The sequence below is a fragment of the Urocampus carinirostris genome, chromosome 7 (genome assembly GCF_059441175.1).
Source record: "Urocampus carinirostris isolate Australia breed hairy pipefish chromosome 7, RoL_Ucar_1.0, whole genome shotgun sequence".
Lineage (NCBI taxonomy): Eukaryota > Metazoa > Chordata > Actinopteri > Syngnathiformes > Syngnathidae > Urocampus > Urocampus carinirostris.
Window position 1 is genome coordinate 7239387 of NC_142355.1, and position 67102 is coordinate 7306488.

The window sequence follows — 67102 nt, forward strand, 5'->3', positions numbered from 1 at the left end:
TTCTCTTCCTTTTGATTCTTTTTTTTCTCAGCTTTTCACTCCTTTTTCATTTTGGTATGTTTTTCTTTTTTGTTCTATTCCCTCCTTCCTTTAAGTCATTTTGTGCATAATTTTACTTAATATTTGGTCATGTTGGGATTAAAGAAGCAAAAACAACCTGAAGAGCCGTTTAGGACCCGAAAGATCCGGGTCTTTTTAGTGAGCCGAGCCGATGAAGCCGGTTCTCGACAAACTCTACCAACTTTACTCAACTTCGTTCCACTTCGACTCAACTTCAAAATACCGCATTTAGGACACAGGGGAACCCGTGTATTTTTACTTTCATGCATTGTAACTTTGACTTAAGTCGCTTCTTAATTAGTAATTTTGAGCCCTCGTTTTTGTGCGCTGGCTAGATTTTCTGCAAGCAGTGCGCAATTGCGCATGCGCGCAGCTTAGAGGGAACACTGAGTCCACTTGCCTTCTTTTCTGACAACGCCATCCCTCATTTGGACTCCTCCATTTTTTTCTCTCATCTCCTGGGGCCTACCTGGATGGGGGCGTCATCAGAGGAGAATCGCAAGAGACCGGTCTTCGGTAACGACACCCGGGCCGAAAGTAGCTCCGGTTATTCCTATTGGGAACACAAAGTAAGCTGGAGACGGAAGGAAAGAGATGAGTAAACACTAGACTCTAGTCATGGCAAACGTACAGCCCCTGGGAGGGATCACGCGTACCAATAGATTTAATCCGATCCGCCAGACAATGCTCGGAGAAGCACACGAGAAAAAAAATCTTATCATGTCAAACAATGTAATGCAGTTTGAAATATGTCCACTGGATGTCGTCCAAAGCCAGGCCCCACTCGCAAAGCACCAATTGTGGCTGTTATTTTCTTGTTTTGTTCCTTTATCTTCTTGTTTTGTTACTTTATCTTCTTGTTCTGTTCCTTTATCTTCTTGTTTTTGTTCCTTTATCTTCTTGTTCTCTTTTATCCTCACTGCTAATATGCAGGGTTGGGTAGGGTTACTTTAACTGGATTACTTTCAATTACTTTTGGATTACTCCAATACCAAATACGCTAATAAAAGACAAAAGAAACTAAATATGAATAAAATGATGACTCACAACACGTGGTAAGCTTTCTCTCCTGGCTTTGATCTCTTTGATCTCCGGCAAAACTAACATAAAATACGACAGAAACAAATTGAAAATAAATCCAAACAGCTTGCCAACGTCATTTTTGTCGTTCCATGTATTCCGTTACTCCCCAAACCTGCACAAAATTTAGTAATTTTATTCATATTTAGTATCTTTTGTCTTTTATTAGCATATTTCAGATTCAGATTCAGATTCAGATCTACTTTATTGTCATTCTAGTACACGTGTATACAGAACGAAATGTCGATACATCTGACCCGCACAGTTTCCTTGAATGTACAGATATAAGTAAAAGTTGTATTGTATTATGGCTACGTATAGTATTTTACCATAGTGCCGATAGTGCAAGAGGAGTAGCTAACCAGATGTGCAAAATGGGCAGTCAGGTTAACAAGTCAGGTAAACAGTAACATTAACACTGTAACAATAACGCTGTAAGTACAATAGTGCAGAGAGCAAATGTGCAAGGAGTGGCAAGCTATAAAGAACTGCCAGTAGTGCAAAAAGTCAGATTAGCAGCCGTTTAGATTTAGGTTAACTATATGTTAGATTGACCATTTAACAGTCTAATGGCCAGGGGGACTAAACTACTGCGGAACCCGGTGGTCCTGCACCGCACACTGCAGTACCTCTTCCCAGAGGCTAGCAGAGTGAACAGTCCATGATGGGGGTGAGAGGGGTCCCCGATAATGTTCTTAGCATGGGATAGGCAGCGCTTCTGGCCAATGTCCTGAATGGAGGGAAGTGTAGTCCCGATTATTTTCTCTGCTGTCCTCGTTACCCTCCTCACACTACCCCAGTCGGTAGCGCTGCAGCCACCACACCACACAGAGATACAGCTGGTCAGGATACTCTCTATGGTGCCCCTGTAGAATGCGATGAGGGAAGGTCGGGGCAGGTGGGCTCTCCTCATGCTCCGCAGGAAGTACAGGCGCTGCTGTGCCCTCTTAACCAGTGATGCAGTGTTCACGGACCAGGTGAGTTTGTTTGTAATGTGCACCCCTAGGAACTTGATACTGCTGACAACCTCCACAGCCTTGTTGTTGATGCAAAGTGGGGCATGGTTGGGCTGGTTTTTCCTAAAGTCACGCTAGGCTGCCATCAATGGCAAGAGACGTCAAAGATCTGTTTTAGTTAATCTGCCATTGGCAGCTATTGACATCAAAGTTCCATTTCAACTGGGTTGCCTACACACAGCAAAAGGAGTCAATCATCTATTTAAACTAGTCTGCTTTGGGCGGCTACACACGTCAAAGTCTGGTTTAGCTAGGCTGCCACTGATGGCAATAGACGTCGCACATTCAGTCAAATTAGGCTGCCATTGACTGCTACAGATGACCAAGATCCATCCTAACTAGGCTGTCGTTGACAGCTATGATGTCAATGATCCATTTTAGCTAGGCTGCCATTGACAACTATATACATCAAGAATCCATTTTTGCTAGACTGCCATTGATGGCTATAGATGTTGAAGATCCATTTTAGCTAGGCTGCCATTGACAGCTATAGACATCAACAATCCATTTTTGCTAGGCTGCCATCGATGGCTATAGATGTTGACGATCCATTTTAGCAAGGCTGCCATTGACAGTTATAGACATGAACAATCCATTTTTGCTAGGCTGCCATTGACAGCTATAGACATCAACAATCCATTTTAGCTAGGCTGCCATTGACCGCTATACACATCAAGAATCTATTTTGTTAGACTGCCATTGATGGCTATAGATGTTGAAGATCCATTTTAGCTAGGCTGCCATTGACAGCTATAGACATCAATAATCCATTTTGGCTAGGCTGTCATTGATGGCTATAGATTTTGAAGATCCATTTTAGTAAGGCACTTGCAAAGATGTATTTGATAATGTAATTATGTTTTTGATTAGATATTCTCCAAATTTCAGTTCATCCACGCTTGATATTAAGTTTTTTTAGTGTCTTGCATTGAGTAAAGTTGATTGGTTGGTTGGATTCCTTAACCACTAGGGTTGTAGGGGGACCATTTCCTGTGCTGTGTGTTGGGCAAGTACAGCCTGGTGGCGCCCATCCCTCTCCATGCCAACGTATTTCTATATTTGTGTTGAATCAAATACATTTGAAAATTAAAATAGTTTTATATGGTAATACATGGTTTGATTTTTAAAAGTCTCAATTTATCGGTTTACTCGATAAATCATGACAGATTAATCGAATACTACTCTTTTCTAGCAGGCAGGTTGGCTTGTAATGAAATCCTTGGGATGATTTGATGTGAAGACTGTCATGATTGCCGATTCAGAGCACCTGCGACTGCTTCATTGGCGCCAACAGCCCGGACAGCTGATTGGCTGATGTACTCTTTTTAAACCCCCGGCTTCCAAAAGGAAACCGTCAGATTGTTATGCAAACTGTTGCCACCAGCTCGGTAAGCTCTTACGTCAGACTCTGTTCCTGCCCTGCTTTTCTCTGCCTGAACTTCGTTGCCAACCTGTTTCCGGACCTGACTGACCTGCCCTGTTCTGCCTGCCTGTTATCCGATCTGTTTTGCCCGGTTACCTGCCTGCCTCCTGTTGCCGACCTCGTGTCCGAACTTGACACCGCCCTTGCTCTCCAGTCCCGGCTAGCGACTTGTAATTCCCGCCTGTCTTCAACCCTCCACGCTCGACACGGAAGGGCCACTTCCGCATCTCCTGCTCCTCTTGCCCGTCAACCATCGGATCGTGGAAGCAAGCCCTGCTCTCCCTTTTTATTAATAAAAACTGAGAAAACGAGCGCTATTGGGTCTTGCGTCCATTTCTGGTCTGTGACAAAGACGTGTTGTTCAACATCTCTCCGATAAAACTCAAAATAACAGAGAAATCAATGCATCAAACAAATGCAGCCCGACTATAATCAGATCTTTGTGCCCTCAAGTAAAAATGTTCCTCAGCCTTCATAGCACCTGAATCTTGAGTTTACCATCGTCGTACCGAAGGAGCATGAAAAGGAATCGCTGAACAAACGACGGGCTAAAAATAACACAAGTTATAAAACGCAAGAGAAAACATGAAAAGAGAGTCGGGCGCGCTTTAATTAAGGGCTTCTCAGCAGGAGCCGCAGCGCCGACTTTTTATTCACGCTAGCGTTTGTGACTCTACTCGAATCAGTTTGTAGCGGTGGAGAACGAAAACAAACCCCGCCTGTTTGATCAATACCGCAATTAAAGGTGCCGTTTCGAAAAGGCCAGAAAACCAACGTTGAAAGCCAACGGTGGAAAGAAGTCGCAGGAGTGTCAAAGCAAATTTAGAGCAGTGTTTCTCAATTGGTGGCTCGGGACCCAAAAGTGAGTCGCGGGACCCTTCCTGGTCAAAAGAAGAAAAAACATAAGGTGGATTAAATACTCCCACTAAATCTCAATGTGTCAATGAAGGAAACTATAACGAACTGCTATTGAAGAACTGATGGTGGGTACAGTTAATTGATTTAAAATTGTTACATTTTTAGCGTTTTACCGGCATATTCATCTGTATTAATATAATAAACTAAAACAATTTGTAGATAAACCTAAATATATTAATGAAAGTCAATATGGTTTTAGAGCAAACAGAACAGCAGTAGAGGAAATCCCCCATAGCATAGAAAGAAAGAGATACGCAGTCGGGGTATTCATTGACTTAAAAAAAGCATTTGATACCATTAATCATAATATACTATTAAAAAAACTGGAAAGATATGGCATCAGGGGTTTGGCTTTGCAAAGGATTCAAAGTTATTTAACGGGGAGGAAGCAATATGTAAAAATGGGAGAATTGTCATCTGAATACTTGGACATCTGTTGTGGAGTACCACAGGGTTCTATCCTGGGTCCAAAGTTATTTAACTTATGTATTAACGATATCTTCAATGTTTCTAAACTATTGAAAATAGTAATATTGGCAGACGACTCTAACATTTTCTATTCAAATATTAACTATATTAATTTGGTAACCTGTATTAATCGTGAATTGATTAACCTAAAAGTGTGGATGGATATAAATAAATTATCTTTAAATTCAAATAAAACCAAAGTAATAATCTTTGGTAATCGCAAGTCAATTCAAGATTTCGAAGTAAAAATGGATGGTGCTGCAATAGAAGCTGTATCAGAAATTCAGTTTTTAGGGGTCGTAATAGACAATAGATTAAGTTGGAAAACACACATCAGACACATACAAACTAAAGTATCTCAAAGCATTTCAATAATTAATAAAGTCAAATTCCTTTAAACTATAATGCATTGTATTTATTATATTGTTCTCTACTTTTGCCATATTTAACATATTGTGCAGAAGTCTGGGGTAATAATTACAAAAGTTCACTACAGCCCCTTTTTTATCCTCCAAAAATGTGCAATTAGAACTATACACAGGGTAGGATATCGAGACCATACTAATATTTTATTCCCGCAGTCAAAATTATTAAAATGAGACGATTTTGTAAAATTTTTCACTGCACAACTGCTATTTAAGGTCAACAAAAACAGAGTGCCAGAAAACATCAATAAATTATTCACTCGGAAAGAAGGAAATTATAGAGCCGTAGTGAATTTATAATCCCAAAGGTGAGAACCACCAGGAAAAGTATGTGTGTGTATGTGTGTGGAGTCAAGCTTTGGAACGGTTTGCAAGACGAGATTAAACAATGTTCAACTATTCACTTTTACAAATTTAAATACAAAAAAAAACATTCCTGGCGGAATACAGAGATGAAGAAAATGGGATATGAGTGATACGAGCGATTGGGAATAGTGCGTCTAGAACTATGATTAATTTTGTGTTATTGTTGCTGTTGTTGTATCATAACTGTTATTATCAATAGTATTACAATTGTTGTTATATAATTGGTGTGTTTAATAGGGAAGATCAGGGGTGTCAAACTCATTTTAACTCGGGGGCCACACGATAGAACAAACCTTCTGTCGGGGGCCGGACTAGTAGATTAAAGAGAAAGAAAAAGAGATAAAGACATAAGAGAAAGAGGGAGGGAAAAAGAGGCAGGGCAGGACAAAGAAAAAAAAAGAAAGAGAGGGAGGGAGAGAGCGTGAGAAACAAAAGATAAAAAGTCGTGAGAGGGGGGGAAAGAAAGGGAGAGGAAGAAAGAAATCCAAAGAGAAATAGAAAGACAGGAGAGAAAAAAGAAAAGAAAGCGCGAACGGGTATGAAGAGAGAACGAGAAAAGGAAAAAAGGAAGTTAGAGTAAAAGAGGTTAAAAGAGACAAAGAGTATCAAAGGAAGAGAAAAAGAGAGACACAGATAGTGAAAGAGACAGAGTGGGAGAAGAGGGGCGGAAAAGAAAGAGAGAGAGAGGAAGAGAGAGAGAGAGAGAAATAAATACAAGTTCAGTGTCTTTGTGAGAGGAACCTGGCTTTGGCGACATCAAGTTGACATATTTCAACCTGCAGCTTGTTTTTCTCTTGCGCTTCTCTGAGTGTTGTCTCGCGGGCCTGATTCAATCCCTTAGTGGGCCTGATCTGGCCCGCGGGGCGCCTGTTTAACACCTGTGGGGAAGATGAAGGGGTAGGGGATATAAGCATTTGCTTCTGACTACCCCTTTTCGTACATATTATGTAATATTATTTTGTTGTTGAGTTATTGTTTTTGTTCAGTTTTGATTTTAATGTTCGAATAAAGTTTTCATGCATTCATTCATTCATTCATAAATAATTGAGAAATTATCAATGTTATGTACACGAACCTGAATTAATACGGGGTTGCTTGTATGCCATGTAGGCTTATATGCAAGTCTATATGGTAGACCAGGGGTGTCAAACAGGCGGCCCGCGGGCCGGATCAGGCCCGCTCAAGGATTGAATCCGGCCTGCAAGATAACGCTGAGGGAAGCACAAGAGAAAAACGAGCTGCAAGTTGAAATATGTCCACTTGATGTTGCCAAAGCCAGGTGCCTCTCACAAAGACGCTGTAGTTGTATTTCTCTCTCCTTTTTTCTCTCACTCTCTCCTCTCTTTCACTTTCTCCATCTCTCTCTTTCTCTTCCTTTGTTCCTCTTTGTCTCTTTCATTCCGTGTCTTTTTACTTTTGCTCTCTCTTCCTTTTTTCTTCTCTCACTCATTTCTCTCTCTCTCTTGCTTTCCCCTTCTCTCTACCCTTCTTTTTTTCTCTCCTCTTTTTTCTCCCTCTTTCCCTCTCTCTCTCTCTCTCGCTCTCTTTCTATTTCTCTTTGGATTTCTTTCGCTTTCTTTCCCCCCTCTCACTATTTCTCTTTTTATCTTTTGTTTCTCACGTTCTCTCTCTCTCTCTCTGTCTCTTTCTCTCTCTCTTTCTCTCTATCTCATCTCTCATCTCTCTCTCTCTCTCTCTCTCTCTCACTCATCCCTCTTTCTCTCTCTCTTTCTCTTTCTCTTTCCTTGTCCCACACTTTCTCCTTTTCTGTCCCTCTTTCTCTCATTTCTTTCTCTTTTCCTCAATCTACTAGTCCGGCCCCTGAGAGAATGTTTGTTCTATCTTTCGGCCCCCGAGTTAAAATGAGTTTGACACCCCTGTGGTAGACGTTTTGGTTTTAAAGGTCACCTTGTTTTTGGAAGAAAACATTAAATTGCACAATCTTTTTGGGGGATACATTAAAGAAGTGTATTTTTTTGTTTTTATTAAGGTCGCAAACTGTCACAAGGGTGGAATGGTGCGTCCTCAAGTCAGACCAGTTGAGAACCAGCAATTTAGAGGAGAGAGCAACGATAAAGCCACCAAAGCATGGACCTGCCAGTCAAGTATAATGTTGCCCTCGTGAAACGGGTCCCAGCGGGAAACAAAGGTCGTTTCTAATAAGCCTTCACGTCGGATTTATTTTTTGCTGCACTAGATAACAAAAGCAAAGAACATCTTCACTGAACCCAAGGGGTGTTAAACGTTTGGCCGGCGGGCTGGATTTGGCCCGCCGAAGGGTTTTAACCTGGCCTGCGAGACGACACTAAAAATAGCGCAGGCACCACTATTGAATAAACTGTAGCTGTATTTTTTTTTCTCTCTCTCTCTCTTTTATTTCTCTCTTTCTCACCCACTTTCTCTTCACTCTATTTCTATTTTCTTTTTCTTATTTTCTCTTACTGTCTTTGTCTCTGTTTGTCTCTGTCTTTCTTTTGCTCTTTCACTTTATTTTTGTCTCTCTCTTTTTCTATTGCTCTTTCACTTTATTTTTGTCTCTCTCTTTTTCTTTTGCTCTTTTGCTTTCTTTTTGTCTCTCTCTTTTTCTATTGCTCTTTCACTTTCTTTTTGTCTCTCTCTTTATCTTTTGCTCTTTTGCTTTCTTTTTGTCTTTCTCGGTCTCTCTCTCTCTCTATTTCTCTTCTCTTGTCTTCTCTTCTCTTATCTTCTCTTCTCTTCTCTCTCCTTTGATTTATCTTTCCTTCTCTCTTTTTCTTTCTTTTTTCTTCATTTTGCTCCTTCTCTTTTCTTTCATTTTGCCCCTTCTCATTATTTTTCTCTCGTTCTCTCTTTCTGTTACTACTTTTGTTGGTACTTTCTTTCTTTCTTTTTGCTCTTTCTCATTCTTTTTCTCTCTTTCCCTCTGTTACTACGTTTGTTCTTTCTTTCTTTCTCTCTTTCTTTCTTTGTTCCTTTGTTTTTCTCTTTCCTTCCTCACTTTCCCCCCTCTCTCTTTCTCTTGTTTGTTTTCCCTCTCTCTCACTTTCTCATTTACTCCCTCTCTTGGGGTGGGGTATGAGTGATGCGGGATCTATCTATCTATCTATCTATCTATCTATCTATCTATCTATCTTTCATTTTATATTTGTTGGTCAAAAAAATGGTGCAATTTGATCACTTTAAGTCTACGTTGTTTGCATTCTTGCTTGTGCTTTGTAGCAAGTATTTTCTGGCCGTACTACACAATACAGCAACATCTTGTGGTCAATTATTACACATTGTCCCTTTAATGACAATGAATATGACTAAAATGTGGTCTAATAGAGATGTGGCCAAACATTTTGTGCCATATACCACATTCTGTTTCAAAATTTGGCAGAGGGGCCACGAGGGGGAGAAAATGAATCATTTGATTTTTGGAATCTGCTGTGACAGAGTCCTGATCCTTTCTCATTTGCATTGATGAATAAATATACATTTAGACCTTAACATGTACGTGTTATATTTCATGTAATATTCTTTTGTTAATAGACCATTTCACCAACTCGATTTTGAACCACTCTGAATGAAATCCAAGTAATATGCAGGACCCCCATTGTATGACAATTGATAGCTATCTAGATTTTTAGAAGATACATGATAAACAAAATTCTGCAGAAACTGGAAAATGGCATTTACATTAAATAAATGAATGTGACGCAGTACACATTAATACAGGGATCTCCAACCTGGTGACTTCGGCAGGCACAAGGCAGAACCCCCTAAAAACACCTCAGTAGCCCTTGGACTGGTTCATAGAATAGCTCAGAAGTGATGGGTCATAGCGATTTTCTAAGAAATTTGATTTGTAACTCGCATGCAAAATAATTGACATCATCAACAGTGTTTTAGTGATTGACTGTGCCTATTTTAACCATACTTCTTATCCTTAGAACCTGGTAATAACATAGTAATAACATTGTTACTACCAAGTGATAACATAAGTTGCAATTTTAGAAATGCGTTAGAAAATTGGTAGTCCTTTCCGCTAATCAGCAACACAAAAGTAGCGCTCGGCTTCAAAAAGGTCGGCGACTCCTGTATTAATGCTTTACCAAAAAAACATTTTATGGGATGATGGAGGGACAAAAAGGGATACGTACTTTTTAAAAACGTATCGTTCGGCAGGCCAGCGGGTCGTAGTTTGCCCACCACTTCTTTAATACAAAATAAATTATAAATAAATCTAAATATGGCTAAATGAATGTCTACATTTTGGACTAATTTTGTTTTTAATCGTTGGGTAAATTGTTGACGATAAAAAAACTGAGGATTTCATTTTTTTTTTAGGTGTACGCACCACTAAAAAATCGTGACAACAAATGGATGCCTTTTTACCTTCTCATAGACAGATAGACAACCAAAACAGATCTGATGGTATTACTTTACTCATCACAAACTGCTTGAGTTGTTTCACATGGAAAACGATGATGTGCATGCATGACACTTGTTGACCTGCAGCCCCGCCTCTCCCTCATTCATCACCCGGAATACATTTACGTCATTCTCACAATCTCAAGTCTTGAAAATCCGCCACAATCCGCAACATGCACGGCGGTGAGTCCGCTATCTCCTGCAGCGCTTTTTATTTGCCGACGTCGACGCCTGTTGAATGTGACCTCAAAACCGCTGTCGTCAAATCCGTCCCGGTGACTTTGAGCATCGCATCGCCCTTTAGAGAAAACTGACAAGACGACCTGCCTTTGCTGAATGACTCACCAGAAAAAGTGTCCAAAATAACTATAAGGGGGATGGTATCTAATATTTTGCTTGCCTTAAAGAGTTAGATGAGAGTTAGGAGATAAAATCTGCTTGCAGTATGTAAAACATGTTCATTGTTCTACTGCAATGATGCAATAATTATTAAAAACAAATTTGGGGAAAATCCATTGACTGGAGCATTTTGTATTCATTAAATTACAAAAAAGTAGTCAAAAATACTGTGGATGGCCAATCACTTAATTGAATCCCAGAGGGCATTATATGCTGTATGTGGATGATAAGATGGACATGACACACTGATACAGTCACAATTATTGTGGCAAGCAGCGTACACAACAAAAGGCACCAACGGATGAACTGAAAGATGCACAACATGCATACCTGCAGCTCTTCTCAAATCTGCAAGCCCAACCTCATCTTTCTGCTTCTTTTTCTTCTTCTGGCACCCGCCCGCCTGCTCAGCTCACCCCATCGAATTGGGGACCGGGGCTCAGCTGCAGACTGACATCATCCTTTCACAGAGGAGGTTTTCCCCACCCGCTATCTGCACTCTCTCTCTCTCGCTCGCTCGCTCGCCCCCTTCTCTCCCCCTTCAACTCCCTCCCCATAGTCTCTTATCTCTCATCTCTTCCCTTCTTTTATTTTCTTTATCTTCTACCTCTATTGCATTTGCCTCTAACTGCTTTCTAAAGCCTCGCAGGCGAACTGGGCTCGGTAACAAGTTTGAAAAAGGGACCCCCCGCTGCTGTGTTTTGAGCCGATCGAGTCAAAGTCTCATGAGCGAAGGAACGTAACGGGCAGCTCGTGAATTTCTTTGAGAGCCACACAATGAAAGTGGAGGGAAAACAATGGGGGGGCTTCCGCCACAGGAAGGAGGCTGCCGCTGCTGTCCGTGGTGCTGATTACCACACAAGGAGACATCACCAAGGACACCGGTGACCTTCCAGCAATGGATGGGGGGTGTAAAAGGGGATTTGTGGGGGGTGTAATGGGAAACCTGTTAGCATCGCAGCACACGCGGGAAGAGACACACGGTGGAGACACACGCAAACACGATGTCCCCCGTGTCCCCCTCCTGCTTGCATTTCTGTACGTCTCCGCTCATTTAGGATGACATTAATCATCGCAAAGGTAACTGTGGCAGCCTGGCAGGTGTGATTAAAATAGATTAGCCCTATTAAAATGATTCATATTACACACAGAAAAATACAGATGTCGACTGGGTGACACACAAGGCGGCAGAAAGTATGGAAATGTTTCCAAATTTGATTTTGAACAAAAGGATGCTGTATTTGTACCTATAGACGTTTGCTTTGTTGTTATATTAACTCGCTTTTAGAATCTCGCCTTCTTGTTCCCATAGTGACACTCCCCCACCCCCGGCCGTAGACTCATGTGCATGGAAGAGGCGAAACAACATGAGGGCACAAACGACATATTCTTATGTGTACTAATACTGGATGTAACTCAATAAATGACAGATTTGTGGGAGTCGAGAGAGAGAAAAACAAATCCCTCATTGTAAAAGGCTACTTTTTTAAAGATTGGTGTTGTATTTATTAATTTAATCTCATCTCATAGGTTGCACCGCTTATCCTCGGTAGGGTCGCGGGGGTGCTGGAGCCCATCCCAGCAATCATTGGGCAGTGGGCAGGGGACACCCTGAACTGGTTGCCAGCCAATCGCAGGGCACACAGGGAGAGACAACGCGCTCGCTCATTCACACCTAGGGAGAATTTAGACCGGCCAATCTACCTGAAATGCATGTCTTTGGAACGTGGGAGGAAACCGGAGTGCCCGGAGGAAACCCACGCAAGCACGGGGAGAACATACAAACTCCACATGCTTCAATTTATTTTTCTTGACCTGCTTTGACTTCATGACTGAAGTTACCTTATCCTTTTGAAGGAGACACGTCAAAATGTTTCAATATTTTGGATATTTAGGTCAGTTTTCAAAATCCAATTCACCATTATTCGTTGTGGGGTTTTGTTCTTATAATTAGTCTGTGAGAATTTCAGTAAATTCTTGTGCTTCAACCAGCATCCCCTCCCATCTTATGAAAACCTTAGTACCTACAGTTGTGGGGACCCTTCATGGTGAATTTATTTTCTCAGCACTGCTCGCAGTATACAATTAATATAATAATGATACTATAGTTATAAAATTTGTGTCTATCAAGTGATCATCTCAATAAGAGATGATGATAAGAAGATGTAGAAACAAGTTCTTTCTGTGTGCCTGCTTCATCACATGTCCAGCACAGAATGCCAGTGGTTGCTTTGCCTGGGAGAGGTGGGGATTTTGAGAATAAGGCAACCTACTTCTTGGTGATAATTGCCTTCACAAAATTAACTTTATTCCATGGGAATAGTATTGTATCACATAAATATATAATAATGTAATGCCTATAGCTTTATTCATAAAGGTAAACTGACATTGAGTACACAAACTAATACATTCATTGGAATTTTCAGGCTTAAAATAAATTCCAAAACTTAAGTATTTTGTGGGGCAAATAATGCCAAAGCAAAATAGCAATTAAAGGAATAGAAACGGGAAAAAAAAGCTATTTCTTTAAGAACCAGTAAAACTGATTATCACTTTGGAAGAACAAAAAATTGTTTTCTCTCTGCCTAAAGCGAAAACACGCTTTTGGCCATTTTCAGCAGAATTTTTTTCGGGTTCAGAAATTGTACTACATACCTATCAATAAGGGTGCATAAACGAAAGGGAAATCATGTTATAATTATAAAATCAAAGAATAGTTTGATAATTTCATAATAATATAAAACATAAATGTATCTGCTCACTCTCTCAATCATTCAAAATGAAATCAATGTGGTTGGCTCAGGCAAGTATGACTGCCAGATGGAAATGTTGGAATTACAATTGTTCGAATTGGAATTGTCGTTGATAAAAACATAGTTAACGTTGTTTACAACAAGTTTTAGTGTTGCACGCCAGGATAAAGACATGATAAAAACTAAAAGGATTATTGAAAGTTATAAAGAATGTCAGGATAATATTTACAGGGTAGATAGACAGATAGATAGATAGATAGATAGATAGATAGATAGATAGATAGATAGATAGATAGATAGATAGATAGATAGATAGATAGATAGATAGATAGATAGATAGATAGATAGATAGATAGATAGATAGATAGATAGATAGATAGACAGACAGACAGACAGACAGACAGACAGACAGACAGACAGACAGACAGACAGACAGACAGACAGATAGATAGATAGATAGATAGATAGATAGATAGATAGATAGATAGATAGATAGATAGATAGATAGATAGATAGATAGATAGATAGATAGATAGATAGATAGATAGATAGATAGATAGATAGATAGATAGATAGATAGATAGATAGATAGATAGATAGATAGATAGATACTTTATTCATCCCCGAAGGGAAATTCACATTTCGGTAGTGCTTGCTTTTGCATCGGAAGGAGGCTCCTATCCTATCCATTGTGCTGGTATTAGCACTAGGTTTTGATGATCGCTTAAATAAGGATTGAAAGTTCCTATCACATCATCTACATCTGGGTAAAATTAGTAGCGGCGGGCATATTGGATAGTTGTTTGTGTGAGTTTAGCTTATTGTTTTTGGATTTTGTTAGAGCAATGTTCCATTATATGTTACCACAAAAGTTTAAAAGGCCAAGGGTACAAAGAACCCTGCACAGATGCCAACACATGAGGCCTGACCATATGAATAGGGACGAGGAAAAACAATGAAGGGTGGATAAAAAATTGGATTTTAAAAAAAAATCAGCGAGAGAGTAGCTTGCCCTGACCCGAACGTAATGATTGACAATTTAGGCCCGACTCAGCCCACAATTCGGGTTTGGTCAGGCCTGGGTTCAGGCTTAAGATATTACCTTAAGGCTGAAAGTGGCTTGCATAAGGCTTGCTAGCTTTGGAGTTGTCTGATGTTTTGCTATTAAATCAACATATTGTATTGATATAGAATATAATATATATTTGTATGATATATTTCGTTGTGCAGCACGTTGTTTTTCGGGGTGAAAGTCTGTTGGTGCAGCTTTGCTGGATAACCTCCTAGTCAATCATAGTTTGTGAAACTGGTGATGTTTCCCACGACCCACCACCAGGTGCTGATCTAGTCAAGTCAAGTCATTTTTATTTGTATAGCCCTTAATCACAAAGAGTCTCAAAGGGCTGCACAGGTTATTGCACAGACTATTATTTCAGACTATTATTACACCATCCCCTGATCTGAAACCAACATGAGGGCAAGGAAAAACTCAAAAACCTCAACATGAGATTAATGAAGAATCTACAAATTTGGGATTTGATTGGCGAAACCAACTACTTTCTCGAAGACTGATGTTACAGGACACGGCCTTCAGGATTTTTTTGTGAAAAACTCCTCCAAGATTTCCGAGCCCAGCAACAAGTAATGGTTAAAATAGGATTGATTAAATGCTTAAATATGGAAGTATACATCTGGAAGCAGGGCAGCACGGCGGCGCAGTGGTTAGCGCATGTGCGGCACAGTTCTAGGGTCTTGGGAACCTCCTGTGTGGGTTCAAATCCAGCTACTGGACTTACTGTGCGGAGTTTGTATGTTCTCCCCGTGCTTGCGTGGGTTTCCTCCTGGCACTCTGGTTTCCTCCCACATACAAAGACATGCATTTCAGGTGGATTGGCCGGTCCAAATTGTCCCTAGGTGTGAATGAGCGAGCGAGTTGTCTGTCCCTGTGTGCCCTGCGATTGGCTGGCAACCGGTTCAGGATGTCCCCTGCCCACTGCCCGATGATTGCTGGGATGGGCTCCAGCACCCCCGCGACCCTACTGAGGATAAGCGGTGCAGCTAATGAGATGAGATGAGATGAGACATCTGGAAGCAGCAGAACCAGAGAGGAGCAATGACAGCAAATTTGAACATCACATTAGAATTCAGAATTGGAATTGTCTTTATTCTCGTTGATAAAAACATAGTTACCGTTGTTTAAAACAAGTTTTGGCGTTGCACTCCAGGATAAACACATGATAAAGACTGATTCAGATATTTGGGGGCCAGCAAAGATGGCCTTGCAGACCCTTAAATCCAAACTGGCATCCAATTGAATTTTACTGAATCTCTTTAATATCCTTCAACATGTGTGGATAGAAAAACAAGTGCAATCCTTCACATAAGTGACTTGACTGTGCAAACAACTCTTTGATTGACTTTATCTTGTCGACCTTTTGCTCTAAAATCAGCTTCAATAGATAGACACAACTAATTACGACGTAATGAACTTTTACGCTGACCTCGTAGGCGAATGCAATCATCCAAAACACCAATTTGTTCCTACACTTCAACAAGCAGTGTGCATTAAATAATTAATTAGTCTTGAATTGACGGGCTGATTCAAAACAACTCGGTTGATGGAAGAGATTCAAAGACTGATCGGGAAACAGCACACAAGAGCAAATCCTCCCTCCTCACCTAAGTCCGATGCGTTCCACGTCACTGAGTGGTTGTACGGCCTACAAACGTCGTTTGTTCTTACAATTCTTTCACAAGATATCCCTTTTTTTTTTTCCTGATATATTTTGTCGCATAATATTAACATATTTGGGGGCTTATTGAGTCGGTTGCAAGATACAGAACTGTACTTAATCACATTTTTTGTCATGGCCAGCATGGTCGCCGTGGCGACCGGCTGGCCCCGCCCCCTGGGCACCAGCTGAAGCAGATCAGCTAATTGCGTGTGTGCTACTTAAGGGTGGGTTGTGGGTTTTGCGGGTGCTGGCTCATTGCATTTTCTGATTTATATTTTCTGTCTGCGTTTCCCGTTCTGTTTTGCTCCGTCCTGTTTTGTTTGAGTCGGAAGAAACCTGTGTTTGCACGTTTTTTTCTTAAAACCTGTTTGTTCTGTCTTGTCCCTGAGTTTTGGACGACTTTTATTTTGGTGAATGAAAGTTTTGATCGTCAATGCAATTGAGTTCTCCCTTTCTGCCTCCAGCCTCCGTTCTGGTCCGGTCCATCTCGTGACATTTTTTAGTGGAAGAACAATGTTGGCAACAAGATTCACTTGATATAATTGGAAATTATTTGAATGCAACACAAACTTTGTCTTCTTTTTTCCGTTTTTTTTTTTTCCTTTTTTTTTAATTCCTTTTAAAAAAAATCTCATTGTGTTTATTTTTTCCGAGCTGTTACTTTTTTCTTTTTGTTCTCTGTTTACTTTTTTCCTACATTTCTTTCTTTTCTTTTTCTCTGGCTTTTTTTCTAAATGTTTACTTCTTTTTTTCTCTTCCTTTTGTTTCTTTTTTTTCTCAGCTTTTCACTACTTTTTCATTTTGGTAATTTTTTTCTTTTTTTTAAGTCATTTTGTGCATAGTTTTACATAATATTTGGTCAAGTTGGGATTAAAGAAGCAAAAACAACCTGAAGAGCCGTTTAGGACCCGAAAGAGCCGGTTCCTTTTAGTGAGCCAAGCCGAAGAAGCCGGTTCTCGACCAACTCTACTAACTTTACTCAACTTCGTTCTACTCTGACTCGACTTCAAAATACCGCATTTAGGACACAAGGTCAGGGGAACCCGTGTATTTTTACCTTCATGCTGTCGTGATTGCTAACTCGAGTCACCTGGAGCAATCACGTGGACGCCCTCTGATTGGCTATTCTCCCTTCTAAAGCACGCTACGCCCAGACCTCTTTGTCTGAGGATTACGTTTGTACCCTGTGTGACTCCCCTGATTACCTGTTCCGTCTTGATCTGTTTACCTGATTCTGCCTGCCTCCGATCCGACCTGCTTCCGTCCCGTCTTCTCTCCAGCCCCGGTAAACTTGACCTGCTAGACTTCCGCACTCCGATTGGCTACGTGTTCCGAAGCTACTTTCCCGGCTCCGCTGCTGACGTCCGACAGCCATCGCGTCTCCCGCTAGCCCTGTACGCTTCCCTAAATAAAGAACTGTAACAAACGCTCTGGGGTTTCCTGTTCTGTTCTGGTCCTTCTGACACATGCACTGTAACTTTGACTTAAGTCGCTTCTTAAATAGTAATTTTGAGCCCTCATTTTTGTGCGCCGGCTAGATTTTCTCGTGCGCAGAGAATGTGCGAGCAGTGCGCAGCTTAGACGAAACACTGCACCAGAGGCCTGCCCAAGATGGGATTATCTCAAGCAAGATTTACGCCATCTTGAGCTGTCGCAATTCTTGACAACAAACAAGGAGACGTCTGACAAGCTTAATAGGATGACGGATGAGCAACCCTGTCGCCGCCTCGTCTTAATCGTCCGCCGTCCACTTAATGCAATTCATTAGCACCCGGGACCGAAATAGAGAAGCCGTGTTGATTCATTGGGCCTGTCGACTGACTTAACTTGCTCCTTCCTGCAGTTTTGTGAAGCCTAACAAAGACTAACATGACAGAAGACGCCATGCCAGCACAGTGGCAGGCTGCTATTAAATAAATCCAAGCAGTTCCCCATGAGTGCTTGCAGGTAAGTGGTGCTTCTCGACATCCGTAGCTTGCGGAACACGAAAGGCTTCCAAATGAGAATGTTCATGTCAGGTAGTGTCACCCAAGCACCCACCCAGTGCACTTTTACACTCTCACGTTCTCCCGTTATCTCCACCAAGCTCTCATCTATCACTAAAATTCAGCTCGGTGAGAAGCAATGCACAGCCTCCTGGCTTTTACCGTAAATTCCGGATTATAGAGCTTACCTGATTACAAGCCGCACCCACCACATTTCAGGGGGAAAATCGATTTTGTACATACACAAGCCGCACCTGTATATTAGCCGCATGCGCCCACATTTAAAAAAAAACGTAATAAAAACACGAAATGAACTCTTACCCGATACAGTCCAAAGAACACAGCCGGCAAAATGAACGGAAAATGATACCGGTACTTAACATTTAATGCAGACTTGCAGAGTCCAGGTGCCCGTTAAAAGTAATCCAAGGAAAAAAGTGTATATTTCCAAAGATAAGGGTGGGAAAAATATATATCCACTATTGAGCGCACCTGATTATGAGCCGCACCCACTATTTTTCGGGAGGAAAACCGATTTTGTACATACACAAGCCGCACCTGTATATTAGCCGCATGCGCCCACATTTAAAAAAAAATGTAATAAGAACACGAAATGAACTCTTACCCGATACAGTCCAAAGAACACAGCCGGCAAAATGAACGGAAAATGATACCGGTACTTAACATCTAATGCAGACTTGTAGAGTCCAGGTGCCCGTTAAAAGTAATCCAAGGAAAAAAGTGTATATTTCCAAAGATAAGGGTGGGAAAAATACATATCCACTATTGAGCGCACCTGATTATAAGCCACACCCACCACATTTCGGGAGGAAAACCGATTTTGTACATACACAAGCCGCACGTGTATACAAGCTGCATGCGCCCACATTTATAAAATGCAACGCAAACACGAAATTGGGGTTTGGGGTTTTTAAGGGTTATTGATCTATCTTCGTTATTCATTATCCATTATCCGTCATCGGTCAGTTCATAATACGCTACAAAGCCTAGGAGCCGGGACACTTATTCTCAGCCAAAAGGCCAAGCTAAGGTCCTAGCCCTAAAGCCTTGCTGCGATCATTGCGAATGCACCGTTCCCGGAGGTACTGCAATACCGGGCCGATGCGTGGAGTGGACAGAGCAAGCTCTTATTCCATCTCCGGAATGCAAAAATCAAAGGCCAAGCTAAGGACCTAGCATCAAAGCAAGGCCAAGCTAAGGACCTAGCTTCAAGGCCAAGCTAAGGACCTGGCATCAAAGCCAAAAGGCCAAAGAATAAGGAGGCTGTGAATTTTTTTTTTGGTTTGAACAAATTTATTGACACTAAAAACAGAAAACAATCATGACAATCTCAACAGCAATTAAGCACATTCACAATATTATATTCCAATATTACGTTTTTAACAGCAAACACAAAGTGAGGTTTGAACAAACCTTCTCGAAAATCAAACATATTCACAATTTCATTATATAACATCTTTGTTAGTGTCAATAGATCCGTCCAGGCCAAAGTCGATTGTCCTCGGTCTGAACAAATCCACCGACACCAACAGCAGCAAAACACAGCCATCAAGCATATTCACATTTTTTTTATATTTGACAATATGACGTGACGATATGATGTTTTAACATTTTTTCCTGACATTTTCAACATCAATTAAACAATTTCAGAGTTATTTTCTTTTAACAGTAGTTAACCAGCGTGTAAAAGGCAATACTATTGTGCAAGGGCATAGCTCCTTTTTCAGGGCGGCAGTAGCTCAGGAGTTAAAGCGCTCGTCTTGGGATCATGGGATCCCAGTTCGAATCCCGGCTCGTCCGTGTTACATGTCGAAGTGTCCTTGGGTAAGACACTGAACCCCTAATACCCCCAATAAGCAGGTTAGCGTCTTACATGGCTGCAATACAAGGCCGCTATTGGGAAATGTGGAGCACATTGTAAAGCGCTTTGGGAAGTCATTGACTTGAAAAGCGCTATATAAATTCAGATCATTTCATTTTCATTTTTCATTTCATTTCATTTTCATTTTGTCTCTTTCTCTGTGTCCTTTTACCTTAGTTTGCTCTCTCTCTCTCTTCCTTTTTTCTTTTTCTCTCCCTTCTCTCTTTCTATTTCTTTCTCTTGCTTTCCCTTCTCTCTTTCTCTCCTTCTCTTTTCTCTCCTCGCTTTCTATTTCTCTGTGGATTTCTTTCTTTCTCTTTACCTCCCCCTCTCTCACTAGTTCTCTTTTTATCTCTTTTGTTTTTCACATTCTCTCTATGTCTTTCTCTTCTCTCTTTCTCCCTTTCTCTCTTTGTTTGTCCCACCCTCTCTCTTTTTCATTCTCTCGGATCTACTAGTCCGGCCCCTGAGAGAATGTTTGGTCTTTCGTGTGGCCCCCGGGTTAAAATGAGTTTGACACCCCTGGACCAGGAGCTAGAACCTGGCAAATTCTGAACGGTCTTTTCTATTGGGTCCTGATTTTGAATCAATCCCCATTGTGCAACAATGTCTATTCTTCTCTGTATAATTGGACTGGATGACAGCCCGTCGCAAGTCAGCTCATGAAAGCCTCAAGCGACAAAGGGGTGTCTGACCTGTCACATGACTTGAATGAGGCAGAGATAATGGTGACGCACATACATACACACAAACACACTGCTAAGGAATAAATAATTAGAAATGTAGCATTTACCAAATTGTTCGAATTAGTTATCTGACTCCATTAACCAAACATAACCTTCATTTCCCAACAATGCATGCTCTTTTCTTTATGGGAAAATGAAGAATAGCCGGCATTTTGATAGGTTGGTCGTTTTGGTTCTCAGAATTCACTGTGTGAATATAACTTGTTTTTATATTCCAAAATATAAAAACAATCTTTCACACGCACACACACACATGAAGTAACGTTTCAATAATCAGTCTAATTGCATCTCTTGTACGTTTATCAATCTTATATTCTTTTATTGTGAAATGCTCATGTGTACTGTCTCTCCCTGAAGTATAATAAATCAGGCCCACGTCGTGGGCGGGGTCTCTTTCCCTTGTACCAACATCATATGGAGGACGTGAATGAAATCTGCTCTTGGGTATGATTAGATTTTAACAATACATATGTATTTTATTTGTGTAAATATGGCCACGAAATAGTCTTAATAATGATTGACTTTAACCATTTTCACGCGGGGGCAGATTTATTTTCTTGAAGTATTTGATTAAACCAGCTCGGTGGCGTCATGGTTAGGGCGCCCGCCCCAAGACTGGGAGGTTGCTGGTTCAAGCCTCGGCTGAGTCATACTCATTGCCTCCCTGCTTGGCGCTCGGCATTAGGGGTTGGAATTGGGGGGTTTGGTCACCTAATGACTCCCAACACATCAGTTGGGTTCAGCGAGGGGGCTGTGAATCCCCTCCTCTGTATCAATCTCCCAGAAAGAGTCGGAAATATGAACGTGTTCCTGACTCTAGCCACCTCTCACTAGAGGGATATGGCTCCTGTATATATATATATATATATATATTTAACTAAGTGAATTCCATCGAATTAGCCGAATTATTGTTGAATTAGTCTTCGCCGAGCCTCCCTCTCACCATCGATCTCCTATCTCTTGAAGTTCTATCTTCTGAAGTTCTTTTCAGAAGCTGGTGACTCCTCCCACGGGGCGTGCCGACTCCTCCCATAGGCTGGGTCAGGTGCGAGCTTCACCACCCCCTCGCCGAAGGGCGCCGCCACATCTAAAAAACTCACAACAACACCAAGCGTTTATCAAAACAAGGTCTAACGTCCTTCGTCAGCGCCCTGTTATCAAAATTCCCCAGCCAAAACACTCCGCACTTGGAACGGCGCGACCTGTCATCGAACTTAAGCCTTATAGTCAAATAAATAAAATATAAAATCCTTCAACACCTACACACAGCACAAAAAAACAACAACCACAAATTAATAAACAGAAATAATAAACTATTTGCACAAAAACAGCTGTACAATACAATAATATAGTACATAAAGATGTGCCCAAGGGGATATAAGAAGAACACAGAACATCCTACAAAAGGAAAATTAGAAAACAATCAAATTGCATTTCAAACTTATAATAGTATCTTTAGTAACTACTATAAACTATAATACTCAAAAAAACTCTTGATATATTCTTCTTCTTAAGCATCCATCCATTTATCCATTATCTGCACCGCTTATCATCAGTAGGGTCACAGGGGTGCTGGAGCCCATCCCAGCTGTCTTCAGGCAGTGGGCAGGAAACACCCTGAACTGGTTGCCAGTCAATATAGAGGCAGACAACTCACTCGCTCATTTACACCCAGGGACAATTTGGATCGGCCAAATAACCTGATATGCATGTTTTTTTTTGAATGCCATGAATAAACCCATACAAGGTCAGAACATGCAAACTCTACAGAACACTGCTGCAGACATGCTAAGCTCTCAGCTGCCGTGCCGCCTTATTCTTAAGCATATTTATGTAAAATGCATATGGTATATCATATTTGTGTCACGAAGCAGGTCGGGAAGCAGGAAGTTGGAACTCATTTGCGTAGACGATCTGTCACTTTAATTGAGAAAGAAAAGTTGTCCAACACACAAACGGACCAAAAACAAACAAAGCAGACTCAAATGCAGGCAAAACTACAGACTAGGCATTTAACGGGATTAAACAGAACTTGCAGGAATCTCTCAGAATGTTACACCGACGTGCTACAAAGTCCGACAAGCACAACAAGAATAAACAGGTATCAAACAGGCATGAACAGGTTTTCAACAAGGGTAAACAACGATCTGGCAAAGGGCATTTCCAAAAGGCTCCTTTAAGTACCCATAGGAGTAATCAGGAAATGCAGGTCAGCCGGTGTCAAGGGGCGGGGCCAGCTGGGCGCCATGACAACCGTGCAGGACTTGACAATTTGAATTGATAGAATTTAGGGACCTTTTAAGCTAATCACCTAAAAGTAATACAAAACAAATTACCTAATCCTTCCTAATAGTTAGGTAGGTAGGTAGGTTATCAGGAGACCAGAACAGACCATGAAACCCGAGAGCGTTTCAGTTCTTTATTTTAGGAAGCGTTCAGGGCTTGCGGGAGACGTGATGGCCGTCAGACGTCAGCAGCAGAGCCGGAGAGATAGCTTCGGATCAAGGGGCCAATCGAAGTGCGAAAGTCAGGCAGGTCGAGTTTACCAGGGCTGGAGAGGAGATCAAAGCGTGGGACGGAAACAGGTCGGATCGGAGGCAGGCAGAAACAGGTAAGCAGAGTTCTTTGACGAACGGGAAATCAGGAGAGTCACACAGAGTTACCAAAGTACACTCTGACGAGGAGGTCTGGGCGCAGCGTGCTTAAGAGCGAAGTGCCAGCCAATCAGAAGGTGCCCACATGATTGCTCCAGGTGATCAGAGTTAGCAATCATGACATAGGTAGGTAGGTAGGTAATGAAATGATCTGCATTTATATAGCGCTTTTCAAGTCAATGACTTCCCAAAGCGCTTTACAATGTGCTCCACATTTGCCAATAGCGGCCTTGCAGCCATGTAAGGCGTTAACCTGCTTATTGGGGGTATTAGGGGTTCAGTGTCTTACCCAAGGACACTTTGACATGTAACACGGACGAGCCGGGATTCGAACTGGGATCCCTTGATCCCAAGACGAGCGCTCTACCTCCTGAGCTACTGCCGCCCCCTGGTAGGTAGGTAGGTAGGTAGGTAGGTAGGTAGGTAGGTAGGTAGGTAATTAGAGAGAGAGACAAGAAGAGACAGACAGCATATTTCATAATTTTGGTAGACATATTTGATGACCATTGTGTGAGCATCATTTTTTTTCTGATTGAGTTTACTGGAAGAACATCGGTGTTACGTTTACATTTTACGTGCTTTTAAACGTGCACATTACTCAGACCCACCACCGGGCAAAGCTTGAGTTTTCAGGTGAATAGCTGCATTTTATCAACATAATCTTTAATCTTATTTTGCTGTTAAATTATGAATTCATTCTGCCGGTGTATTCCATTAAGCGAGTGTAACAGTGACAGAGTGTGCATTTGAATAGCTGCCAGCGAGTTACATTAATATTCAGTCGCCCCACTATTCCGGTGCTCCTATTTTTATCTCCATGTGAGGGTGCGAATAGAACATCCTAAATCATGTTGCACAAAAAGCTGCAAACATGCGAACAGATTGTGAAACCAACACTGTGACTCTTGGATATTTTTCAAGCTGGGTTTTGTTCAAGCCGATTCCCAACTTGTCATCCCTAAAGCACAAATTGTGCTCATCTCTCTCTCTGTATATTTGCTGTTCGCTTTGTCACCACAGAAACCGCCATTACCCAAGCATCCCCATGCTGCCCGACACCTAAAGTGGCTCCCCCTTGCTCTTGCTCGCCATTAAGCCTCTTCTCCTATCCTGTCTCTCTCCCTTGTCAACACTTACTGGGCATGTGTGAAGTCTAGATGGTAAACATAGGTGACAAACACTGGCACTCAGCCACCAGTAGAGAAAAATCGCTTTGTGAATACATGTGTTTAAAAAACATATCGGTGTACATGGTATGTATAAAGTATTTATATATACAGTATGAATATTTATTTATTTGGAAAAGCTGCGGTCAATTAATAATAATAATAATTTCCTTTGTATTGTCATTCTTTGTAACAATGTACACAGAACGAAATGTCGATACACCTGACCCGTTGTAGCGAGCCGATGCAGCCGCAGCCAACAGAGGGCGCCGCCATTTTACCAATGTTATAAGTCTTAGGTATGACTCGGCATGGACAATCCATCGCATCCACTACACAGCATTATCTCCAGACAGAAGAGCAGTTTCAGCGACAGACTGCGGTCACTGTCTTGTACTACGGACAGACTGAAGAGATCTTTTCTTCCTCATGCCATGAGGCTCTTTAACTCTACCCGGCAGAGTAAAAGCCCACATTAAACCAGACCACCTACATTGCATATTATCGAATTTTATTGCAATATGTATTCGGTGTAGCACTATTTAGATATTCTATATAACACGCTACAGTGGGCATTTGCACGTCACACTGGGTATTTGTATATTGTATTCTTTTTGCTTTATTATTGTATTTTTCTCAGCTCAGGGATGCTGCGAGAAATGTGAATTTCCTTTCGGGGATGAATAAAGTATCTATCTATCTATCTATCTATCTATCTATCTATCTATCTATCTATCTATCTATCTATCTATCTATCTATCTATCTATCTATCTATCTATCTATCTGTCTTATTTATATACAGTGGAACCTCGGTTTTCGAACGCCTCTCAGTTCGGACAAATCGGTATTCGACCAAAAATTTCGAGAAATTCTTGCTTCGCTTTTCGGTCAAAAAATCGGAGTTCGAACGCCGCTACGCTAGGGTGCGATGCTGAGCGGCGTACGGGTGTTTTAGCCCCTAATTATGCCTCCGAAGAAGGTCGGTGCAAGCAGGACAGGTGAAAAACGACGAGTTGTTCGTAAAACTATTGCCTTTAAGAAAGACTTATTAGCTAAATATGAAAGAGGTGTACGAATTTCCGATCTTGCTAGTGAATACAGCATGGCTAAATCTACTATCAGTACGATAGTAAAGAATAAGGAGGCTGTGAAATCGAGTGATGCGGCTAAGGAAGTTAGCGCTATAAGCAAGCAACTGCCGCAAGTTTTGGAAGAGGTTGAAAAACTTCTGATGATTTTTCTCTCCCCACCGTCCACCACAAAGGTAAAAAATCCTATACATAATCCTTTTTTGTTATTTTTACACGTTCATGTTAGCGTAATCTTTCGTACGGAAGATCACGCTAACGCGAACGTACGATTAGCCTGGGTTAGCTTCATGTTTACGTTCATGATAAACATTCAGGGTGTTGGAACGGATTAAAACGATTTTACATTACTTTTAATGGGAAAAACGATTTTCGGTGATCGAACAAATCGGTTTTCGAACAGGGTTCTGGTACGGATTATGGTCGAGAACCGAGGTTCTACTGTATATGTAACAGGTGGAATAGTAACTTTTGTTTTATTGAAATTCCTGCTGAAATATGTTGTATAGTTTTTGTTTAAGTGTCCTGCAATGATGAGTCCAACAGTGCCACCTGCTGGTATGGGGTAAAGTTTGGTTTGGCTTTTGACATGTGACCAGAAGGCGAGGTTTGTTGGCAGTCTAACATCGAGCTGTCAATGGTAAGACACGATTTCTTGGTGCTCCGAAAAAAGGTTAATTGTGAACATTAAAAACACAGCTGACAAATCCCTCAACATGCACAGTAATGTGATTGATTTTGGCAAGCTGTTTGGATTTATTTTCGTTTTGTTTCTGTCGCCTTTTACGTTAGTTTTGCCGGACGTTGCATGCTGTGCTAAAATGCTAATTCCCCTTTTAGAGATCAAAGAGATCAAAGCCAGCAGAGAAGCTTACCACGTATTGTGACTCATTCATTTGCAGGTAAATTGTACCTGTTTTTTACTCATTATTGTTATTATTTCTATTTTCTCATATAAATAAAAAGGATGATGTTGGTTGAAATTTAGACTAAAGAAGAATATGTTGAATTCATTGTAAACGTTAAAAAAAACACTCTACGATCTCTTGTTAAAAGTATCTCATTAAAATGAATGTAAAAATGTATTGTCATGGTTGATATTCTAAAATGTATTTTATGTAAACTGAAAAGAAAGCTCTTTGATATGTTTAGGGCAGCGAACTGTCAACAAGATCAAAGAGATGAAAGCCAGCAAAGAAGCTTACCACATGTTGTGACTCATTCATTTGCAGCAACTGTAATAAAAACCTCATCATCCAGTCCAGCGTGAATGTGGATCTTTGGTGGGACAGGTACACCGCAGTTACATTGGTGCCGTGACCCGTGACTTTTATCAAGCTCTCCGAACGAGGACTGTCCTACGTGCCACATCGTTTCATGAAGCCATCAGCTCACAGTATTTGAAATGTTAATGTAGAGAGAGAGAGAGAGAGAGAGAGAGAGAGAGAGAGAGAGAGAGAGGGCAACACCCCCCATGACCCGAGTGAGGATAAGCAGTGCAGATAATGGATCGATGTTTGTGACATATTAAAGGCCCCAGTACATGTCTTTATTTCCTGCACTTTATTTAGGGTAACTTATTGTCAATAAATTTATCAGAGGGCAGCACGGCGGTGCAGTGGGTAACGCGTATGCGGCACAGTTCTGAGGGCATGAGATCAAACCTTCCTGTGTGGAGTTTGCATGTTCTCCCCGTTCTTGCGTGGGTTTCCACCGGGCACTCCAGTTTCCTCCCATTTTGCATGTCAGGTTAATTGGCCGGTCCAAATTGCCCCTAGGTGTGAATGAGCGAGCGAATTGTCTGTCACTGAGTGCCCTGCGACTGGCTGGCAACCAGTTCAAGGTCTCCCCTGACCACTGCCCGAAGATAGCTGGGATGGGCTACAGCACCCCCGCGACCCTACTGAGGATTAGCGGTGCCGATAACGGATGGATGGATCCATTGCAGCCTGGTCTTCCTGGAAGGGGATACCCCTGGTATATATATATATATATATATATATATTACATTTGATTATTATTTAAATGTGATTGTCACAAGCCAAAAACGGAGACAGGACCATATAGCGTTGGTTTTACTCAGTTTTATTGAAAAAGAGAGCAGTGCTTGCTTCCACGATCCGATGATCGTCGGTCACGGGTAGCTGATGGCAGGAACGCGGAAGTGGCACTCCCGTGTCGAGCGAGCGTAGTCGTAGGCAGCGGGAAAACAGGTCGATGGCCAGGACGGAGAAGCGAGGGCAGTCACGAGTCCAGAAAAGAGGTCGGCAACAGGTATCAGGCAGGAAAAAGGGCAAAACGGGAGAATGGCCGGGACGGAGGAGCAAGGCAGAAACAGGTCACCAATAGGTATCAGGCAGGGGAAAACAGGGCAGAAAAATGTCGGATAGTACAGAGGTTGCCTAGCTAAAAGCATAGGTTCGCAGTCGGTCTGACAGCTTCCTCTTGGAAGACGGGGGTTTGAAAAGAATCAGGGAGCCAATCAGCGACTAGGGCTGTTGGCGCCAACGGGGCAGTCGCAGTTGCCCCGAATCAGCAATCATGACAGTGTTTTAGTAATCAGGAATATGTGTTTGGCTTTTTAGGATTGACTCTGATTGTTTGAGGTCGGGAACAGGTCAATTTGTTTTTAATTATGTCATATCCAGAAAAAGTGCTAATTACTCGAGCTATTCCAGCTACGATCCTGGAACTAAATAAGCTTGATGTACCACTTTATATAGATAGCTCTGCATTGTACATCTTATTCTTTTTCTCTAATGTGACGCATCTGTCAATGTATTGAATAGCTAGATAGGGTTTTTAGGCTATGTACTGTACATCTAAAAGAGGGAGTATTTGTTGTACCTATAATTAGCTCGGTGGCCTTGGGGGTATGGCGCCCGCCCCGAGACTGGGAGGTTGTGGTTCAAGCCTCGACCGAGTCACACCTAAGACTTAAACATTGGTACCCGTTGCCTCCCTGCTTGGCGTTCACAGCATTAGGGGTTGGATTTGGGGGTTTGGTCACCTAATGACTCCCAACACCTCAGTAGGGTTGAGCTAGGGGCTGGGAATCCCCTCCTCTGAATCAATCTCCCCAAAAAGAGTCAGAAATGACTCTAGCGACCTTCCACTAGGGGGATATGGCTGTGGTATGTAATATATAATATAATTAGTTTCAAAAGAATTGTTTGCAGCTGCACACTACAACAGAAAAGAACATTTTTTTTTTTCAGGCTGTGCTTCTTCATACGTATGTCCCCTGAGAAGAATGTAGACCAAGTTTCTTTTATGCTCATTTCCATAAAAGTTTTCCATTGTTTTTACAGCCCGATGCGTTTCCCGACTCTGACGCTCCCAATTAATCCCGGCTTGGGACCTGCAGTGACTCGGGCCTGCTTTCCCCAGCACCATCAATCGATGCCCTATTACCCCAATCCCCTCTCCCAAGAGGGAACAGACAAGAAGTAAGACAAGACTTTATTCCATTTTGAAGAAACAGAAAACAGGGACCACACTCTATGTTTAAAAAGCCATCAATGTCAAACTGGATTCAACAACAATGAATTTATTAATTCTTCGTAGATATTATAGTTGATTAATGATAACAATCGATGATGATTTATCATTATAGGCAACATGAAAGTTAGTTCATTGTTTGAAATGTACAAACATTGTTAACATATTTCTTTTAAAATGATGCTAAATTTATTCTGTTTTTCATATTGAAAACAAAGAATATTCAGGGTTCGTACACTTTTTTCATGGCCAAATTCACAAACACTTTTTAAAGACTTTCTAAGCCAATGTTTTTCTCGTACCATTAAAAGAAAAAATCAAGTGTAAATATTGTATTTTTGCAGAGCCAAAATTATACCTGCCACCTATGAGATTTTTGAACTTGGGTGCGCTTAATTTTAGATCTTGAGAAAATTGTGAAGGAATTTGTTTTTGAGACAAATCTCACCCCACGACGGGTAAAACGACGCTAACATGTAGCGCACATTTTCAGTTGCAGGAAATACTTCCCATTACAATTTACCACTGGCAAACGCTAGCTTCATTTTTTTCATGGCCCATAATAAAGTTCCATATGTGATATGTACTACTAATAGACATTTAATACGTGTAGAATCTGTCTCGTTGGGGGTGATGCCACACAAACTAACGTCCGCTGCCATTAATCGCGAGTGAAGAATTGCCATGGCAAAGCTAAGCCACCAGAGAGCAGTGTTGACCTCATTTTTTAGTGGACTTGTTAAGAAACATGGCAACAATTTGAGGAATTTACAAGCACTTCTCGGGCAGCACGGCAGCGCAGTGGTTAGCGCTTGTGCGGCACAGTTCATGTCATGGGAACCTGTCGTGGGTTCAAATCCAGCTCCAGACTTCCTGTGCGGAGTTTGTATGTTCTCCCCGTGCTTGCGTGGGTTTCCTCCGGGCACTCCGGTTTCCTCCCACATTCCCAAAAACATGCATGTCAGGTTAATTGGCCAGTCCAAATTGTCCATAGGTGTGAATGAGCGAATGAGTTGTCTGCCCCTGTGTGCCCTGCGATTGGCTGGCAACCAGTTCAGGGTGTCCCCTGCCCACTGCCCGCAGATAGCTGGGATGGGCTCCAGCCCCCCGCGACCCTAATGAGGATAAGCGGTACGGCTAATGAGATGAGATGAGACAAGCACTTCTCCTAAAATTACACTTCTTTTCAATCATTGAAAACACTACTGTCATGGTCGCCTTGGCGACCGGTCTGCCCCGCCCCCTGGGCACCAGCTGAAGCAGTTCAACTAATTGCGTGTCTGCTATTTAAGGCTGGATTGTGGGTTCCGTGTGTGCTAGCTCATTATATACACATTGTCCGTTCTGTTATGCCTTGTCCTGTTTAGTTGAGTTGGAAGAAGCCTGTGTTTGCACGTTTTTGTTAAAGCCTGTTTGTTCTGTCTTGTCCCTGAGTTATGGACAACTTTTATTTTGGTAAATAAAAGTTTTGGATCGTCACGCAATTGAGTTCTCCCTTCCTGCCTCCTGCCTCCGTTCTGGTCCGGTCACCCCTTCCACCCCATCTCGTGACAACTACATTAAAATCCAAGCATTTTTAGGATTCTAAGCACCCGTACGAACTCTGGATATTGCATAGGATGTCAATTTGTTATTTTGAATATTATTGCACACTGTTCATTGTTTTGACAGTTGTGAACTGTTAACATCTTTATCACTATTGGCCAATCATGTTGCCGTTCTTTAATTTCCACACTCTTTTGGCCTGATCTGCTTTTGTAACATAATAAATCTTAATTAACTAAAAGCTCAAAGGAGGGCCATTAGGACAAGTTAAAATATCTTATCTGATGTCCGGGTCTCTTCAAGTTCTATTTGCAATTTCAATATCCATCAAAGTCTTTCCTCCTTATTTTCGGTGTCTATTAAACTTTAAACTCATCAACTTGACCGTGTTCTCCAATGTGTTAAGGAAGAAAAAAACTGCACCTTGCAGTACCCTCACAATTCCTGCCCCAGGAAAAACAACCAATCATAGACAATCACTCTTCTCGGTAATGAACGCTGTAACGTGTTATTAATAACATTTTGTGTTACAACATAGTGTTTAAAACAGATCGTGAAATACAAGGTGCTACGATTGCTAACTGTTCCATATTACACAACCCTCAATCCGCCAGGAAAGAAGCATACCTGAAAGTTGGGCGTGTTTATGGCCAGGGTTGGGTAGGGTTACTTTAACTTGATTACTTTCGATTACTTTTGGATTACTCCAATACCAAATATGCAAATAGAAGACAAAAGAAACTAAATATGAATAAAATGACTACATTTTGTACAGGCTTGGGGAGTGACGGAATACATGGAACGGCAAAAATGATGTTGGCAAGCTGTTTGGATTTATTTTCCTTTTGTTTCTGTCTCATTTTATGTTAGTTTGGCCGGAGATCAAAGCCAGGAAAGAAAGCTTACCACGTGTTGTGAGTCATCATTTTATTCCTATTTAGTTTCTTTTGTCTTTTATTAGCATATTGTGTATTGGAGTAATCCAAAAGTAATTGAAAGTAATCAAGCTAAAGTATTTCTACCCAACCCTGTTTATAGCAACCTATAAAGTAGAACTAAATACACTTACGAAGTGCGCTGAATTTTTCCTGACGGAGATATTCTCCCTACCATAGAACACTTGCATCCAAGCCATATTTGCAAGCTGAAATACTGAATTCCGGGGTCAGTTCAAAATTGGAGCTTTTGTTTATATAAGGTCTGCAACCTCAATGGAAGTTCTTAAATCAAGGCTTAAGGCACACTTCTGTTCCAAAGCTTATGATTGATGCCCACCTCATATTCTGTAATGTCCTGTCTTTTTCCGACTGCCTACTTGGTGGTGATAGGAAGGAGAAGGACGATTTGAGATGAGTCAGCGGACTAGCGTTGGACCTGAAGCATGTGAACGCCTGCATGGACCAGCTGGCAGAGATGGGAAGCTGCGTCGTGGCCGTCATCGACTTTCTGGACTAGTTTACAGGCTGGGGGCGTCGCTGCTGTCATGCACTTTCCGGACAGATTTTCAACATGTTACCGAGTGTTTATTATGTTTGTGTACTGTAATGCTAAATGTAATTCACCCTGGTCATCCTGAAAGGGGGATAACACTTGTAAGGTCCCTTCTCAAGGTTTTTCTTTTTCCTCACGCTGAGATTTTGAGTTGTTCCTTGCCCGCATGTTGGTTTAAGATCAGGTAATTGTTTCATTGCAATCCTGTGTAGTCCTTTGAGACATTTTTGTGATTAAGGGTAGTGTTCCCTCTAAACTGTTCGCGTGCGCAATTCCGCACTGCTCGCACATTTTCAGCGCACAAGAAAATCTAGCCAGCGCACAAAAAGGAGGGCTCAAAATTACCGACTTAAGTCAATGTTACACTGCATGAAAGTAAAAATACACGGCTTCCCCCGACGTTGTGTCCTAAATGCGGTATTTTGAAGTCGAGTCGAAGTAGAACGAAGTTGAGTAAAGTCAGTAGAGATTGTCGGGAACCGGCTTCTTCGGCTCGGCTCACTAAAAGAACCGGCTTTTTCGGGTCCTAAACGGCTCTTCAGGTTGTTTTTGCTTCTTTAATCCCAACATGACAAAATATTGTGTAAAATTATGCACAAAATGACTTAAAAGAAGGGGGGAATAGAACAAAAAAGAAAAACATACCAAAATGAAAAAGGAGTGAAAAGCTGAGAAAAAAAGAAACAAAAGGAAGAAGAAAAAAGAAGGAAAAATTTAGAATAAAGCCAGAAAAAAGAAAAGAAAGAAATGTAGGGAAAAAGTAAATAGAGAACAAAAAAAAAGTAACAGCTCGGAAAAAATAAGCACGATGAGATTTTTTTTTTAAAGGAATTTAAAAGAAAGTGGAAAAAAAACATGGAAAAAAGAAGAAAAAGTTTGTGTTGCTTTCAAATAATTTTCAATTATATCAAGTGAATCTTGTTGCCAACATTGTACTTCCACTAAAAAATGTGATTAAGTACAGTTCTGTATCTTGCAACCGACTGAATAAGCCGCCAAATATGTTAGTATTATGCGACAAAATATATCAGGAACTAAAGAGAAATGGATATCTTGTGAAAGAATTGTAAGAACCATTGACGTTTGTAGGCCGTTCAACCTTTGCAATAGTACATGAGTCAATTCATTCAAAAGAGAAAAAAAAATTTGCATTGCCGGAAGCAAAATGTAACTTGATGTCACCTTTTGGACATGTTTGATCATGATTTAGTTGCCACACTTGGGATTGCTGTTGCTCACTGTTGTTTCAAGCGTTGCTCACCGACTTTGTGTGAACGCTCAGACCCGTAAGGAAAATTACAGGGAACATTGATTAGGGGCTATATTAATAAATTTGACTTGACTTGAGGAGCGAAAATCCATACCAGGACAATAGTATAGATTAGACTTAAGTACTTGTGTAGTATCCATATTATTGATATTTTGTTCACGGGAGTGCGAATCGAGAGTGGCCGAATGGCCTTTTCAAAGTCTCCAGCTTTCGATCCAAGTCAATGCGTTTGTGTGTTAGAGTGAGGCTGGGTGTCAGTGCGGCAGAAGATGGGCGTAAATCTCAGGATGAGCGTTTGGGGACTGTTTTGGAAGCTGGCTCACAGCAGCTTAGATTGATGAAGTGATGGTGATGGATGGAGGCAATAAAGGTACGGATGTCCTGTCTGTTGCCTGCAATGAGTTTGCTATGAATCACTCCTTCAGGGAAAACCAAAAGGATCGTCTGATATGTGGCCATCTCTTCGACCACTTCGTTCACCGTCAGTGGGATGAGATTGTTTAAGAGTCTTCCGCTGGTACAAAATGCTGCAGCGAGGCTTTTAACCAGGACAAAAAAGTCTGATCACATCACGCCGATTTTGGCTAACCTGCATTGGCTCCCTGTTAGCCTAAGATGTGATTTCAAGGTTCTCTTAGTATTATACAAAATCAAACATGGACTTGCTCCCTCATATCTTTCAGATCTGATTTCCCCTATGTTCCTGCCCGAAGCCTTCGTTCTGAGAGCGCTGGTCTACTGGTGATCCCAAGAGCCAAGAAGAGTTCCGCAGGTTCGAGAGCGTTCTCCATCCGGGCAGCGGTGCTGTGGAATGCTCTTCCCCCTGAGATCCGATCTGCAACCTCAGTGGAAATGTTTAAATCTAAGCTTAAAATACACTTCTACGCTATAGCATATGAATAACCTATACTTTTTGTGGACAATATCTGTATATTATTTGTGATTGTAACATCCTTTGGTGTCTGGTAATCCTGAAAGGGGGATGCCACATATGCGGTCCCTTCTCAAGGTTTCTTCATTTTCCTCATGTTGAGGTTTTTGAGTTTTTCCTTGCCTTTCCTTTTTGTTGTTGGGGCTATTTCAACTTCATACAAAGTTGATTCATAAATTGGCTCCATCATTGAATAGGCCCCCTGGTTTAAAACCTAGGGGAAAAAAGGAGCGGTTTATGGTCTGTTTTTTTTTACAGTATGTTAAAAGCACAGAACCCTGATTATTTGTGTGCAAACATTTTCGGAGTGATTGCGAGGCGCACACCGAGAAATCCAATCATCACCATCAGCAGCAATTCCCGGAGAGTGTCATTGGGATGAGCGGGTGCAGAAAATTGCAATGTGTGTGTTAAATGACAGCAGATGATAATTGGTAGTTGGAAGCGCGGCCTCCATGTTGCAGCTCGTGAGTGTTCGCTACAAGAAGTAACATAAGTGATTTTAAAGTGGCAATGCGATTCATCAGTGCGTCATGAATATTCATCCATCCATTCGGCTCCCGTCTCGGGTTTTGTGTTCTTGGCTCCGAGACACTTGAACTGGTTCTGGTTCTAGTGATGAGAAGGCCCAATCAGCTTCATAATGAAATTAAATGATCTACATTTATATAGCGCTTTTCAAGTCAATGACTTCCCAAAGCGCTTTACAATGTGCTCCACATTGCCCAATAGCGGCCTTGCAGCCATATAAGGCGCTAACCTGCTTGTTGGGGGTGTCAGGGGTTCAGTGTCTTACCCAAGGACACTTCGACATGTAACACGGACGAGCCGGGATTCGAACTGGGATCCCTTGATCCCAAGACGAGCGCTCTACCTCCTGAGCTACAAGAACAACCCAACAGATGGAAAACACAACATCACATTTGAGGGTTTACCCAAATAGATTTTTTTTAATTAGACACAGAACGTGTAGTGTTCCTCCCTATAATTATGCAATTTTTGATGCAAAATATTCCACGCGTCAGGGGACTTGATAAAAATAGTCTCAAAGTTGACCTATCTTTGTGGTAAAGCTGTAACGTCATATAAGGAACACAATACTTTCAAAATAGGGAATCTCATTAACACAACACGTGAGGCTAGGTCCGAAACAGACGGCGATTGTTATAAACAATGATTGCATACAGCTCATTTCTGCTTGGAGGTTGCCGATTTTGGTTCTTGGTTTGTGTTTTTGATCGCGGGTGCAGAGGTCTTTCCTGTTTTGTATGCTTATTTGGCACTCTTTGGCTGTCCGCTGTGGGACGTTTGGCCAGCTAGCCTGGGGTTGGTTCAGCTTTTGCCATGTCTGTTGTTTTTTCCCCGGCCGGCTTTGCGTATGGCGCCGTAGCCATTGACGCTTTTGTTGTTGGTTCCTGGTTAGCCTGGCTGCACACCGAATGTTATTCGATCAGTTAACCTGGCATTAGTGGCAGTTTTGCACGGTTCCTTGGATTGCTTGTTGGCAGGCAAGGATGACAAAGACAAAATGCAAAATCTCAGAAAATAATTCTGATATACTGTAGAGAATATTGCTTTAAATCATTTTTCTTATTTCAGAATATAATTCAGTGATTACATACAGGCATAAACTTAGAGTTGTCAAAGGCGCTGGGTGAGAGAGAGAAGAGCTGCGCTATTGACATAAAGAAGCAGAGCTTTGAGGAACTTGGCGGAGGAGTTTGGGGGGCTGGGCATTTTAGTTGGCCCATTTTAGTTTAATAACAATGGAAAGCATTCCACAGCACCGGTGCCCGGATGGAGAACGCTCTTGAATCTGCGGGATTCTTCTTGGCTCTTGGGATCACCAGAAGACCGACGCTCTCAGGACTAAGGCTAAGTACTCCACAAACAATCAGTTCAATGCGTCTCAGCCGGTGTCAAGGGGCGGGGCTAGCTGGATGCCATGACAACCATGCAGGACATGACAACTAGAATTAATTGTAAATAGCTTATATTGTGTCTAGCATTTGTCACGAAGGAATCAATGCTCCAAACAAATTTTATTTTTAGCTTTAAATTGTGGATTTTTCGGTAAATATATATGGATAATAATTGATCAGTCCTAAGGTAAATAACATCGACATACAAATAAATAATGCCTGTTGTTTGATCCTACCAAACTATGTTTCATTTACATGACAATTTCAATCAAAAGAAGGAACAAAGGACATTGCTGACAAGAGAAACTCGCATTTTTAATTAACAAAGGAGAAACTGTGTGGGGAAAGGTAGTTGGAGTTGACTAGAGATGGCAACATTGTAGTTTCTTAGAGAAACACAGGACTCTTTATTGATATGCCTTATTTGAGAAAATGTACCTACCGTAAATTCCGGACTATAAGCCGCTACTTTTTTCCCAAACTTTCAACCCTGCGGCTTATTCAGTGATGTGGCCAATTTATGTAATTTTTCTAACGGCCGCCAGCGGCGCTCGAGTACAAAAGGTAAGATTTAGACTGCAATATCTTAGCTTGAGCACAAATTAAATTAGCGTAGACATATCCTCATAATGCAAATTGCAAAGAGAAAGGCACATGATGCAACTTTCAAGCTAAACGCAATCGAGCAGTCCGATAAAGAAGGAAACAGAGCTACTGGACGTAAACTTTCCTTTGCGAGCGTGTTGCTAGCGTGTTTTTGGTCTGTATGACAAAGTCTCTTTCCCATGCTGAAGGAAGACAACTTTGATGATTCAGTTATAAGGGGGAAGATAAGAACAATTTACCGTGGTTTCGGCAAGTACGGTATGTTTTTTTTTCTACTGAGTCGCGAGCGTGTTTCTAATAGCGTTTTGCTACCCTTCACAGGCACGGTTTGGGATGAAAGTTATAATACTATTATTAAAGCTTTGAAAACTCTCTCGGTGTACCGTCTTTCTTTGTAAATATGTGTAACCATGTATAACATGTATTTGCAACTGTATATTTTAGTAATGTATTTATTTTAGAAACTTATTCTGATATGTTTTGTACGAGCAAATGAGAAAGAAGGGGCGGGGCAAACGCGGGCTGACGGGAAATGGAGTAAAGGTGAGACGTGTTTGTGGACGTGGCCAACAATAGTGGATATATTTTTTTCCCACCCTTACCTTTGGAAATATACACTTTTTTCCTTGGATTACTTTCAATGGGCACCCGGACTCTGCAGGTCTGCATTAAATGTTAACTACCGGTATCAATTTCCGTTCATTTGCCGGCTGTGTTTTTTGGACTGTATCGGGTTTGAGTTAATTTCGTGTTTGCGTTGCGTTTTATCAATGTGGGCGCATGCGGCTAAGATACAGGTGCGGCTTGTGTATGTACAAAATCGGTTTTCCTCCCGAAATGTGGTGGGTGCGGCTTATAATTAGGTGCGCTCTATAGTCTGGAATTTACGGTAATCAATGCGCACTAAGTTTCACAGCTACCCAAAAAACAGGTAACATATTGTCCACATGGTGCCCAAGTCACCCTACTGGATGAGGCCGGGTTTTGGCCAGCGGCAGCAAGAATTTGGGTGCCCAGGTATGATCTAATGAATTCATCCCGAGGGCCCTGTACTGTTTTGTTTCAAACTAAACATTTCATGATCATAAATCATCAAACATTGTTCTATCATGACCCAAAAACACAACCATAAACTTTTCAATAACAATGGAAAACCTTGTCAGTCGGCTCAGGTAATCTAATCAACAATGAACAAAAGACTTGTCTTGTGGGGGTAGGGTTTGGCACTTGCGTCTATAGACTGAATGGGAAAAAGTTTCTGTAGCAGGAAGAAAAAGAAAGGTTTCTGTTGCCGGTAAGAGAATGTCTCTTCAATCCAGATGAAATATTTCGACACAGATTTTATGCAAAAAACATGTACCGTAAATTCCGGACTAGAGAGCGCACCTGATTATAAGGCCGCACCCATCACATTTCAAGGGGAAAACCGATTTTGTCCATACACAAGCCGCACCTGTATATAAGCCGCATGAAGCCACACCAAACAAACATGAGATTAATCCAAGCTGAACTTCAAGTCCCGCAATTGAAACTAAATGTCCCTCATTGAAGCACACAATCCAAAAATCACAGCGGCCAAAATGAACGCAAAATTATATAGGTACTTTAAATTTGTTGCAGACCTGCAGGTTCTGGGTAAAAGTGTATATTTCCAAAGGTAAGGGCGAGAAAAATATATATCTATTATTGTCCGCCGTGTCCACAAAAACTCACTTTTACCGGTCCCCACTTTCCCATCAGCGTTGGCGTTTGCTCCGCCCCTCTTTTTTAATTTGCTCGTGCAGAATAAGTGTCTCAAATAAATACAAATAAATACATTACAAAAATATACAGTTGCAAATACATATTACACATATTTACAAAGAAAGAAGGTACATCGAGAGAGTGCTATTTCTCACATTTTGCATGTTTAAAAATTTGGGATTAACTTTGACATCCTGGATTGTTTATAGGTGGAGTCAAACCAGTATTAGTTGTCTGCAGTACAATATTTGACACACAGGTTTGATTCGGAGGTATCTCTTCCTCATGTTATTATACCTTCCAGGCCCCTTTGGTGCTTTCCTGACATTCTGGCTTGATTGACAAACCTTGGCCCTTGGAATCCTGGGGGACGGAGGATAGATGGGCTGGAGTCATGGGTGAAGGCTACACGTGGCTTGTACTCCACCAATTTTCTTTGCACTTGTTCGAGACTGTCAAGCTACAAGAAAGTCCTCGCTGCATAATTCATGAGATGACAGACGTTTTGGGGTAGGCACCTTAAACCCATCCATCCATCCATCCATTACCGCTTATCCTCAGTAGGGTCACGGGGGTGCTGGATACGGTATATGTATACAGTGTTCATTTGACCTGTGAAAAGTGATGGGTCCTGGGGACTCGCATGCTCAAAAATCTATGGGTCCCAAGAGAGATCTATGGGTCCCCAAAATTTAGTGTTATCGAGGTTGACATTGTAAATCGGTGACAAATATATAATATAAATCTATATATTCATTCAGTTTTAATCATCACACTTAATTGGTAATACAAAGCAGTTATCGCTTCAGATTTTTCAGTTCACAAAAATATTGTACATTATACAAAATAATATTGCTGAAATATTAGTCTATATATTCATGCAGTTTTAATCACTTCAGATTTTTCAGTTCATATATTCTTCGTGGTTTGCTGTCCCGCCACAGTTGTAATGCCTTCTCAAGGTCAAATTGCAGCAACAGAATTTCCATAGCTAATTTGTGGTTTTCATTGTCATTGTGCCGATCCAACGTGCTTTTCTGAAAGTTCGTATTGCGAAATGATTTATGCAATCCGTTTTTTTTGTCACGCTGGGTGCACGCATCCCAGAACATCTAGCCTCCATTATCATCCTCCTCATAGCATAACCAAGAATATAATTGAGTCAATTTTGGCAGAAACGTCCTTTTCTTGCTAGGACTATTCTTTTGTTTATCTTTCGTCGAATCGTTCGCTTCAAAACACGTGTTTTCCTTGCCATCGCGGTCGTCTGAAGAATTTTCCGCCGTTTTTTTCGTGCCGGAATTATTGCCGTTGTTACCACTTTCTGTATTATGTTTCGACTTATTACCGAGACTGAAGAAATTACCAATTTTTTTGTTGATTTGCACCTAATACCAACTGTTTTCTACGGAGGCATACTTCTCTTTCACTCGACAACCGCCAAAACAATGACGAAGCAACGAGATCTCGTTTGCCGAGATCGGCGCGAGACCAAAACAACAATGGCGGATCTGCCTGACGAAAAGTTTGGAGTGCGGTAAATCTTTGTTAAAAAAAAAAGTAATCGGGTAATAATGACAATTTGGTGTATATATATATATATACATATATAATATATATATATATATATATATATATATATATATATATAATGATGATACTGTAATTACAGAATTATCATGTGTTCAATGTTTCAAGAGGAAAAGACATCATGTTAAATTCAAGATCCCTTTCAAAAGGAGTGTAGTTAAACATGTCTGGCAATTATACCATTAGACAAGTTGCTTCCAGGTTATATCTCTTCCGTCGAACTTATTATGTCAACTCTAAGGGTGTGAATGCATGACCAGGTACAGTACGTGTTTAATGCATGTACACTGTCTCTGCTGAAAATCGGTCTGACATTTACTTCTCGGGAATGTGTCGAAGAAAAAAAGGATCACGTATTTGATGCCCAAAGACATTCCCCCCTACTTTAAATGTCTGTAGATTTATTACGCCGTCGTGTCACACATATGGCCGACAGGCCTGACCCAGCCCATTGGATGATTCAATGCGGGGCCGCCATACATTTATGAGTACCAGTATATCAAAAAAAGCAAGTCACTTGGTTATTTCTATCAAAAGTTATGTTTTTTTTAAAATAAATACAAACCAAATGCTCCATTAGGCCACTAAAAGGAAGTAAAGGATATACTCTCAGCTATTCTACTAGACCCAGCCTAGTAGTTCGGTGTGATGCAGTGTAATCTTATTTCCCATACACTGCTAAAACTGTCAGTGTGTTTTTATTTTTTATTAATATCAAACCAGTAAAACCATTAAGGCGGAAAACAATTTTTCTTCATAGCTCCCATTTGAGTTTGGGCAGGTATAAAACTGCACTTAATCAACTGTTGAAATCATCCAGTGTAGTTTTTTTTTTTTGCTTTGGTTAAATATATTTAGGATTGAAAATAATTAATCTTTAATGTAATTAGTTTACAAATTTGCCTCTAGATGTCGCTAGCGCTTCACCATATAGTTTAGTTTTGAGAAGAGAACCAAATTACCAGGCAGAGTAATATAAAACAAATGATTTATTAATACATGCAATCAAAAATAAACCAGAAGGTTCCCGTTTTAATGCTAATCAATTAGGGGATATTGCTTTGTACAGGGGCAGCATGGCGGCACAGTGTTTAGCGTGTGTGCGGCACAGTTCTGAGGTCATGGGTTCAAATCCAGCTACCAACCTTCCTGTGTGGAGTTTGCATGTTCTCTCCGTGCTTGCGTGGGTTTTCTCCGGGCACTCAGTTTTCCTCCAACATTCCAAAAACATGCATGTCAGGTTAATTGGCCGGTCCAAAATTGTCCCTAGGTGTGAATGAGCGAGCGGATTGTCTGTCCCTGTGTGCCCTGCGACTGGCTGGCAACCAGTTTAGGGTGTCCCCTGCCCACTGCCCGAAGATGGCTGGGATGGGCTCCAGCACCCTCGCGACCCTACTGAGAATAAGCGGTGTGGATAATGGATGGATGCTTTGTACAGAAAATTCTGCTAATACTTTCCCCAAGAACAAAGTGTGATGTTAAGTTTAAACCGTCACCTTAGAAGTTGCGTCTTGAGTTGTTGTCCATTCTCTTGGGTATTCCAGGCGTATGCCCCAGGTGTTAATAAAAGGCCGCAGTGCAGCCAAGTGCGGTCTACACAGCCGGCGTGTGGGTCAGTCCAAGAAGAAATGAGCGAATTATATCTGACATCTCTATTTAAATGGACAGTGATGCTGGGAGTCACTCTGTTTCTTGAAGGTGTTCGGATAGGGTGACATTTGACGGTGGGCAATTAAGCAGAGGGAATCTGTAGGCAGGAATGTCCATCAAAACCATTATTTATTTATTATGGGAAAATTATTTAATCAATGCATAGCTTTGAATGTTTTCATTAGAATCATAAATGTCATGTTTACGTGACTTTCTTGTCATCTCCTGCAGATTTGTTATGTCTGTGGGGAGACCTGGGTACATCCAGGAACTATCCATCAGGGAGCAACGTCATTACACCCATTCCAAAGGCCTGACTTCTTTGAACTAGGGTGAAATGTGAATGTTCAGTTTTGCCCATGGTAATTGGAAAATAAAAGGAGAAAAAGTGGGCCTGACGAAACAAAAGTGCACGTAGCCCGATAGTCCAGTGTTGTCGTGATTGCCCTATTTGGAACACCTGTGGCAGCTTGATTGGCGCCAACAGTCCGGAGAAGCTGATTGGTGGCCACACCCTTCTTAAAGCCCCGTCTTAAAGCCCGACTTCAGTTTAAACTTTGCCAGATCGTTGCGAGCTGTTGTGTTTTACTCGGTGAGCAATCCCGTCCGACTTCATCCCTGTTAAAACCTGTTTCCTGCCCGATTCCCGTTCTTCAACCCGTTTCCGAACCTGTTATAATCAGATCAGTCTTTTGAGAGTTAAGGCACAAGAAGTTCGATATTTTTGTCCTTCACTAAAACTTGTTCTCATGTCGTGTTTAACAACTGTGCTTTTGTGAAAAAGTCAAACAACAGCAATTGAATGAATTCCCACTACAGTTTATTTAACTCTGGGAAACCCTTGTAGACAGGAAAGTGACAAAAAACATATCCAAACTCTATTTTAAATGATTTACAGAATATTTTAAAAGTTTTTCTGCTTGTCATTATATTTTCATGAAAGTTTAGGTAGATATGTAGATTTCATGTCTAGGAGCTTTTTAAAACTCATGCAAAGAAAACCAGGTGACGTTTTTTGACATGACTTTCATCTAAAGTAAAATAACATTAAGATGGGTTTCCTCAATATTCTCTGGTTGATTAATGGTAATAAGCAAATACAGCCACAGCTACGTGGATTTACCTAGCTTTGGTGACAATTTGTTGACATATTGTGTCCAAGTCATTGTGGCTCATTTTTTTCTTATGCTTCTCTCAGCATTGTCTCACGGGCCAAATTTTGGCTCGCCGGGCATAACTTTGACGCATGTGCATTAAGGGCTGGCCTGGACCAGTTTTAGCCCACATGCCGTGTCTTTGAGAACAGAGTTCAAACTCTCGTAACCAAAGAGTTCCTTTTCAGAAGGATTTAAATAATTTGTATTTTTTTTTAGCTCACAAAGTTGTGAGCTGAGGTCACCATAGCAACATGTTTCTCCTTGTTCTGGATGTGCTCATAACAAACCCATCAAAATGGTAGCAATTGTTGATGCCAAATTCTTGCTGGAGACGCATCGTGTCAAATCAACGTGAGTCCCCAGGACGCAACTTTTTTGACACGAAATAGTCATTATCATTTTTTAACACAGATTTACCGCACTCCAAACTTTTCGTCAGGCAGATCCGCCATTGTTGTTTTGGTCTCGTGGTTCTGAGTTTTCATCTGCACGCCGATCTCCGGTTCGAGTTGTGTAGTGAGAGTCCGTCTCTTTTTAGAGAACCGGCTTTTTCGGCTCAACTCATTAAAGAGCCGGCTCTTAAACGGCTCACTTGCTTTGATGCATTATATTAGGAATGATGATGTTGTATAAAGAAGTTAAGAATAAAAGGAAGTATAAAAGGAGAAAATGAAAAAAGACAGCACTACGGTTTCCTCCCACATTCCAAAGACATGCATTTCAGGTGGATTGGCCGGTCCAAATTGTCCCTAGGTGTGAATGAGCGAGCGAGTTGTCTGTCCCTGTGTGCCCTGCGATTGGCTGGCAACCAGTTCAGGGTGTCCCCTGCCCACTGCCCGATGATTGCTGGGATGGGCTCCAGCACCCCCTCGACCCTACTGAGGATAAGCGGTGCAGCTAATGAGATGAGATGAGATTATTCTACTTAATTTTATTTGCATGTATTTTTTTCCTTCTACAGTGAACGTCCAAGCGACTTCATTTTTGAACTTTTTTCATAATAAACCTCATTCATGTCGAGCAACTCAGTGTCTCACCACAAAATGTTCATTAACAATATATATGATATAAGGAAACACATGTACAATATAAAATGTTAAACTACGTAAACATTTTTGAAAAAAAAAAAGATTTTTTGTAAGGGAAAATACGAGAGTCTGTAAGGGCATGGAGCACACAAAATTTTGGGGACCCATAGATTTTTGAGCATGCGAGTCCCCGGGACCCATCACTTTACAGGGGTAAAACGAACACTGCATGGTGTGAAGATATCTTGATTGTTTGTTTTCCATTTTCCTGCGTGGGAACTATAAATGTCTGCTTGATTGATTGATGACGCATACTTGTGCCACACTTCCTTTTATCTAACCAAGAATGAGTTTTCCCTAGAGCTGGGCAATTCTGTGTGTGAATTGCATGTGACATTTCAGACTTTAAACGGAAAGGGTTTTATTTTCGTTGTGGATTTAATGTTTAAGATCACATTAACCTTAGCAACATTATAGATTACCAAAAAACAGCATGTCGCTCCAAAGTCTAACCCTAACTACTGTAGCTACAATTTACCGTATATACCCTCATCGAAGCGGACCATCCAAAGTGGCTTTAAAATAGTCACATAACAAAAAAAATAGATAAAAACTTGTACACCAGCACGAGGAAGCAGTGAACCCTTCATATTTCTTGCAATCTTGAAAGCTTGTAAAACAATCACTTAGCCAAGACTATTGAAGGATTTTATACGATCGAATAGAAATTACATTTAATGTAAAAGATATTCACTGGCTGGGCTGTGGTGTGATGTCAGGGCTCCCTGGTGGAAAATGTTGTTTACAGGAACGGCGGGAACGGGACGTAAGGCTGATAAGATCATCAGCACATCCAGACGCAGAAAGGCCCTGATGACGTAGAAACACTGTGTTGTTTTAAGGAATTCCTGACATCGCAACGCTCTTCGACGAGATGGTGAAGCCAGGGGGGGCTTCCTTGGCACGCCCATGAGAGGAGTCGGCACGCCATTATGCGGAAAGAGGATGGCCAATAAGAGAAAGGACTTCAGAAAAAGGCTTCCCACAGACTTAAACGTCACTAATTCGGCCGTTTTTGATGGAGTCCACTTAAATTGTTAATGAAATTAAATCTGCGCCCGTGTGAAAATGTCGGCTTTCTGTCTCATCTTTTCCCTCAAGAAACAAGCGCGTATAAATTGTTGGGTGAATGTAGGTCGTGTTTTGTTAATGGAGTCAGATAACCGATTCAAACCATTTGGTAAACGGTACATTTTGATAGTTATTATTTCCCAACACTATCCATATCCATTTTGTCTCTAGGTTTCAAACCACTCAAAAATGTCCCTCTCCATTTCTGGGTACTGTCCAACAGGTTTTATTTTATTCTCCAGGCATGGAGTATTGGAAAAATATTTTTACAAATAAAACACCTGAAATTCTGCAGATTTACCATAAATTATGTGCTTAAGTTTGCCTCATCGCTTTTACATTGGTTTGTTGTTCTTCTACCCACACGCTGCCTAACATTTGGTCAGGGTTGGGTAGGGTTACTTTAACTTGATTACTTTCAATTACTTTTGGATGACTCCAATACCAAATATGCTAATAAAAGACAAAATAAACTAAATATGAATAAAATGATGACTCACAACACGTGGTAAGCTTTCTCTCCTGGCTTTGATCTCCGGCAAAATTAACATAAAATGCGACAGAAACAAAATGAAAATAAATCCAAACAGCTTGCCAACATCATTTTTGCCTGATCCATGTATTCCGTTACTCCCCAAGCCTGCACAAAATTTAGTCATTTTATTCATATTTAGTTTCTTTTGTCTTTTATTAGCATATTTGGTATTGGAGTAATCCAAAAGTCATTGAAAGTAATCAAGTTAAAGTAATCCTCCCCAACCCTGCATTTGGTACGGGTGAGACAAAACCAATTATGTGCATATAAGATGACCCTAATTTGAGTATTTCATAGTTGATGAGAGTATTTATAGTAGGGAGAACATCTTGATGACAAAAAATTCAGCATCCTCATATCGTAAGCTTAAGGCCACCATAACTGTATTCAGATATACTTTGTTGGTAAATACATACACGCCTAACCTTCAGTAATTGTTGCTGGTAGATTGAGGGTTGGATACCGGATGAGAGTATCCAGCAGCATGAGGGCATGATAATTGATTATCTGCATTCAATGAGTGGTGGAATAACATAATCAGGGTTGGGTAGGGTTACTTTAACTTGAATACTTTCAATTACTTTTGGATTACTCCAATACCAAGTATGCCAATAAAAGACAAAAGAAACTATATATGAATAAAAATTACTAAATTTTGTGCAGGCTTGGAGTACATGGAACGGCAAAAATGATGTTGGCAAGCTGTTTGGATTTATTTTCATTTTGTTTGTCACATTTTATGTTGGTTTTGCCGGAGATCAAAGCCAGGAGAGAAAGTTTACCACGTGTTGTGAGTCATCATTTTAGTCATATTTAGTTTCTTTTGTCTTTTATTAGCATATTTGGTATTGGAGTAATCCAAAAGTAATTGAAAGTAATCCAGTTAAAGTAACCCTACCCAACCCTGAACATAATACAGCACAATATGTAGTATTGACAAATTTAATGTAATTGTATTAACATATTACAGTACGCACTACCAAAAAAGGTAATTCCCTTCCTTAGTAACGCGTTAATCCTAATGCAGATGGCACAATTTCAAATCTTAAAGAAAAATAAGTAGCCAAATTCATTGTAATGTTCTTTAATACACATTAAATGGGAGTGGTGAGTTTGATGGCGAGAAAAATAGACGCATTTGAGATCACCACTTCACACGTTGCAAAGCGGGCATTCATTCTCTTCTTTAACCCAAGACACACACAACTGGTCACACACTAAACGCAGAGAAAGTCCATTTAAGCAAATTTCTGCAAGACACATACAGATTTACAAAATATGCACCTTTCAGTATCGCAAATATACAAAAGGTTGTCAACGTATGATCAAAGTTTTAACTTGTAAGATAAATCACATCATTTGTTGGCACGCAATACCGGGATTAAAACAAAATGGAACAAGTCAGGTAAAATCACAGCCTTCAACAAGCCAAGGCTGACCCCCAGTGGTCAGAAATGTTATATCTGCAGCAACTCCCTGAGTGGCGTGTGCAGCGTTAACATGGGCCACTGACTAAAACGCAAAGTGAAAGTCATTAGGGTGCTGAACTTAAGTCTGTTTATTGTTAACACGATCAAACAAAGTAAAAGTGAAAGAGGAGGGCCCCGGAAATTTTCAAAAAGCCTCATGCAAAAATTATAATAGCGTCTTGGCTTCAATCCTTGCCATCGGCAGAGTCTGATTCAGATATGGAAGGCATCAGTCCGCTCTTTAAAAATAATCACTTTCAAATCGAGGCGAAAAAATAAACTGACACACAACAAAGCTCGGACTTCCATCTTTTGTACAAGCGATTTCAAACTAAATCACTCAGTAAAGTAGTTTTGCCTCGTTTAGGTTTAGCAGTTCCATCAAGGTAATACACAGCACTGAAAGCAATTAGTTTGCCGAAACATTTGCATCAAAAAGAAATACGATCGCCTCAGCCAAACTTTGGATAATGAGCAAAACCTGAAAACAAGAAACCGAGCAACAGAAACGAGTTAACAAGCAGCAAGTGGCACCATCATACTGCCAGGTTGCTACGTTCCCGTCATCTCCATCCTCATACACAGCTTATTCCAAACACCAGATTATCATCGAGGTTCTATGAACATGCTTTAATCAAAAATACAGCAGGACTTTTTAATGTTTAGCCTGTTATAAATCCACTGGGAATTGCAAAATGCTGTTCTATCTTAAAAATGGGTCTCCGTGTTTCCAAACGAGTTTCGAAACCAAGTTTGTGGACGCGCAAATGAAGCTGAAAGAAAATCGTAGCCATGTACAAATAACCAATCAAGTCTTGATCAACTAAACTCAAGGAGACCTGGGTCTACAGTCAATGCCATACATTCAATCCACCATAGACATTGTCCCACACCAAATGCAAGCCAAGGGAAAAAAAAAAGAAAACAATGGGGCAGGGTGGAGGACTGGATATCCCCCCACAAGACACTAAAAAAATAGTTAATAGCTACTTGAGGATGTTGGAACATTTGAAGACTACTTTTGAAAAGCATTCCATGCATGCACGTGTGACATTAGTACATCTGAGAAGAATCATTTTCTTTGGCACGCCAGGACAACCTTTGCGAAAAGGACCGAAATATACCGAAGGTTAACAGGCATGTGCTGTTAAGCGGTACACTCAGAAACATATATTTTGTTTTGTAAATTAACATTACCCCTCAAATATCTGACCAACGGATCTGAGCAACTGGCACTAAAGCAGAAATGAAGCTTATTGGTGTCCACGTTAGAAAGAACAGGGAAGACAAAGTGGGTCAGCTTTAGTTTCAGTTACAGAGACTATTGAAAAAGAGGCTAATAATTTAGTGTGATGTACAAAACGTTTTACTTTTTCGGCTTCTTAGTCTATTTGCAAAAGGGCTTGTTTATTCACATGAGAGTGCACTTTGTCTTGGACTTCTTTTTCTTCTTTTTGCCCTCCTTGCTCATCTTCTCCTTATGCTTGCGGATTTCTCGTACTAAAGTGTAGAAGGCGTCGTCGACTCCCTGCAAGAACAGTGCGGACAAAAGTTACAAAACGTGGTCATCAGAAACCCTAGCGTTCAAAAAGTGAGGTTTACCGCGTTCCCTGTTGTTAAAAAGTAACCGCGGTTACTTTGAAGACAGAAAATGAAGATCTACTTTGACTAATTGCAACGACTGCATTTGTGAGTCATTTCTATGGAATTGCATAAGATGTTTTTCCCGATTCAGCCAACCAATTTAAGACATTTGAACAGCTAAATAAAATGTGTCAAAAGTAGAAGCCCAGATACCACACGACTAAATTATAGAAGACCTTTACAAGACCTTTGCCCCAAATTGGTACTGGAATATTCTTTGGCGCCAAAGTTTTTGAGAAAAGGACATTCTCCTGTTATAGTAGGTACCAGTAACCATTTAATCTCTTTACGAGCACAGTATTTTAGATTGTGCTATACTTTAGGAGAATAAACACATCAATTGCCCTGTCATGTAGGTACTTAAAAGTGAGAACAGCATGGCCGGTGTAAGAAGATACGAAAATGTGTGTGTTACTAAAGAAATGTAATGAATTTGTTTTGTTTTTTAAAAAATCATCAACCCCTTTTCACACCACGACCAGAGGCTTCATCAAAGCCACCTACCTAGTAAGAAGACCTTAATCACCGATTGGATCCTAAATACAGACTGATCAACAACAATCAGTGTGTTGATATCATTGTGCATGTTTATATTGAAGGCAATACTCCAATTAAAGTACGAAAAAAAAATGGTTGGATTACCCAGAAAGATAATCCTTATCACTGTCACGGTTTGTTCTGCTTGTTTAAGAATCTGGGTATCTGGACCACAGTATTTGCCTGCATGTAAACCAGGGATGGGTAGGGTTACTTTAACTTCATTACTTTCAATGACTTTTGGATTACTCCAATACCAAATATGCTAATAAAAGACAAAAGAAAGTAAATATGAATAAAATTACTAAATTTTGTGCAGGCTTGGGGAGTAACAGAATACATGGAACGGCAAAAATGATGTTGGCAAGCTGTTTGGATTTATTTTCATTTTGTTTCTGTCGCATTTTATGTTAGTTTTGCCGGATATCAAAGAGATCAAAGCCAGGAGAGAAAGCTTACCACGTGTTGTGAGTCATCATTTTATTCATATTTAGTTTCTTTTGTCTTTTATTAGCTTATTTGGTATTGGAGTCATCCAAAAGTAATTGAAAGTAATCCAGTTAAAGTAACCCTACCCAACCCTGATGTAAATCTAGTCTTTGCATACGACTTTGTCCACTGATTTACTGCCATATTCTAAAATATAAATTAAGGTGGTAACTTTAAAAAAGGTCTGCCGGCATGAATGCAAGAATGAGTACCTGTATTGTAATCTATACATTATCTCTTCACGAAAAATCTATGACCAAGAGTAGAACATGCGAGTGTGTGGAAGTGATTGCGAAACCAGTGAGCCCCAGATTTGACAAAGCAATATACAAGCGAGAAAAATGAAAATCCAACTATACCATGTCAGAGTGACACCAATTTTAGATTACATTGAGCCAGGACACAGGTACAGATGCAGACAGAAATCATCCATTGGCGCTTGTTAGCACCTCACCACAGCCCCAGAAGAGATCTGCGCGTTGACATGAAGAATCCAACACCACTTTGCCTTAGACTCAAAAACCCAGTTTCACGTACAAACACAAAAGAGCGAGCGGGGGGGCGCGGCCGCAAAAACTTACCCCATTCACATTACAACACACTTTTTAAGCTTGACACAGCGCGGCGTCTTTTCTTCCTTGCTGAGCTTATTGAGGCGGTACTGCCTGATCTCCCGTACCAGAGTGTAAAAGGCATCTTCCACTCTCTGCAGTACGAAACACAATGCCCCTCAGTAGTGGGTAAAAAGGGGGGTACGTTGTACAGCTTTACACAATGCCTGTGCACTGAAGATTCAACACAGGGCAGTGCCTCCAGGTATGTCAACCACCAGGCAACTTACTTTTAAAACTTAGCTCTGTCTAGCCAATTTACATATTTCACCCTACTGTAAAAAGAATGGACATAAATACTACAGCGGTACGTCTTTCTACAAGCACCTGTAAAAACAAGAATTTTGCTATACGAGTCTTATTTGCAACAAAAATTTTGCTCGCTATACGAAGGAAAATCCAGTTCCCGAGCAGTCCCAGAGGCTACCACTAGAAATCCCTCACCGCTCATGGCTGCTTACCACCAGCCTTAGCTTATCCATTTTCACAGGCAAACTACTACATGCAAAAAGTGAAAAAAAAATTGTAAAAATATTCTGTATGTACGTTAATTTAAAGTTACAGTAACTTCAATTCTGTAAGTGCCTACGTATCATCAACAACCTCACGGTATCACACCCGTCAACCTCCACCTCATTAATGATTGAAAATCCACCTTATCAGGCAACATTGAAACTTACAACACAGCACCTGCTCACAGCAAGATAATACTATTACAAATACTGCGACATAAGCAATTTTTCTATTGCTGTATAAACATTGTTATAAAATGGACACAATGTGAAATTATCAAAGAGCATGAAATCCAGGGAAAACGTAAGAAGTTTACAGGTATGCGACATCTGCTACTCCTCCTCGCCACCTTCCTCAGCAGCACGCACGCTCATTTGTTTCGGCGCTCATTATAAACCCGCATTTTATTTCGTTAATATCATCCAATTTATCTTATTAGTGTTTTTTAAAATTTAATAACTATTTGCATGTGTTTTAAGTGATCAAGAAGATGTGTTCTAGAGCTATTTACGATTCACTCTTGACACTTCTGGGAGGACGGAAGCAGACCAATTAGTTTTCATGTTCTCATATCAGGGAAATGTGTTGCACGAGCAATTCAAACAACGAGCACGATCCGGGAACACATGAAGCCCGTAAGATGATGTACCACTATACTATTTCACTAGCTTTTATCATTTAACCTTCGACCTTCATTTTGGTTGTAAACCCCGTCTACTAATAACAGTGCTAGACAGCTACCTTAATTCAATCGCAGGGAAATTTATCATTCTAGTGATCTCTAGAAAACATCAAAACACAGGAAAACAGCATCACTATGGAGAGAAAGGTATTGTCCTCTACAATGTGGGAAAGGAGTCTATGTGCCTAATTTGAGAATGAAATCCTTGTATTTCCAACTTATCAGAACTGATAATAGACAGAGCAAGGATGAACCCCACTATATTAGTCATCAACCACGAAGCATACCTCCAGTTAAACAATGAATTCCTTCCAAAACCTAGTACCAGTAACACTAATCCATTACCCTAACTATCTCAATGACAACTATCAATGTGTTTTCACACTTGATTTAGAAAAGATGGCGTGTAAAAAAAAAAACATACCTAGTAAATTTAACATGTGATTCTCAACACGTTTCATGATTAATAGAAAAGACCCTAGATATGAGAAAATGTGAATGATTTTCCCTCTATACCTGTATGACCTCTTCCACAATGCCACTTAAGCAGTCAGACTAAGAGGAACTTTGGACGCCCACCCATTTCAGCACAATGGGGGTATACGGTTTTTGTTAGTTCTTCTGGTTTTGGCTGTGCAATAAACATTGTATATACAGTGACCAAGAGGTTATACCAAGCCATTGTTGGGTATTACTCATCTTTATCACTACTACCATTAAGTAAATTACAACAATTTAGTAAAAGATAATCGTTTTTCCACTGCAAATACAAAATAATTTTAAAAGCTTCGGGACTCCAAAGAAATGGTCCAAGCCTTTATGCACAGATGGAGAAAATAGTAAGCCAGAAGATCTCCAACTAAATTTTAAAAAATGTATCCACCTAATTGCAGAATTTGTTGGATTAGGTCCAATTTGGTATTTGACTAAATCAAAAGACAAACATAAAACGGAAAATAGCATAGTTGGGAGATTTCCAAGACAAAAAAATAAAATAAAGGAACAAGAAAACAAAGACAAATGTTTTGAAAAGGTGTGTAAACAAAATCAAATAAAAAAGTATTTTATATAAAAAGAATCCTCAACATTCAAGAATGCGAAAAGAAGCAGCAATGTGACGTATAGTGCTTCTTCATGTTAAACTGGCACTGAACAACTTGTTGTAATTTAATCGAATGATACAAAACAGACAATATAGTTCACTTGAGTGGTTTTTGTGAAATGTTCAAATTGGTATGATTAAAAATCATTAAAGCATGACAAACATGTTTTCAGGAAAGTAAGTGTTAGGTATATTTTTTTACAGCACAGTCATAAAACAAAGTGTGAAATAAAACTGAGATGAACTATGTACGAAAAAAACCACACACAGATTATAATAGCTATTGAAAGTAATGTAAGCATGAAGGACTTTTATACCTGTCTAGTTTTGGCTGAGGTCTCAATGAAGGGAATACCATAGCTCCGTGCCAAGTCCTGGGCCTGCTTAGTGTCCACTGTCCGCGATGGGAGATCACACTTGTTGCCCACCAGCACCATTGGGACGTCCTCGGAGTCTTTCACACGCTTTATTTGTTCTCTAGACATGAAAAAATAGATGAGTGTAAGCTTAACAGTCAAAAGATCCATGGTCTTGAAGGTATTCCCGAACTGATTTTGTTTTTCAATTTAGGCACAGAATGTGTAAGTTACCTCCCCACAATTATACAAAAATGTTGCAAAATATTCAATGCGACCCATATGGAATCCCATTAATACAACATGTCCGTCAGCTCCGAAGCACAGTGATTGTAGTGAACAGCAATCAAATAGCACTTATTTCTGCTTGGAGGTAAGAGTTAGTGGCTTTTTGATTGGGTTTTTTTGACGCGAGTGTCTCTGTTGGTATAATCTCGTTCAGCCATCTCAAAGTTCACGTGACAGGTAAAGTGAGTTTTGGCAACCAGTGCCAAACGCTTAACTCACCTGTAGTGGTGTATGTCCTCAAAGGACTTTGTGTTGTTGATTGCAAAGACACAGAGGAATCCCTCCCCTGTCCTCATATACTGATCTCTCATGGCGCTATACTCCTCCTGACCTGCTGTGTCCAGGATGTCCAACAGACACGTTTCACCATCAATCACCACTTGTTTTCTGTACGAGTCCTGAAAGAGGAGAATTCCACCAAATGGGTCAAAAATCGCTTCCTAATCATAAAATGGTTCTGAATGAGCATCTGGCTTTTTTCTCCTAAGGACAATAGTGAAATCAAAACTCATTTGAAGTTCACAAAGTACTAATCTTAACATTACCATATTAAAAAAAAATCAACAATTGAAAAAAATAATCAAAAATACAAGTAATAGAGGAAGTGATTTTAGTAATTAAAATAAAAATATTAATACAAATATGAAAATAATTTTAATTGTAATAATTTATTGCCTCCGTCTGGTAAAGATTTCCACAGCTATGAAACTAAATTGATTTATGACTGTGTATTCCTGCAATTCTAATGATTGCTCTGATAATTCTTCAAGTTAGTTGTTGTGTCAACCATCGCTCTTTATTATTTCAAATAAATATATAAACCGAAAATTCAAACTATAAGCCGCAACTTTATCCCCAAGCTTTTAACACTGAAGCTTATGCAATGATGCTGGTGATTTATGCATTTTTTCTAACAGCCGCCAGGGGGCGCCCGAGCAGAAGAGGTGAGAGTGAGACAAGTGTAGTATATGTGTCGAGGAATGCAAGTTTGAATAAAACTAGCGTGAAAAGACCCTCCAAACGAAGAAAGTGTCAATCGAAAGCTGAGGGCTAAATACCATATGGGAATAGTTTTAAGAGTCTGTTTATTTGTAAACGTAAATAATGTGGCAAAACGAACAGATTACTAGGAGCAACATTGTACAAAACAGAAATTTTATAGGCGGATTCCTATTTATCGCCATTAGCGTGTGTTTTGGAGTTATTATTTTACATGGTTGTTTTCTATAGATTGTCCTTGATGTAATGAAGCCATATTCGCAGACATTCTAACGGACGCAATGTTGAGTTACGACAGCTTTACTGTTTTCGGGTATCTTGTTTCAGACTGATGAGTATGTTTTGAAATGGTCATCACATATTTGCTTCTCAACTGCCTGGCGTCCCACCAGCGGGACGTCGGAACGTTAAAGGGTTAAAGTTCCGTATATTATTAAAACTTTCTATGTACCGTCTTTTTTGTAAATATCTCGTGTTTCAAAGTGGGAACGTGCAGCTTATAGTCAGGTGCGGCTTATGTATGTACTGAAATGTTTTTGTCTTTAAAAATGCAACCGGGAACAGCTTATAATCAAGTGTGCTCTATAGTCCGAATTTTACGGTGGTTATTTGTTTTTTGGATGAATGTATTTATAAATAAACCTTTCCAACGCATTATTAGCTCCCGTGGCCACAATCAAGTTTGTTGTCCAGTATTTTTAAAATTGCGTGGCTTCCAAACTTCTTTCGTTTGTGTTTTATGTGACATATGTACGTTTTCTCAAAGAATATTACACAAAAAATAGACAATCAAAAAAATAAAAAAAACAGTTTCATTTTGCTACAAATACTACGGTTAGCTAAGGAATATAATGCACTAAAGACTATATTGTAAAAAGCTGAAAAAATACAATATTTAAAGAGCTGTATTCAGTTAAAATAATGTAACTAAGTATTTGGATAGAAGGTTGAGACCTGTTTTCCTAGAGCACTAATATGTGGTGTAGGCCACATAAACACCACGTTTCTTTCAACTAATAATTATTTGATGAGCACATCTGAGTAAGCAATCATTATATTTATTAGGCAGAACTAATCTGCATTCCGCGCAAAACATTAATAATTAAACAGTTTTACATGACAGTGATCCGTTTCAATAGTTTCAGCTTCTAAAATTAGCTGGCCAACAATGACAAGGACATTTAAAACCTGTTTGGTTTCTCTAAACCTGAAGAACGTGTTACAATTACGTTTACAGGAGGTTTTTATTGCTTGTCATACTTAACTTTTCATGATACACTCAAATGGAGAAAGGCAAGCAACTAAATTTACACAGTATTGCTCCACACTGTTCATACATACCATGTTCAACATATTCTCACATACCTCAATGGTGGGGTCATATTCATCTACAAAGTGATTCTGGATTAGCTGAATGGTAAGAGCGCTCTTCCCAACGCCACCAGCTCCAACCACAACCAACTTATATTCAGTCATGGTTCCCCTGGGACAGAAAAAGAAATCATACCATCAGCAAATGAAGTCATTTTAGCAGCTCCCATGCATTAATAATCAAAATCTAAGTATTTTGCGCAAAGGCACACTAGATAATTTTCAGGGGAAATTGTTTCATGGTAAGCAGATACAGCCAAAAGGTAGATGTTACTGTAAGCATAACCTAACATAATGCTTACTATAGACCAGATGTCCCTAGCGAGCTCTGTTGTGGGCAAAGAGCTGGACAGCCTAACAACAGTAGCTGAGAGACGGGCACTGGAAAAGCTGCGGTCAATCATGGACAATCCATCGCATCCACTACACAGCATTATCTCCAGACAGAAGAGCAGTTTCAGCGACAGACTGCTGTCACTGTCTTGTACTACGGACAGACTGAAGAGATATTTTCTTCCTCATGCCATGAGGCTCTTTAACTCTACCCGGCATAGTAAATGAATTTTGGGGATGAATAAAGTATCTATCTATCTATCTAATGTGGTGCCCTCTAAGGACCAGCTTAAGACTTAAAAACACAACCTTTCCAAAATATTACTATATTTTTTTCCAATAATTGTACTGACTTGACAATAATTGGTTTGTAGGGGCTATTACATTATGGCGTTACTTAGCTAGATTATTTTTTGTACTGTGTTGTTTACCATAACCAATTACTAGATACTGGTCATGGAAACTTCTTATGTTTTGATAATGCAGAGAATCAAAATATGTAAAATATGTACAATAATATGAGTTATTATGATCCAAAAGTCAAATAGGATACATTGCATTGTACAGTTAAGTATAGTTTACCTTTATTTCTCAATGGTGAGCCTGGATTGTGCTAAAAATTATGACAGGAAAAAATTGTGTGATTTCTTCAGTGCTCCAAGACCTTTTACGGCCACAGCCTCATCCAGAATGACCAATACAAACCAGACTAAAATTAGGGATTTTACTTACAAATCCACTATTCAGTACTAGTAATATTACACTCAGTGCAACATATCTTTGATCATGGTTTGGCTTATTTATACACCATTTACTTTTATTGGGTTTAGGCACCCAAACCATATTTGTTTGTTTGCGGCTTAATACTGGAGCACAGCACAAAAAAGTAACTAATAATTAAGAGAAGTAAACCACAAAATATTTCCACACAAACAGCTCTACAGTGCAGTGATGTGGTACACAGTCAAGTGCCCAAATGGAATAGGCGAAAGTAAAAACCTTTAAAAAAATATGCATAGTATCTAGTTTTAAAATTGATATAAATTAGTAGTAGAATGAGTAATAAATACATTTTCAGGTGGCGAAAGGCATTATAATGTTGTATGGGCGTGTTGGACCTTGAACTTTTGAATTCCTCTTCCGCGATGACTGCTAAATAGAAAAAGAACTAATGTTTGTTGGGAGTTGATGCGCATTTGCTGAATGTACTAATAATAGCAATTTAAGTGTTTCCATATTCCTTCAATATGTATTTCCCCAAATCACTATACAATAACTCAAGAGGAAGTGTACCGAACTTGGAACTTTTTTACTCGCTGTTGTCATCTCCTGGCTTGTGCCATCAGCGCAGCCTCAGACAGCTCGTTCATGTTGCGCATGCAAGTGTGTGCATTTCTTAGAAGTGCTTGAATAAACTTTCTTTTCCATCTTTCGTGAGTTTTGAGTTTGACTTAAAGCAGGAATTTTCTTACTTTCACCATTTTCCTACTACGCTAACACATAGAAACAAGAATTTAAAAAAAAAATGCGGGGACGAGCATGACGTCACTCTCTAGCATTTCCCATTCCTTCTACCTAATGAGTTTGCCCCGAACAGCTTTACTATTACAGTACAAGTCGTTGGAATTTCTTGCTTAGCATTGCTGCCTGTCACACTTCCTCGGGTGCTCAAGGCTCAGCTGCAAGGTTGTCAGATAAAACCAGTGAAAAATAAAGAATAAGAACCCTTTTTGAACTCAGGTGGGCATTGTTAACAAATACTTTCTCTATTAAGTATCTCAATGTCAACTTTTTAAAACGACACCTTAAACGACACACCCCACATTTACATAAGGCAAAATTAATGGACTGTACATTATACGAAGGGGTTTAGGTCAAATATGTCTGCATCTAATTATAAATGTGCATACCTGTCAACCTGTACGTTTTTGCCGTACAAAGTACGTTTATTAACTCCACCCGGGGGAATAACAGCCCACATTAAACCACACCCCCACATTGCATACTACCCTATTTTTATTACAGTGTGTAATTTATGTAGCACTATTTAAATACTCTATATCAACATGTTACATTGGGTATTTATGTATTATATTCCTTTTACATTATTGTTGTTTATTTTCAACAAAAGGATACTGCTGAAAGTGAGAATTTCCCTACGGGGATGAATAAAGTGTCTATCTATCCAACTTATTATGCATTTTAAGACGTGTACGACGTACGAGAAAATCTATACGGAAAAACGCAAATTTGTCAATGATGGGTACCATCCGGGATACACCGACTATGACGAAACGGCAAATCAATCAAGTCAAACGAGTTCGCCGCGGTAGCCTCTATCTCGGTATCGGTTTTTTTCGTTGCAAACGAAGCGAGCGGTTTGATACTACTGTGCGCATGCATCTGCGGCCTTGGATTTCATGTGGTAGTTATGTAGTGAAAGGAAGTCCGCCTCTTTCTAGAGAACCGGCTTTTTCGGCTCAACTCATTCAAGAGAGCCGGCTCTCAAACGGCTCACTTGCTTTGATGCATTATATTACGAATTATTATTGTTGCATAAAGAAGTTAAGATAAAAGGGAAGTATAAAAGGAGAAAATTAAATAGGACAGGTTTGTGGTTATCCCTTTAATCAGTCCATTACCAACAATAATTTAATGCAGAAAACGAATTCATAATTTGAATAAGAAAATGTATTATTCCATTTAATTCTATTTGCATGTATTTTTTCCTTCTACAGTGAACGTCCAAGCTACTTCATTTTTAAACTTTTTTTTTTATAATAAACCTCATTCATGTCGAGCAACTCAGTATCTCACAACAAAATGTTTACAATATATATGATATAACGAAACACATGTACAATATAACATGTTAAATGACATAAACACGCAAGGTTATTTTGTATTTTGTAAGGGAAAATACAAAATTTTGTAAGGGAATGGAGTCGTGGAGGTTGACAGGTCTGAATATGGTGTTCTTTACTAGTTAGTATTGTATACCATAAAATGGTGTATCCAACTAATATCATGGTTATGCATCACCACGACAAGCTTATATGAATTCGAACCTCAGCGCTTTTACAACATGGTGCAACGTCAAAGCTCAAAATCGCAACTTAAAGTAATAAGTTTCGAAGGTGCAAAGGAATTTGATTTAAAGTACAGTGAACGCCTGCGGGGGTTGCCAGGTTGGTTGTGTAAAACCCTCCAAAGCCGGTGAACAACCGGGCGTCATGTCCGAGAGCTAAAGCTAGCTTTTGAGCTAACCCGCGACCTTAATATGAATTTACACTCCATTGCAAAGAAATTATCGATAACAAGTTGAAAAACAAGTAGTCCACACCATCTACCACCGGGAAAGAGTATCGCTCATTGTCTTTTAAAGGCGCAAACATTGAGTTTAATGCAGTCATTCGCACGCTAGCGTAAAGGGCTGCATCGCAGGGCCGACATTCCCCTCACAACTGGGCGTAGTAGTTTACAATAAAACGCTTCTGTACAAACACAACAAGAATAAGAACCAGGCTAAAGTGTACAGATATCGCGTGTCATAAAAACACAAAACAACCTTCTTCTAACGCGTTTTGTCCTCTAATGTTTTACCTTTAAACAACCGGAGTTCCGCGTCTGAAGTGGCGACAAAAAATGACTCAAACTGATCCTCCTCTCGTTTCACACGATGTGAGCATTGCCTGCTCGACAACGAAAGGCCTTCATGAAAAAAAAATGTCCGAAACTCCAAAACAAGTCAGCAAATCAATCGATTGAACTTTCCATTTGTTCACGCCAGCCGCTCGACTTGCTCAGGTTGGCCTCCTTTTGGAGAATATGGGCGGATACCGAGCGGAGTTCGGGATGCACTTTACCCACAAAACATGGCCGGTAAAGCCCTCTTTAGAACGCCGATACCAATAAAAACCATGACTCCCATTAAAATTCAAATTGCTTGTGTTTTATCTTACTTAATATACTCATCCTGTTGATTATTTCCTAAAATGTGCAAAAAAAATAAATGTACTGTTTGAATTATTTCCCTGATCTTAAATATACCTATAATTATTTTTTGATTATGTATAAAATGACAACGTATATCGTGTTTATATGCCTAGAGTTTCGACATTGATAGACGAGCTTCGGTTCTGCTACACAGTCACTAAAGTCTAGGGGGCGACTCTACTATATATAGGCTCTAAATATAACTGCAAAGTCCCGGTTGGACGTCATTCCAAGGCTGTGAAACCATTTGGCGAGCCCTTGTCAGTTTTCCTACGTCTTCACTCAGGTCCCGCCTGCGCGCTGGATTTGCAAACACTCGCTCACATTTTACATAACAACCTCATATTGTTAGAATATGATATAATCGGGGTTGGGTAGGGTTATTTTAACTTGATTACTTTCAATTACTTTTGGATTACTCCAATACCAAATATGCTAATAAAAAACAAATAAACTAAATATGAATAAAATGATGACTCACAACACGTGGTAAGCGTTCTCTCCTGGCTTTGATCTCTTTGATCTCCGGCAAAACTAACATAAAATGCGACAGAAACAAAATGAAAATAAATCCAAACAGCTTGCCAACATCATTTTTGCCGTTCCATGCATTCCGTTACTCCCCAAGCCTCACAAAATTTAGTCATTTTATTCATATTTAGTTTCTTTTGTCTTTTATTTGATAGATAGATAGATAGATAGATAGATAGATAGATAGATAGATAGATAGATAGATAGACAGACAGACAGACAGACAGACAGACAGACAGACAGACAGACAGGGTTGGGTAGGGTTACTTTAACTTGATTACTTTCAATTACTTTTGGATTACTCCAATACCAAATATGATAATAAAAGACAAAAGAAACTAAATATGAATAAAATGATGACTCACAACACGTGGTAAGCGTTCTCTCCTGGCTTTGATCTCTTTGATCTCCGGCAAAACTAACATAAAATGCGACAAAAACAAAATGAAAATAAATCCAAACAGCTTGCCAACATCATTTTTGCCGTTCCATGCATTCCGTTACTCCCCAAGCCTCACAAAATTTAGTCATTTTATTCATATTTAGTTTCTTTGGTCTTTTATTTGATAGATAGATAGATAGATAGATAGATAGATAGATAGATAGATAGATAGATAAATAGATAGATAGATAGATAGATAGATAGATAGATAGATAGATAGATAGATAGATAGATAGATAGATAGATAGATAGATAGATAGATAGATAGATAGATAGATAGATAGATAGATAGATAGATAGATAGATAGATAGATAGATAGATAGATAGATAGATAGATAGATAGATAGATAGATAGATAGATAGATAGACAGACAGACAGACAGACAGACAGACAGACAGGGTTGGGTAGGGTTACTTTAACTTGATTACTTTCAATTACTTTTGGATTACTCCAATACCAAATATGCTAATAAAAGACAAAAGAAACTAAATATGAATAAAATGATGACTCACAATACGTGGTAAGCTTTCTCTCCTGGCTTTGATCTCCGGCAAAACTAACATAAAATGCGACAGAAACAAAATGAAAAGAAATCCAAACAGCTTGCCAACATCATTTTTGCCGTTCCATGTATTCCGTTACTCCCCAAGCCTGCACAAAATTTTGCCGTTTTATTCATATTTAGTTTCTTTTGTCTTTTATTAGATGACAAAAGGACCAACCCAGTCAGGAATGCTCACCTAAGAACAAGCCTAGAAGAAGAAATGGCTACATGTGCCTGGTACACCAATATTTTGCCTGGTTTGTTGCTATGTTAAAAAGGAGAACTTGTTTATAAATGCTGGATCTCATTTTTACCAGTTAAGAAAGATAGATAGATAGATAGATAGATAGATAGATAGATAGATAGATAGATAGATAGATAGATAGATAGATAGATAGATAGATAGATAGATAGATAGATAGATAGATAGATAGATAGATAGATAGATAGATAGATAGATAGATAGATAGATAGATAGATAGATAGATAGATAGATAGATAGATAGATAGATAGATAGATAGATAGATAGATAGATAGATAGATAGATAGATAGATAGATAGATAGACACTTTATTCATCCCCGCAGGGAAATTCACAAATTAGCATATTTGGTATTGGAGAAATCCAAAAGTAATTGAAAGTAATCAAGTTAAAGTAACCCTACCCAACCCTGGATATAATGAAATTGTGAATGTGTTAAATTGCTGTTAAAAATGTCGACAAAAATTGTTCAAACCTCATATTGTTAGAATATGATATAATGAAATTATGAATGTGTTTAATTGCTGTTAAAAGTGTCGATAAAACCTCATATTGTTAGAATATGATATAATGAAATTGTGAATGTGTTTAATTGCTGTTAAAAGCGTCGATACAAATTGTTCAAACCTCACACTGTTTATTTGCTGTAAAAAGTGTCAAGTCAAGTCATGTTTATTTGCATAGCCCTTAATCACAAAGAGTCTCAAAGGGCTGCACAGGTTATTACACAGACTATTTTTCCAGAATATTATTACATCATCCCCTGATCTGGAACCAACATGAGGGCAAGGAAAAACTCAAAAACCTCAACATGAGGAAAATGAAGAAACCTTGAGAAGGGACCGCACATGTGGCATCCCCCTTTCAGGATTACCAGACAGCAAAGGATGTTGCAATCACAAATAATACAGAGATATTGTCCACGAAAAGTATAGGTTATTCATATGCTATAAATTGTTCAAACTCAAACTCATGCAAATCAAACGCGAGATTTAAACCGAGCACATTTGCCGCTGTGATTATCTACTGTTTGACCAATAAAAAATAACTGTGATTCATTGTTATTATGTTGCGACTTCAGTTCCCGAAATCGTTGTTTTTTCCTAAATCAAGAATGCTGCGCCGGTGTTATGCCGGGAAATGCATCCCTGCCGAGATTTGCATCTAGCTACTATAAGCACTTTGACCTCGTTTTATCACACTTTTATATTACTTTTCGGGAATTTAATGGCGAACATATAACCAAAACCACTTCGTCTTGCATTTGTTGGGAATGTAATACAATTTAAACCATTCCGTCTTTGTATTTGTTGTGAATGTAATCGAACGGTAATGCACACCGTATATAAATCACTTTTGAGAACTGTTATGCACTCTACCATAAAGCTTATTATGCTGAAATAAGCTTTATGGTAGAGTGCATAACAGTCTTAATACGAGCGATTTGAGTAGAAAAAGGCAAAGTAAACATGTTACCTGCTCAAAACGCATATTACACTAATACGATCCCAAACTGTATGTAACATCCTACATGCCCACATTTCTTGTGTAAATATTGTGTAAATTATAACCTTTTTCTTCATTGTTCCTTTATATTGTGTAAATTATAACCTTATCTTCTTTGTTCCTTTATCTTCTTTATTTTCTTTTATCCTCACGGTTAAATGTGAAACTGGAGTGCCACGTCCAATTTCGTTGTTACAGCTCGTAACAACCCATTTTGTAACAATGACAATAAAGGTATATTCTATTCTATTCTATTCTATTCTATTCTATTCTATTCTAATATATTGGTAGGGACAAAACAGTGATTGCTCGTCATAGGTGGGGACACGTCCCCTTCTTTCATGCCAAAACTACAAACTTGATACAGAGTAACCCCCTTCTGAAAATACATTACCCGCTTAAAATAGAAAAGCTTGGGCGTCACCAATGGTGCCTCACCCAATCGGGCCTGAGGGCTTGAGGTGCTGCACTTTTCTCTGGTAGGATGGGGGCGGGCGAATGGAGAGAGATCAGTGTGGTAAAGAGAAATGGGGTTCGGGACCCGTGTGGGTCAGCCAAGCTCCCTCCTGCAGCACTGGCGTGTCGTGGCTACTTCAGGCTAGAGGACGATATTCCGGTGCGAGCTCCTACCAGGGTTGGGAGTGGCATGCACAGGTGCTGCGAAGGGCCTAAGAATTTGGTTTGGGAAGTTGTTCGGCTTTGCCTTGTCAAGTCGTCACCGACAGCTCCTCACTCTTCTGATAAGGTTCTCTTGCATGCTAGTCCCATCCACCATACTAGGATCTACTACAATTGGAAAGTGTAATCAAGTCAAGTCAAGTCACATTTATGTATACAGCCCTTAATCACAAAAATGTCTCAAAGGACTGCACAGGATGGTAATCCCCCTTCCAGGATTGACCAGGGTGAATCACAATTAGCATTACTGTACACAGAATAGTAAACACTAGGTAAGTTGAAAATGTCCGAAAAGAGCATGACAGCAGCGACGCTCCCAGCCTGTAAACTAGCCCAGAAAGTCTATGACGGCCATGACGCAGCTTCCCATCTCTGCCAGCTGGTCCATGCAGACGTTCACATGCTTCAGGTCCAACGCTGGTCCGCTGACTCATCTCCAATCGTCCATCTCCTTCGTATCAGCCAGGCAGGCAGTCGGAAAAAGACAGGACAATACAGAATATGAGGTGGGCATCAATCATAAGCTTTGGAATAAAAGTGTGTCTTAAGCCTCGATTTAAAAACTTCCGTTGAGGTTGCAGATCTTATCTCCGGAGGCAGGGCGTTCCATAACACCGGGGCCCGGATGGAGAACGCAGACTTCTTGGCTCTCGGAGTCACAAGTAGACCGGCATTTTCCGAGCGCAGACTCCGTGCAGGAACATAGGGGGAAATCAAATCAGAGAGATACGAGGGTGCAAGCCCATGTAAACAATTATATGTTAATAAGAGAATCTTAAAGTCACATCTTAAGTGGACTGGGAGCCAGTGCAAGTTGGCCAACTTATTGACATGATAGAGGCTGGTGTCTGTGGTTATCCCTTTGCCACTATTAATCTCACCCTCATCTCCTTTTTAGTTTCTGAATATAGACGCTGATCCGAGTGAAACTCTCCCTCTGGCAAAATAACTTGGATTTGCAAATCTGGTGAAGAATTCATGAATGCCTGGCTCCAGCTGTCTAAAATTCCCTTTTTAGTTTCTTGTTCTTCGCATGATCCATTTTTATTAATCTATTCATCTATCTACCTAGCTACCTAGCTATCGACTTACCTACCTGGCTAACTCCATAAAGAAACACCTACGCAAATCCACTCAACCTACCCGTTTGACAAGGATGGAAGTCTTTGACTATCACACTGCTGCATTCATATTTTCATCTCTGATCCCCAGACAACTACTGTATTTTCACAACTATAAGTCACACGGTATTAAAAGGGAAAGTTATTGCTATTGCTTTATCAAACACACCCATAAGACACATCTTTTAATAGGGAGCAGGCTTTATATACAATACGTGCGCCCACGCTTCACCCTTTAACACCTCCCTGACAATAACAATGAAACACACACACACAAACATAGTCTGTGTATTTATAAATAGAGTGGGAACAAAACTGAGTTTGGTTGTTCTTTATTTAAATATTGATGATAAAGTGGTGTGATATTTATCTGTGTGTGAGTCTTTGAGGGCTGCACAGGCCCTGAGTTCTGGTGGTTACAACATCCCCTGATCTCAAACGTACAAGAGTGCAAAGGAAAACGGAAAAATACAGCACGAGGAAAAAATGACATTACTTGAGAAGGGACCACACATGGCGACATCACCCTTCCTGGACAACCAGTACAATCAATCATCAATAGGCAAGGACATGGATTAAACAAGCTCAAAATTAGAGAGGGAACTTTTTTAAAAAACAGTAATTGAAGTCAATCAAACCCATCAAGGTCATCATCCTCTGTTTCTGAATTGAACAGCTGCGCCAAATGTCCAGCAAGCATAAAAGGTTTACATTTGTCACTTTCAAAATCGCTCTCCGTGCCGTGCAACTCCTCAGAAATCATGCAGGCTTTTGGAAAAGCTCAAACCATTGTGCCAGAAACATCTAAGATCTGCCCGGTGTCAAGAACCGGAACAGGATCAGGACCCAAATGCGTGACGTTTCTCACACAAGCCCTTTATTTTACAGGAAATGGGGAGTCAGGCACTTTAGGCAGCAGTCTGGCGTGGAATGACAAGAAGCCAGAGGCTGACGAGATCGATACCAATTGCCCGAGCAGATATCGGACAGATGGGGTCGATCCCGGACAGGACGGGATAGACAGGATTGATATCAAACCAGGATATCGAAATTAAACAGGACAAACTAGACGGGAATGAAACTGGAAACCAATATCAAACAGGACAAAATAAACGGGAACCATACCGGACAGGAAATCTATACCACAGCCATATCCCCCTAGTGGGAGGTGGTCTAGAGTCATTTCTGACTCTTTTTGGGAGATTGATTCAGAGGAGGGGATTCCCAGCCCCCTCGCTTAACCCAACAGAGATGTTGGGAGTCATTAGGTGACCAAACCCCCCAATTCCAACCCCTAATGCTGACCGCTAAGCAGGGAGGCAACGGGTACCAATGTTTAAGTCTTAGTTATGACTCCGCTGAGGCTTGAACCACAACCTCCCAGTCTCGGGGCGGGCGCCATACCCCCAAGGCCACCGAGCTGGTTTTTAATTAAACAGAACAAACTAGACGGGAATGAAACTGGAAACCAATATCAAACAGGACAAAATAAATGGGAACCATACCGGACAGGAAATACCAACAGGAAACAGGAGTCAAAACCCATGACTTGCGGGGCAGAGGTTCGTTAACGGACTGACCAAAGGTGAGTGAGAGCACTGAGCTTAAATTGAAGGAAAGCCAATCTTTCAACGAGCTGTAGCTGGTGCCACACAGACGGGGCCAATTGGGCGCCATGGCAATCGTGACACCCGGAATGATAGCATGCTCAGTGTTCATTTGCTCCACCTGCAACGATATACTGTACCATTGGCAGTTAATAGGGTCCCCCTCACACCAGACTCCATTTTCAGAGATGCTAAAATCTGTATCGTTATAGATGCACGGTTCCAAAAAAATTGCATACATGGGTAACTTAGAAAGTTTTGAAGAAACAACCTGTCATGAAAGCAACCTTATTTTCATGGCATCCTTTCTTACTTCAGAAGACAAAACCAAACCACCTACTGCCGTTAAAACAGTGTGGCTT

At 40.3% G+C, this 67102-nt stretch overlaps 1 protein-coding gene, 1 long non-coding RNA gene and 1 other non-coding gene across 4 annotated transcripts in view; all 3 read right to left on the bottom strand.

Moving 5' to 3' along the window:
• LOC148362208 (uncharacterized) overlaps positions 1-999 on the bottom strand; it is an 8766-nt gene extending 7767 nt beyond the window's left edge. Inside the window, exon 1 of the long non-coding RNA XR_015850846.1 lies at positions 530-999. This is a non-coding gene — a long non-coding RNA (uncharacterized LOC148362208). The remainder of the gene's footprint in view (positions 1-529) is intronic.
• An 18102-nt stretch (positions 1000-19101) lies between these two features.
• On the bottom strand, positions 19102-19301 carry LOC148362209 (U2 spliceosomal RNA). Its single transcript, XR_015851005.1, has one exon. It is a non-coding gene; the product is annotated as a U2 spliceosomal RNA (small nuclear RNA).
• A 27424-nt stretch (positions 19302-46725) lies between these two features.
• Positions 46726-60199, bottom strand: kras (KRas proto-oncogene, GTPase). Of its 2 annotated transcripts, XM_088339622.1 has the most exons (6): positions 59655-60199; positions 55713-55830; positions 53568-53746; positions 53022-53181; positions 50378-50502; positions 46726-48654 (listed from the first exon to the last, which is right to left on the bottom strand). In XM_088339622.1, exons 2-5 carry the CDS (start codon positions 55821-55823, stop codon positions 50383-50385), a joined length of 570 nt encoding a protein of 189 aa, XP_088195748.1. In that variant the 5' UTR covers positions 55824-55830; positions 59655-60199; the 3' UTR covers positions 46726-48654; positions 50378-50382. The 2 variants fall into 2 exon arrangements, with proteins under 2 accessions (XP_088195748.1, XP_088195749.1); XM_088339623.1 differs by lacking the exon at positions 50378-50502 and having other exon boundaries at positions 59655-60193.
• Between the last annotated feature and the right edge of the window lie 6903 nt (positions 60200-67102).

What these genes read in the sequence shown, in the direction of transcription:
- kras (XM_088339622.1), bottom strand. Translation starts at nt 55,823, where the DNA reads ATGACTGAATATAAGTTGGTTGTGGTTGGAGCTGGTGGCGTTGGGAAG. An exon ending in AATATGACCCCACCATTGAG is followed by an intron (nt 53,747 to 55,712) that starts GTATGTGAGAAT and finishes CTCCTCTTTCAG; the next exon opens with GACTCGTACAGAAAACAAGT. An exon ending in CCTCAGCCAAAACTAGACAG is followed by an intron (nt 50,503 to 53,021) that starts GTATAAAAGTCC and finishes TTCGTACTGCAG; the next exon opens with AGAGTGGAAGATGCCTTTTA.